Source organism: Cupressus sempervirens, chromosome 5 (genome assembly GCF_028749045.1).
Source record: "Cupressus sempervirens isolate cs-2001-9-10 chromosome 5, ASM2874904v1, whole genome shotgun sequence".
NCBI classification, from domain to species: domain Eukaryota; kingdom Viridiplantae; phylum Streptophyta; class Pinopsida; order Cupressales; family Cupressaceae; genus Cupressus; species Cupressus sempervirens.
This window is the reverse complement of record NC_143122.1, coordinates 492,282,004-492,354,092: the sequence shown is the minus strand read 5'-3', so window position 1 is coordinate 492,354,092 and position 72,089 is coordinate 492,282,004. Positions and strand designations below refer to the sequence as shown.

General features: G+C 35.9%; 1 protein-coding gene across 1 annotated transcript; it reads left to right on the top strand.

Annotated features, from left to right (window-relative positions):
* Nucleotides 1-29,001: 29,001 nt before the first annotated feature.
* On the top strand, nucleotides 29,002-46,786 carry LOC149556877 (uncharacterized). Its single transcript, XM_089830023.1, has 2 exons — nucleotides 29,002-29,377; nucleotides 46,677-46,786. Exons 1-2 carry the CDS (start codon nucleotides 29,002-29,004, stop codon nucleotides 46,784-46,786), a joined length of 486 nt encoding a protein of 161 aa, XP_089686149.1.
* The last annotated feature ends 25,303 nt before the right edge of the window (nucleotides 46,787-72,089 follow it).

Here is a 72,089-nt window from a genome sequence, read left to right as displayed (position 1 = left end):
TGATAATTCTTGGTTAGTGAGAACTATTAGTAATGTGTGATAAAAATGTTTGGAATGACATAGGATTAAATTATGGGTTATTTAATCCTATAGAAAAAATAGTATATGATTGGTCAATTTGATTAGATAAGTGCAGGATGAAATGTGACAATTATGCATATCAACTAGGATGATAGTTGATAGATCAAAGTCATGATCAAATTGATTGATTGATTAAAATTGATAACATGCCAAGGACATGTGACATGGATTAAGGACACCTAACATTTAACTAACATTGTAAATGCTACAGGATTGAGATTGATTGATAGGGTTGATCATAATAACATTGATGGAAATTGTCCATGTTATTAAATTAATTTGATAATGCCACAACTTGACACTGAGAGACTTGACAATATTAAAGATTAGATGATGTGAATGATAGTTTTACCTAGCATTGAGAGACATGATAGTGCTAAGGTCTAATTTGATAAGTTTGATAGGTTTCCAAGGCACTAAGAGATATGGCAATGCCTAGGGTAGGATATGTAGTTCCTCTTGTGGTTAGAGTCTATACCTTGTTTATTTTGATTCAAGAGATACTTGATACTCTTATTTTGTACCTTATGATGACTCGAGGGCTAGATTTTTTACTTTGACTCAGTACCATAGGTGCTATACTACTATGTTGTTCAATTTATCATTTTGCATGTTGATGCTATTTTGAGATGACAATAGATCTATGATGTTATCTAGTTTTATGGTTTATTGGACATATTTTTTGAGTATGTTATGAGATGGATTCTATGTTATGGTTATTTACTTCATTCTTGTTCTTTGCGCTCTTTGTGAACATGAGTGATGTAAATGGATTATTTAGTTAATTAATATTTTAATTGCTTAAGCTATTATATTATATGCAATTGCACTTGATCATGTATTTTAGTATGCAAGAATTATATCCCTGGTAGTGGTACATGGAGATAGTGATTCAACTATTCATATTTCACCAATGTCACCCCTGTATGGTTGACATATCCTTATTTAGTTCTTTTTAATTAAAACCTTTTGGTGATTAGTAAATATGAATTCATCTGCATTATGTGATTAGACCAGTGAGCATGTCTATCCATTTAGAAGTTTGCATTTGTCATGAAGGTGTTAAGTGATTTTCTATGATTTTAGGTTTTTGAGCTTTAAATCTTTTCAGATTTAATTTTTAGCAGCTTTGCTTTAGGTGAATTTTTATTATGGATAATAACTTGCTTTCATTTGGGTTAATTCAAAATTTAGCTACTCCATCTGGCTAATTTCTAGAATCAACTATTTACTCAAAAAGTGAATAAGTATCGGAAAAGGGAATTCATTATTCACTACTCAGTTTTTAGAATTTGAAATTTGAGTGCCATTTTGGAAATCCTCTTCTAAAGGATTCTTGTTTTGTTCATTCTGGGAGCTGTGACTGTGGAATCTTTGAGAGGGTGGTCTTGTTGGATTCAACTTAGGGAGTTTATGCTTCTCCATCATTTTTAATAGATTTGGCAGGTGGTTTATTTTATTGTACGAGTTTTAGTTTCTACTCCTATTGGTGTCAAGTAGGGCTTTCTTGTTTTATTAGTTTCACTTTGTTTTAGCTTCCAATTCTTGTAGCAATTTGTTAGGAGGCTAAGAACTAGTGTTCCCCTTCTTTTATGTTTGTTGGTTCTACCTAGTTCATCGAGTATGAACATTTTCCCTTTTTTAATGGGGGTTTGGGAATTTGGGCTATTATGTTGGCCATTTTTGCATACAGTGTCTGATTTCAATTATTTTTAGATTTTTGGGGTTTTTGCACCTAAAGGCCAAATGGGTTTTAATTTCAAAAATTTTCCAAAATTTGGGGTTTTTGACTTGTTTTGTATGCCACCCTATTTTCTTGGCTTTTCTTGGCATAATGTGGGTCATGGACTTGGATGATCTGTTTGGATATCTATCAGACCACTTTTTCACCTTATGTTGCATTGGGATGTGTGTAGCATCCGTCATCTTGATTTTTCTTTTTGGCTGATTAACTTTTTGTTTGTGCTCTCATCTAGTCCTTGTGTTGATCTTTGTGATGGTGGTGTGCCACAGACAAGTACATTTGTCGGGTGACCTATGGGGCCCAATTTTTTGTGGTACTTCTAGGAGTTGTGGTCATTGGGGTTGGGTTGGGAGTTTGCATGCCTATGGGCACTCATCATTGGATGAGCATGGTTAGGGTAGGGTAGCATATGGAGGGGGCTTCTATCTCACAACCTAGTGATCATGATGCCACATGTATGATAGAGGGAGCTTTAATTAAGTGATTACTAAAGAAAATATTGGATGGTAATAAAACTAAAGATAATAAAATGCTTGTATCGAGCCATTCTATTGAGGAATGTTGAATCCGCATGATTTGAGCTTCAGCTTTTTGATGCCAAGTGACTCTCCATGATGTCATCCCCTACATAGCAACCCATTAAGATGTTTGACCAGGACCTATAGTTTATGCATTGTCTATGTCTTAGGTTTAGTCATCATACTGCTTAGCATTTGTGTGAGCCATGGATGTTGTTTTGTGTGTTTGTGGTTCGATCTTTATCTCCATCAGCACGACGGGTGTGGACCTATGAGTGCCACATGGTTGGGAGGAGTAGCTACTTTCACCACTGCTAGGGACCAGTGTACATAGACAATCTTGTATCCTAGTGTGACCATTGTTGGATGTGTTCACTTGGTAATTTAGTTTACTAAGTATGCTTCCTTGTGGCTTATGCTTTCATTGGGATGTTGTTTATCATGTTTAGATGATGTTAGTTTCAATACATTCCTTATTATAGTGATTAGCATGTGGTAGGTGATGTTATCTACTTTGTATGATTATCTTCTACTTTACTTCTAGCATGTATGATTTTCTTATGCTTTTGATTTTAGCATGTTTTAGTAGTGATGTCCCTATTATGATAGTATCAATGATCTAATCGGTGACTTTGGATGTTATGTATGGGGGATGGCTAGGGCCCACGATGGCCTTATGACACCATTGATAGTTGGGAGGAACTTCTTACTAAGTTTGGTTGTTTTGTACATTGTGATGTTATTTTAGTTATTGCAATGTTGCTTTAGTTCATTGTGATGTTCCTTTTATATTTTAACTCTTATCTGTTAGATGGTTATATTTTGATCTTTCTATTTTCCTTAGTCTATTTGATTGTTCTTGCCTCAAAATGTGGATCTAGTACTCCCTGGTGTGGAGGTTTTGAACTCAGTTTTGCTCTATTTTTCCCCTTTTGTGTTTTCCTTAAGTGTTCTTGTGTTTCTATGGGCAACCTTTTATCAGCATTGTGCTACACAAAAATGTATCACATGCCCATTGAAACTTTATCGTGCATCCCCTAATTCTATTGCATGCCTCTTGGATAAATGTCGTTCGATAGTTTCCAATATCCCACCTCCTTGTAAGAAATGTTGTATGATACCCTTCAAGTATCTCACGGCTTCAGGAGAAGTATCACTCAATCCCTAAAAATGTCACCCTCCTTCTTTAGAAATGTCATGCCATACTTTCCTATGTTGTATTAAAGTATCGCCTAGGTTTCGTAAAAACCTGTGCAAGTGGGTAGTGGGCACTTTTTAATTTGATTCAAACTTTTTGGGAGTTGATTTGGACACCCTCTTCAATGTTCTTCAATCCTATGGTGTCACATTTTGATTCTAGTTGTGTGTGTTTCCATCGTTAGTCCCTTGGGGTTTAAAATATATTGTTTAAGTATAAGTTTCTTAAGATACATTTTAATATATGTGACAATTCATTTGAGATGGGTTTCATACCTCTATGGGCTAAGATAAAGATTCTAGGAAATTTTAGGGCTTCAAAATTTAGATTTAGCTAATCTTCAGGAGTTAGATTTTGTCTTTTAGCTCCATTGGTCTCTGATGTTTTCTTGTTTGTGTTTTTAGTTAGTAGTGGCATTTGGAGATTCATTGGTGTTGGATGATTGTCAATCTTCTGGATCAATCTTGTGATTTGTGTAGGTTGTTATCATGTACACTTACACTTAAAAAAAAAATCTTGCTTGCATTTCATCCTTGTTTCCAAGGATCTCCAGGCGGGGCATTATAGGATAGATGATGATATATTGGGGATTTTTGCCACATTTTTGGTTGATTAGGACTGATTTGGAGTGATTTTGGGTTGATTTGATAGGATTTTGATGATGTTGAAATGCTTTTGGATTGAGCAGATGAGATTACAAAATGATCTTCAAATGATGTGAAAGGGGATACAAATTCTGGACATTATCAAATGCTACTCGGGTAACTCTAAAGTTTGGCCAAAAGATCAAAATTAAATATGAGAAAATGGGATGAGTTAATAAAAAAAGGTGATAAAACCATAGATGTGAACCATTTTTAAGTGTCTTCATTTTCCCCCTCTTTGATACAATGTGATTTAGAGCATTATGTTAAAGGACACTGATGAAAGAGCAATAAAAGCATGGCATAGTAAGGGTGGTACATATTTGTGCCCCCTCTAGAAATTGACCAACATGGGCATATGATAGGTTGATTTTTTTATAATGGGAAGACAAAGTCATAGCAACTGACGAATCAAAAATCAGAGCTCAAATGTGAAAGTTACTAGGTCAAGAGTGCAAAAAGGCATCATGACCAACATAGAAAGTGCCTCTTCCATATCCACCTAAGTAGAAATAGACCATAGAAAAGCTTGGAGAGGGTTTGAAAGTCATTTTCACCCTCACATTTGGTAGAAAAGAGCTCTAGAGAAAGCAGAATGGACCAGTTACCTAGGGAGAAATGTGGTGAATGAGTGCATAAATATTGATGATGGGAAGATGTAGGACCTCTAATGAGTACATTGAAGTCATATTCATGTATTTAATTCTTTTAGGGGTCATTTAGAGGTCAAATAGAGCCCATCTAGGGTCTTGGAAGTAGTTTAGGGCATCAAAATGCCCTAGTTGCACTCAAAATGATGCCAAGTGTGCACTGAGTGAATTTGGTCATGCCAAGTGTATGTTGAATGCACTTGGGCATGCCAAGTGTGCATTGAGTGCAGTTAGGGGCCCCAACTGTGCTCCAAGATGATCTGGGGCTCTAAAAAAGGTCTAGATGAGCCCAAAATGACCCAAAACTTGGAACATAAGCTCAAAACCCTAGGAAAATGTTATAACATGGGTTGAATTGGTAAAATATGGTCATAAGTGGTAAAATTTGGTCAAAATTAGGTCATATTTAGGGCAATAGGGTAAAATTCTAACAAAGAGCGATGCAAAGGGTCAGAATGAGTGCAAACAACTCAAAATGACCCAAATTTGGACAATGTAATCAAAACTCTAGGAAGAGTTCAAAACATAGGTCAACTTAGTTAAACATGGTCAAACATAGTCACACTTAGTCAAACATAGGCTAGAGGGTGGTGAAAAGTGATAGATAGGTATGTAGAAGGTCACAAACAACGTAGATGAACTTGGAATGACCTAGAACTTGGTTGGTATGTCCAAAACCCTAGAAAAGAGTTAAAAACATAGGCCATCCTAGTCAAAATTGTGTGGCATTAGGTAATATTAGTTGAAATGATGTCAAAATTGGTCAAACTTAGTCAAATGTAAGTCAAACTAAGGTTAGACTTGGTAGGAAGCCACATAAGGTTGACATCAAACATGTGATAATGTAGGAGGATATGCCTCTATTATAGATAAGGGGACATAGACCTCAATGCCTATTCTTGCAACATTAGATGAGTACCAATGAGTGAGAGATCTTAGTAGGACTTAGACTGTACCCCATTACCTTCATGCTAGAGGTAAGAGGTAACAAGGGGTTGCTAACGACACTAATGGAGAGATTACACTCAAAGACTAGCTCATTTCATCTTCTCATGGGAGAGGCAATGGTGACAATAGAGGATCCTCTAGATAATGACCCATGGGAAGCTAGTGATTTATGACCTAATGACTTTTTTAGCACTATTACATTGGATGTTTGGAAATGGATATGTAGAGCTAGGTATACTAGACTATGAGATTGGATGGGAGCTGCTAGTGGCATGCCATGAGTGACTGATAGCTATGATTTGTTGGGTTGTTGGCAAAGTACTGATACCAAATAGATGAGGGCATGGATTCCATATTTGATGGGTCCATGTTAGAGAGGATGGTGATGGATGAGACAAGGTTTTCATGGGGACCTTGCATGTTGGGGATGTTGTACTACTATCTGCATAAGGTAGCATACAAAGATAGATTGACATTTAGTACTTGAGGGACATTAATATAGATATGGGCTTATGAGCATATTGTTGTCTTCAATCCACTTGTAAAGAGAGATCTAGTTGAGGATATTCCATATGCATATAACTACAGTGGGATACTAGTGCGAGGGCCACTAGAGTACACCCAGTTCTTTAGGCACCAACTTTATACTATGACACAATTTTTTTGGAGACTCTACAAATATTTCCTAGGGTGGGATGATGATGAGATCCACCTTCTATATTGTAGGTAGAAGTACTATTTGATAGGACACATAGTGATTGGGCACCTGGTGATCAAGATGAACTTGCTAGAGTGAGTATGTCGATAGTTTGGTGAGAGGAAGGATGTGCAATAGGTCTTGCATTATTTTCTCAACTAAAGGGAGAGATCAAGAAGTGGAGTGCACTAGTCAAGACATAGGTGGCCTATGCCTAGTTTAAGGAGCTATAGCCTAGGGGTGGGGAGTAGTGGTAGATTTGGTGGACATAGGTCTGATAGTAGCATATGATAGGTGGTTTGTACAACATTGTCTAAGGCCATTAAAAGATCTAGTAGTGCCAGTACTATGAGTAAGATCTCAAGAAAATTAGGGTGAGGAGGATGATGAGGAGGTGATGAGGAGGGGGATGGGGATGATATTGAGGGGGATGATGAGGAGATAAGAGATGTGGAGGAGGATGGGGAGGATGTAGAGGAGGATGCTAATCTGGGGAGTGATGATGAGGAGGAGGATGGGGATGAGGATGATGAAGGAGGTGATGAGTGAGATGATGATGAGGGAGATGATGATGAGAAGGGTGGGTATAGTGGGGCTAGGGATGATGATGGTAGAGTGGATGATGAGAATGATAGATGGGAGGAAAGGGCTAGGGAGAATGATGACAATGACATAGGTGTGGATATGAAAATGATGGATGTAGAGGAGGATCTAGTGGATTTCACTAGGGGGACTCTAGTACTAGTACATGAAGGTCCTAGCTAGTTAGAGCTTATGAAGGTGATCAAAGGGATCTAGAGTCAATTAGACTAGGTTTTAGTAGAGAGGGATGTAGTGATAGAAGGGAGAGATGCAGTAATAGAAGAAGGGATTAGGCTATTGCAGAGAGGGATCTAGTAGTGCAAAGGGAAGAGAGGGTAGTGCAGAAGTCATAAGTGTTTATTAGTAGCATCATAGATCCAAATTTCTGAGAGATGGCCATAATGATGGTTGTAGCACATGTAGAGGCATAATATTGGAGGGATCACTATGAGATAACAGTGCCACTAGGGCAGAGAATAGAGAGCTATTGGTCAGGGAGGACACAAAGCAGTGGAGGGGTGATGGGCTTGATAAAGCCACCATAGATAGGAGAGGGGTCATCTTCAAGGCCAAATAGAGGCCACAAAGCTTGGGACAACACAAGTTCACATAGACATGCTCTTGTGTAGAGGGGCTTCTTTTAATTTTTTTATGCTCTTTCATGGTTCACACCTATGGGAAGTTAGTATTGATGTAAACCATGATCATGTACTCTGACACCTTTTTGAGACATTTATGAGATGCCACTATCTTATGATTAATATATTAGATGGATTATGCACATGTTTTTATGCTTTATATGGATGCATTTATGCTTTTCTATTTTTATGCTTTATATGGATGCATTTATGCTTTTCTATGTGGACTTTATATGATTAGAACATGCATTGGTTTATCACATGTTATACCTAGGAAATCATGTCTTTATTTATGCCACATGTTTTTCTCACGAATGAATGCCAATGAAATGTAAAATGATATGAATTCCATGTTTATGCATATATGTATTTCTTTTAATTTTTATAGACTTTTGACATATGTAGGAATGTAGGATGATGATGCTTTTGTTCTATTAGAGTATGAGACCATGGTGGCAAATGAAGAGGACACTAGAAGATAGAGAAGATGAGATGAAGAATAATTAGTATGGGATGAGGACTTTTGCTTTTGTAAAGTGCATTATATATCAATGGAACTTTATTTTGATATGGCAGATGGAATATAATGCATCATGGCATAAAGGGCCAGAGCACAAATGAAAACCTTTTACATAAACAAGCACGATGTAGATAGAAAATGACTTTGTTCTTGCTAAGACATATATACATGCCCTAGAATCTTGAAGGTAAATTTTAACAAATAAAAACAAAAGATGACTATGAACCATCATGACCACTCTTATATACCACTTTGTATCATCGAGTGACATAGGAACATGATTAAAGAAAAATAAAGTGAAAATAAATCACTCACTAAATAACATGAACCAATAAATATTCTTGTTCATTATTACTTAATTTTAGTGTTTTAGGTCTTTAGAGAGTGTTTGATAGGTTGATCATGTGATGGGTTTGTGTGTTGATTCAATTGATAGGTTTGTAGTGACATGTTGAATTGATTGTTGGTTCACATTTCTCAAATAATATGATTGTCATTCAAGTACAATGCTTTGAGTTTTAGTCTAAGAGAGTGTGAGTGGTTAAGAAGAAGGGGTTATTATCCACAGTGAGTATTTACAATGTTTATTGCAACTTTTTTGTGGGTTTTTTGAGGATATTTGATGTTTGTGTGTGACTCATTTCTTTAGGATATTTAATGATTTTTAGGGTTTACTTCAGGATATTTTATGATTTTAGCAATTTCTGTAGGACATTTGATGATTTTTATGGATTTTTTCAGGACATTTTATGATTTTTTTTTTAGGATGGTATCTGAATTTTTAGGATCATAGAGGATTTATAGTTGTTAAATCCAATCTAATATATGATAAGTCCAATGGATAACATTTTCTTAAGGACATACCCCAAGTTTAACTTCAAACTCATGCACTATGTAGGTGATATGAAATTAGAAAAGACACAAAATATGTACAAAGGCCAAGGACAGAGTATGTACAGACTAGTGACACTTGGGTAAGATAACAATGGATATCAACTAGCTCATGGGCCATGATCAAGAACAAGGAATGTCTTGCACTATGAAGGATATGATCAGGAATGAAAAAAGGGGTAAAAATTAGATGGAACCTCAATAGATGGAGGAGTAATAAATAATTACACATGGTGCCTGTTTGCCACATTTTCACCATGGTACTTTCTCAAAGCACCTATTTGCTAGGCTTTCACTTTTGGACAAATTTTTTCTCTTAACTCAAAATTTTTGTGCCAAGAGGCCTGTTTGCTAGGTTTTCATCAAGGAATCCATTTTTTCATGACTTTTTCACTTCTTTGTTTCTTTCTTCATGACTTTTTGATATTTATTTGATATTTTTTCATGACTTTTTGCTATTTTTTGATATATTTTTAGAATTGTTAGACATAATCAAGTCTAGTACTTGTGGAGATGTATGTTGTTGATGAAAACAAGTAGTGGTTCACCCCTTGGATTCATAAGTTAATATACTCCAAACCCAAATGCTACAGTAACTACATAGGGTCCTTCCTAATTTGGTTCAAATTTGTTTAGCTTTTCTCTATGTTGTACAGTCTTATAGTTCATCTTCAGGACTAGATCACAGACCTCAAAATGATGACCTCTAACTTTCTTATTATAGCTTTGTTTGAGTTAGTTTTTATAAGCTTGCAGATGTGTTAAGGTGGCTTGCCTTCATTCATCAAGCATTTGAAGTTCATGGAGTCTGGATACTTTGTACTTTTCATCATCAACATCTTGTAAGGATACTCTCAATGATGGAATTTAAACCTCAATGGGAAGTATAGCCTTAGTGCCATAGACACCAGAGTATGGTGTTACACTATTGGGAGCAAACACACTATTTATGTAGGCCCAAAGAGCTAAATTTAGCTGTAAGTGCCAGTCTCAACTAGAATCATTGACAATATTTTGGAGAATCTTGACAATGGTCTTATTAGATGCTTTTTCTTGGCCATTTCCCTATGGATGGTAAATAATAGAATATCCATGGTAGATGTTGCATTTTTCATAGAGTTTATCAACATCTTTGTTTTGAAATGAACTACCATGATCTGTAATAATAGCCAAAGGGACCTCATACCATCATGCCTTGAAATCTTCTTTCTAGTGGTGAAAGTTAGAGGGATAGCTTCAACCCACTTGGTAAAATATTTTGTTGCTATGATGAAAAACTTATGACTATTAGAAGGAGAAGAGATAGCTTCAACAAGATCAAATGCCCATTATGAGAAGGGCCATGTAGATATGACTAGTTGTAGTTCTTGTGCTAGTGCGTGGATCATATTACTATGTATCTAGCACTTATGAGATGGTTTGGAAAAATCATGGGCATCTTGTTCCATGATGGGCCAATAATATCTAGCTCTAAAAAATTTCTTGGATAGACTTAAACCATTGAAGTGACCTCCACATATACCTTCATGAACCTCATGTAAGGCAATTTCATCTTCTTGTGAGTCAAGGCATCCAAGAAGGGTTTGGTCAAAGGATCTCTTGTAAAGGGTGTCACCAATGATGACATATCTAGTGGCTTGGTGGATAAAGGCTCGACATTCATTCTTAAATAAGTCAAGAGGTAGGATTTGGTCATGCAAGTAATTGTAAATCTCTTGATACCGAGGGAAATGGGACCAACAAGTTCACACATGAAATCAGATTGAGATAGTTCAAATGCTGGAATAAAAAATTTCTCAATAAGGAACTCACAACACTTCACATTTTGAGGCATATCAATCATAGAAGTGATAGTGGCCATAGTGTTAGTTTGCTTGTTATGTATTCTTGGTAGTTGATGAAAAGAGATAGTGACAAATTTTGATTTGAGGAAATCTTCCATCTACTTGTAAGGCATTAATTTTTCATCTTTGGTTTCATAGTCATCATTGACTTTTCAAATGACTAACTAGGAATCATCAAAAACTTGCAAATGTTGTATGTTCCATTAGATGAATAGCTTTAGTCTTGTGATCATTGCCTCGTATTCTCCTATGTTGTTTGTGTAATTAAATGCTATCCAGTATGACTTTGGGATTATGTCTCCTTGTGGAGTGAAAAAAATAATGCCAACTCCTAAAGCATTTCTTGTATTTGAGTGTTATCACATAAGTTTGCACCCATGCCCAAAGTTTTTACCTAAGGACAACCTTGTGAAACATGGAAACAACCTCCAAGCTATAGGACTTGAACTATGAGGTTGAGTCTCTAGAGAAGGCCAACATCATTTACTATTAGGGTACACTTAACTACAATTGGAGAGGAAAAGGGAGAAGGAATGCATGAAAGAAAATCTACCTACTCTAACCCAAGGAGTGATGCACTAAGATAGAGTGTTCAAACCAATCTCCACCCATACATGCACACTTGGACTAAGATTTCATCAAATATATACAGATTTAGACCTTTTTTAATCTAACAATCACATGTAGATCAAAAAACCCAAATGAATGACAAAAGGAATAAGATAATTCACTTATATATCATTCATAGGCCAAAAGGAGATACAGTCATGCAAGATTGAAAATATCTACAATATACTAATAAGAGGAAAATAGGTCTTGCACAATACATCAATGGTTGAAGGAGATAAGGTAGAATTCCAGATAGCTCAAAGGTAATGGTGAATTATAGTGGCATGCCAGAGCAATGCGAGAGAAACAGAGAGGGCCTAACATTAATTTTTTTTACAAAAATAGCCTTTATAGCTCAGGCATAACTAAGATATTTGTTGTCCTAAACCAAACTCAACCAATGCCATTTAAGATTGTAGAGAATAATCATACATATCTACAAAAAAATTAATCTTGGAATAGATTCAAATGCAAGAAAATCTAATATTTCACACAAAATAGAGCCCTAAGAAGATAGAGATGGTACCATTAATCATTTTGATTGAGTAGATGGATAAAACTAGAGGTGGTCGAGTGTTTTCCTTCATTGTTTCTAACCTTGCATTCATTCAAGAGTGGTTGAAATCAATCATGAAGATTGGTTCATGCCAAAACCATCTCTCCCTTCATTTCTAGCTTTACAAATCAGCAAGGTCAATAGGTCAACTGAGTCTTGCAACCAAGATGAGCCACATGGGCCAATAGTCTTTTATCTTTCTACCACCTTGCAAGGTCTTTTCATATTTTTGACCATTTAAACCAACTAATTGTGCCACCTCCTTAAATTAACCACCAATAGAAACAATAGAAACAGGGTCTTTTGCCAACATATTTGACATTGACCCGCCACATTAAAACCTACAAAAGAAACAGACCCACCTATGACATGTCAACTCGTCGCTTTGTCACTATAACTAAATATCAAGAAACTCCCCAACATGACAAAGCAACCTCCCTTGATCTATTTTCATCAGATGACAAAACATAAGATGGCTCACCTCCTTACAAAATCAACATCTTAGCTAATGAAATGACATGATATTTCTATTGTATCCTGACATATCTGCATTATGATTCTAACTAGTCTTTTTTTTTTTTTTCCACCAAGGGAAATGAGATCCATAGTCTGTGTGGAAAGTCATTATTATGTGGCATGAAATAACTACCTTGCAACTCTGTAAGGTGACAAAGTGACAACCATGGACGATCCTTGATTTGACGATGAGGAAGTTGCATGATGAACTAGCACATAAAAGAAAAGGGCCCATCTTTCATAGTCATACCTTAACTAATGAGAAACCAACAAAATTCCAAAGTGTTCTGACAACTGCCTGGCTATTCTAACAGGAAGGGTCCACCAAAATACATGCTTCAGTCAACACTATGTCACATGAATTAAAGTGCTCACAAATTTGCATAGTGACAAAGAGAAAACCATAGATCATCTTTGATCCTGGGAGATTTGACAATGAATAGAAAGTTGTGGGGGTCCAAAAGATAACTTAGGAAAAGATATGAAATACAATAAGGTTTTCTTGTTTATTTTTTTATTTCCATTGTCATTTAAATATTTGAAAGTGGGAAGTGACAATTAGGTGGGTTTAGACATTTAAATTCATTTTTTTGGCCAGAGGAAAATATGGTTAACAGTGAGCCATCAAAGTAAAGCTTCCATTCATTAGCTATTTCCATGCTAAATATGGGTTCATCTAGAAAGTCTATCAACATGGATGATCATCTACCATAGGTGCTTTTGCTAGCTGATCTACTATCACTTTCCCTTTGATTTCCTTTTTGCCTACATATTTGATGTTAAATTCACTAAGGATCATAACCTATTTGGCTAAGTACCCTTTCTTAGGATATACTTTAATGGGTTAATCTTGGAGACAAGCATTATTTTCTGATGGAGCATGTAATGTCTCAACTTTTGGCCTACAAAGATGTCATCAAGGCAAGCTTGTTCAATGAGTGAATAGTCTAGTTCATATCCCACAAGTGTTCTACTAATATAGTAAATGGTTCTCTTTCTTCCTTGTTCATCAATTTGTGCTGGGAGAGCTCCTAATGTTGTCTCTACAACTAAGATATACAAAATGAATGGTTTTCCTGGAGGAGGAGCCCTTAACACTAGAGGATTCAGAAGATAGTCTTTAGGATATTTAAAGGACTCATCACACTAGTTGTTCCATTGAAATGATATTCCTTTACATAATAAATATTGGAATGAGTGACATTTATCTAGTATTTGTGCAATGAATCTGTAGATAGATTATAATATACCTTGTAGACTTCTTAATGTTCTTAGATTTGTTGGAGGAGGCATTTCAAGTATTGCTTTCATTTTTTTAGAATCAAATTTGATGCCTCATTGAAAAACAATATATCCTAGGATCTTGCTAGAAACGACTCCAAAAATACACTTTTAAGGATTCAAATAGAGCTTGTAGATTTTCATTCTATTGAATATTTCATCTAAGACGCCCAGATAATCCCTTCTTCTAGGGGATTTTCAATGTAAGTCATATACACAGTCTTCCATTAGGATGTGCATGAAATCATGGAAGATGGTAATCATTGCTCTTTGATATGTTGCCCTAACATTTTTAAGGCCAAAAAGGCATGACATTCTAGTAGTATGATCCCCAAGGGCATGCAAAAGTTGTTTTGTGTTGACCTTCTAGAGCAATTATGATCTAGTTGTAGTTGGAGAAGTCATACATTAGTGATAAAATCTCATATCTAGCTATCATGTCTACAATGATATCTATATTTGGTAATGGGAAGTCATCCTTAGGACATGCTTTATTGAGATCATGAAAGCCTGTGCATATTTAGATTCCCCTAGAGTTTTCATACTAGTACCAGATTGGATATACACTTTGTATAATCAATGATTTTTATGAAGGTAGCATCCAAAAACTTTTTCAATTTGGCTTTGACAAGGAGAGCTACTTGAGGATGCATATTTCTCAAGTTTTTCTTTATTAGTTTTACTCTTGGTTTTAATGGAAAGTGATGGAGGACTAGCTTAGGAAATAATCTAGGCATGTGTGCATAATGTTGACTATTGGCTAATGAAGATATGTAATTGTTGTCATTTATGGCAACACATGATGTACATGCTTATAGGGGACCTCAAAAATAAAGATACTTAAGTTTTGGTAATCAGAAAATTATCTAAGTATGAATTTGGTATACAACAGTGTATTATCTTTTATATAACTTATTGCTGATATCATATTATGACTAGAAAATTAAGATGAAGATCATATACATGTTGATGATGATGTGTATAACCCTAGAAGTCAGTACATAATGTATGAAAAAGAGATATTTGTGTTTTAAGTGAAACAAGATAACATAATTGAAGGAAAGTATTATTGTTTTTTACAAAATAATTACTTGTCTAACTAGAGCTGGCATCCTAGATGTTTACTCTAAGTTGAAAAAGTGTATTGTGGTCTTAGCCAACCTAGCAGTAATTTGTGTAAAGGCATGGTATTTATGGAAAGGATATTTTGCAATGAAAGATGTAGTTGTTATGTAGAGCAATTGGATGTGAACTCTTGTGAAAGAGACATATACAAAGTTTTTGAAGCCATTTTGTGATCCAAGATTGTAAGTGAGAAATAATTTATATTCTAAAAGTCTAATTACTTGTTTGGGAAGTAAGCTCTTCTTGTAATTGGAAGTGCATTTTGGGTAGTGAGCTCATCTTGCATCCACTATACTACAACTCCTAATAGGTTTGGAATATCCTAATAGGGATTCAAAGTCTCCTAATAGGAACTCTCTGTACTAAATTTTCTCATTGACTCATAATACAATCCAACCTCTAACAACAAACTTATATATCAATATATTATCTAGTGGGTATCATCCCCACTGGGGTTTTCCCTTGGCCAGTGTTTCCCTAGTTAACAAAAGATGGTGTTAATATCTAGTTTGTGAATAAAGTTTATAGATTACCAATGCCCCCCCCCCCCCCCACCCCCTATAATCTATATTTCTAACAATTAGTATAAGACTCCAAAGTATACATAAGACAATTGAAGGAAAAGACTGAACATCTCAAATCCAAGCCTAAATCTACTAAATCTAAAAATATTGATGTTGATTATTTGAAGTTGAAGATAGAATACAAGATTAAAGCATGAATTGAGAATGTAAAGTTGACTTTGAGAAATGATCCTAGAAAAGTTGAGTCTAATTTGAAGACTAAAAATGTAGATCTGAGAGCAAGTCTAGCAAACAAGACATCTAAATTTGAAACAATGAAAGAAGATCATGAAGAACTTTATAAATACAAGACTATTGTGAAAGGTGAATTAATTTAGTGCAAGCAGCAAATTGAGAAGCTTTATTCTAGTAGAGAAAAGCTTGATGATTCAATACCAACATAGAGACCTACTTATGATAAGACTAGTCTTGGTTATCTATTTAACATGTTTGCAAATAAACATGAATTAGATTAGATAAAAATAAAAGGTTAAATCCGTTGATAAGATTGAATCTAGTCAATCTTCTAATAAACCTAAAGAAGTTGAACAAGACAAGGAAATTGAAACTTTGGATGAGCTAAAGCAAGTGGAATCTCCTAAGGAAACTAGGTATGAATTTAGAGGAAAGTAGTTTTCATGTAATGTAATAGGTCATATGAAAAGAGATTGTACAAATAAGTCATTTAATCTTGTTTTAGATTACGGTAAAAATAGGTTTTGAAGGGACCCCAAAACCCTTTAACAAAAATAGAAAAGATAAAACATGAAGCACAACCAAGTTTTACAAGGACCTAAAGCCTACTAAAAAAATAGAATCAAAATTAGGTTTTATAGGGACCTGAAACTATAGCAAATATCCAAAAACTGAACCCAAGTTTTACAAGGACATGGAGCCTAGTTTAAACAACTGAGAAAAACTAGATAACACTACCAAAAATAGAAACCATCTACGAGGACCAGTAAATGAAACCAGTACAAGAACAAAAACCAGAGACCAAAGACTAGTGAATGTTGCTATTGTATGCCTAAAATGTGAGCACACTTCTATGAACCATTATATTCAAGATTACTCAAGAATGAGGTCTCAAATGGCGACTCATAGCTCTCTAGTCATGGAGTGCAAGGGTTTTGCAATGGAGGCCCTCAGTTTGACCTAGTTCATGCCCATGCAAGTACACCATGAAATGAGAGATTCAAAGATCCAAAATGCATGCAAATGGAGATGAAAACTAATCTATATGATAACAATGCAAGAACAATGCAAAATCTAATCTACGAAAGCAAGATCTAATCTTATAAAAGCAAATATGACTCTAAACTAACATGAAAATGCAATGATAAAGCCCATGATGAAAGCCATGGGTGCAAGAGAGAATGAGACAAGAAGATAGAAGTTCTCCACAAAAAGCTTTAGCATTCAAAAATTCCTTCTTCAAAAATTGCTTTCCAAACCTGCAACATAACAATAACATCATCCGTGTCTAAAATGAGGAGAGGGCTCTCCCTTATAAAGAAAATTATGGAGGTGAGAGGCTTCTCACAACCAATATGGGATAATAGAGTTTGATCCATGTGAGACGAAATTCTACCAATGAGAAAAGAGGAGTGGTTGAGAAGAAAATGAAAAGATAAGTCCCACTTAGAAATATGTGCATTTAAGTGTAGAAATTAAATAAAAGAATTTATTTTATTTCCCTTTCATCAACAAGAGATATTTAAGTGGGATTTTTATTTAATTAAAAGGGAGCAAGTTCTTTTAATTAAATAGGAGATATTTAATTAAATTAAAATAGGGATTTTTCTCTTAATTAATTAAATGCGGATGAATTATTTAATTAAAAGAGAGGTTTCCTTTTAATTAAATGGGGACTTATTTTATTTAATTAAAAGAGGAGATTTTCTTTTAATTAAATAAGACTTAGGATAAAATGATCAACCTTAGAAATAAAATAATTGAATTTGATCAAGGAAATTGATTTGAATTGATTTAATAAAATATTGCAAACCATTGATTCAAGAAATTTGATAAATTGATAAATTGAATAATGGGGGCCATAGTCTAAGCGACCATTTTAGGGTGTATACATTTGCCCCTCTTTGACTAATGTGTGATCTATTTGGGAACACATGTAGTCAAAGAAATAAATTGAATCAAAGATTGAAGTTAATAATTATTGCCCCCTCATGATCGAAATCGAAATGGGATAGAGGAGAGACAACAAATTGATAAATTTGATCAAATCGAACAAAAGATAAGGTTCTTGATGTAAGATGAAAGATATAAGAATAATTGAACCAAGGTAGATCATCAAGCATGAAATATTATGCCCCAAAGGTGATTTTAGAAGAAAAGAAGCGGGGGATAAAGAAAATGGAAGATAGGAGTTTGAAAGACATGGAAAGAAAATAGAAAGAAGAAAAGAAAATGCCCCAAAATCAATCAACTGTTTAAGATAGAAATTTTGATTGAGATCATGAAAGAAGATAAGGAAATGAAGATCAAAACATGACCACAGTTGATTAAAAGCCCACAATAAAGATGAAGGGAGAACCCTCTCAAACTCATAATGCAGCCTAAAAATGCAAACTAACATGAAGTCTAATAATGCAAGCTACATGAAAATGCAATGGTGTACTTGCAAAAGAGCAACTATAACATAATATTTTGTGTTCATCATTCATTAGAGAATGTAAAGAACTTATTTTCATCATTGGGCCATTATTAACAGACATCCAAAAAAAAAAAAAAAAAAAAAAATCACACAATCATCACTAGTCACAAGTGCAACTATGAAGATACCTTTCTCATTTAATTAAATAATTATATTTAATTAATCAAGATAGGCGTATTTATTAAAAGTGATTTAATTTAAGGATTGGTTCTGAAGTTGATGATACGAAGACCAATTGCTAAGATTTTAAGGACTATCTCTAGAACAAAGCTTAATCCCAAGGAATCCAGGCAGAGCACCTAGATACCTAAGATTGAAAGCATTTAGAAGATTATCTCCAAAATGAAGCTTAACCTTCAAGGATCCAGATAGAATACCTAGATACTTGAGATTGAAAGAATTTAGAAGATTATCTCCAAAATGGAGCTTAACCTTCAAGGATCCAGATAGAACACCTAGATACCTGAGATTGAAAGCATTTAGAAGATTATCTCCAGAATGGAGCTTAACCTTCAAGGATCTAGATAGAACACCTAGATACTTGAGATTGAAAGCATTTAGAAGATTATCTCTAGAATGGAGCTTAACCTTCAAGGATCCAAATAGAACACTTAGATACCTGAGATTGAAAGCATTTAGAATATTATCTCCAGAACGGAGCTTAACCTTCAAGGATCCAGATAGAACACCTAGATACTTGAGATTGAAAGCATTTAGAAGATTATCTCCAGAATGGAGCTCAACCTTCAAGGATCCAGATAGAAAACCTAGATACCTAAGATTGCTAAAAGATAAAAAAGTCTAATCATGAGTTGTAGGATCATCCCCAGGACGAGGCTTGATCCTCAGGAGTCAGGGTTTAGACTGTCCCAATACATGTCCATCGAACTCCAAGAGGAGCTATTATAAGGTTGATCAATTGATGAAAAAAAAAGATAGATATCAAAGATGCCAGATAGAAGGGAACAAGATGCCCAAAGTGACGAGAACATAAGATGGGAATGAGATGCCCCGAGCAATAAGTATTCAATGATGTAATCATCCTGCCCCCTCGAAAGTGAAATCGAAAGATGACACACAAAAAATATGATGTGAAGTAGTATATCAATTTTGAGATTCAAAAGAATGTAGAAGAAATCAGAATGATCTAAAGAAAAGATGAAGAGATCAGAATGATCAGAAGAAATTGAAGAGATCAGAATGACCTAAAGAAATGCGGAAGTTGATCCGAAGTGATTTTGAGGTCCAAAAGTCCAAGTTTGATTTGAAAAGATTCCAAGAATCACAAAAGTATCAAAAGAATTTGGATTGACCAAAATTCTAAAATACATTTTTGAGCCACTTAAGTGTGTCAGATTTTAAATTCGATCCTGAAAAAAATGGCTTCTAAGCAGCCAAAGTAGCCAAAAGAGTGATTAATCAATCATTTGTCCAGTCATGAAGAACATGATACTTTGAAGAGATCAACAATCCCTCATCAGAGAAGGTGAAAGTAGATTCGCAATTGAATCACATGCCTATACAAGTAAAGTATGCAATGTGAGACTATGTTAAATGTAACCCTAGGTCTGGTTACCAAGCCTCAATATTTAATCATCACCAGATATAGAACAAAGCTCGTAGGTCATACAATTCCCACTGACATTGCAATCATGGAAATATGAATATAACATACCTTATTGGTTTGTCGGGATTAAATGTAAGCATTCGAGGCACAAGAAGCCAGAATGACCAGAACATTTGTCCCTTTTAATGTAGCAAGTTAACACAAGCATCAAAGCATAAATGCTAGGATAACCAGAATGTTGCTTGCATGATAGGCACACCAAACACACAGGAGATCCCTCTTATGATAAGCATTCAATATTCGTTCTGTCCGCAACAACCCTTGCATTTGTAACCTAAGATAGAAGTGTGCTAGATATACTCGCAGTGACCCGTATGTTCACTTAGTAGGATGAGTATTAGTATTTACTGTAGCATGAAGAGTTCACTCCAACAAACAAGGAGAAGCACCAACATTATTGATTTATTCTTATAAAAGGAGTCAAGGTACACACGACCATCCAATACAAGATGGAGGCTCTTATAGTGGACACCTCTTTTATAGGAGTAGATCAACTTATTGGAACTAAACTACAAACAACAAGCAAAGAAAAAGATCATGCCTCCAGTCATTACTTCTCTAGTCGAAGATGACATCATCGAGTTGCTCGAGGAGATATGATAAAGAAAAACAAAGAAAACAAAGAAAATGCTTAGCATATCCAAACAAGTACATCAATTTTGAGTTCAATGTTTTGGGATTGATGTCAAGTGCTAATGTCCATAATACATTCAAAAGAAATCTCTTTAGTAGGGTGACAACAGTAGGCAGACACAGTTAGAATGACTGGTGACTGATGTCAAAGAGAAATCTTCATGATGAAGAACCTAAAGAGGACTGGGCAATAGTAGACAGACACAACCAGAATGACCGGTGACTAATGCAATAGAGATCTTCCATAAATTAAGCTAGAGACGTGACCTAAGCAACAGTACGTAGACACAGCTAAAACAACTGGTGACTATTGCGAAAGAGATTCTATGAGGAGAATCTCGAAAAGCATGACACTAGTGACAATAGGCAGATGTAGTTTGAAACAACTGGTGATTGTCATGAAAGAGATTCTATGAGGAGAATCTTGAAAAGCATGACACTAGCGACAGTAGGCAGACGCAGTTTGAAACAACTGGTGACTGTCACGAAAGAGATTCTATGAGGAGAACCTCAAAAAGAGTGACACTAAGGGGGGATGCCCCTGAGCTGGGACAAGACTCAATCCATGGATACATGAGTAGGAAAAGTAGGAAAGCAAAAGCGTGAAAGTGACTATACAGAATAGCCAGAAGATGTGTTGCAAGATGGAGCATTGGGAACAAGAGGCGCCTATTTACCAGGTTTTCACCTTTTTGGCAAGATTTTCTTTTTTTGCTACCATGATGCCTATTTCTAGGTTTTCACCAGTGGCACTTTTCTATTTTTCAATTTTTTTTGTATTTTTCTCTTTTTTTGATTTTTTTTTGTATTTTTTGAGATCTTTCAATTTTTTTGGTGTTACCAAGGCACCTATTGCTAGGTTTTCACCAGGATAACTATTTTTTTTTCAGGACTTTTTTCCTATTTTTAGATTTTTTTAGGACATATAGATATGTACAGAGAGCTTGCTAAGATTAAATAAACTGTAAAATCACTTCAAGTGGAGAGTGTTGATAGGTTCCTTAAGCACTTCTCCTTTAGTTGTGGAAAGCTGATAGGCGCCAAATCCATATACTGCAGTAATGATGTAAGGACCCACCCAGTTTGGTTCAAACTTTCCCTTTTGTAGTTGTTGTTGTTGATTCTTGGGGTTCTCTCTCAAGACGAGATCACCCAGCTAGAAGTCACGTGGCCTAACCCTCTGATTGTAGCTTCTTGCCATTCTTTGTTGATATGCTTGTAGATGATCACATGCCACTTGGCGTCGTTCATCTAGTAATACAAGCTTTTTAAGTTGAGTTATCCTATAGTCATCATCAGTGATAAGGCCCTTCGTAGAGATTCTCAAGGTAGCAATCTCAACCTCTATTGGAAGCACAACATCTGCCCCATACACCAACGCAAAGGGGGTTGTGCCCGTTGGAGTTCTAATGCTTGTCCTATATGCCCACAGAGCTGGATTGATCTAGAGATGCCAGTCTCTTCCTAATTTGTAGACTGTGTGATGAAGAATTTTGAGGATCGACTTATTGGATGCCTTAGCTTGGCCATTACCTTGGGGGTAATAAATAGAAGACCAATGTTGTGTAATCTTGAACTTCTTGCATAGTTCCTTGAGGTCTTTATTCTTGAATTGTCCTCCATTATCAGTAATGATTGAGGACAGTACACCATATCTGCAGATGATGTAGTTTGTGATGAAAAGTGCTATAGTTTTGCCATCAGCAACTGTGAGAGGTACTGCCTCTACCCATTTCGTGAAATAATTCGTAGCTGAAATGATGAACTTATGTCCATTAGAGGAGGTTGGGTGAATCTTCCCCACCAAGTTGAAGGCCCATTGTTGAAATGGCCATGTTGTAGTAGAGGGAATCAACTCTTTGGCTAGAGCGTGAATGAGATTCTCGTGTAGCTGACACTGCTTGCAGGACCTAGCATACTTGATGGCTTCTTGCTCCATTTTAGGCCAGTAGTAACCAGCACGAAGGAGTTTGCGAGCTAGTGTGAGGCCATTGGAATGAGATCCAAAAATGCCTTCGTGAATGTCAATTAGTGCACATTTGGACTCTTTAGGTTCTAAACACCTAAGGAGTGTTCCGTCAAGACCTCTCCTATACAAATCATCAGCAATAATGACATAATGTGAAGCATTACAGATTAGGTAACGTTTCTCATTCTGGGTTAGACCTTCTGGAATGGTTTGATTATGGAGGTAGGAATAAATGTGATGGTCTCATTCATAGGCTAGGTAGTGTAACACTTCCACCAAGAACTCATATCAGAGATCATTTTTAGGCATTTGTAGCAGGGAGGCTAGAGTAGCCTTGGCATCAACTGCCTTATTATCTGCTCGGGGAACTTGCTGGAAGGTGATGTGTGCAAAATACTTCTTCAAGTCATCAACCATGCGCTTGTAAGGAATTAGTTTCCCATCCTTTGTTTGATACACATCATTTACTCGGTTGATAACAAGCTGAGAGTCACCAAAGATGTCTAACTGATCCACTCTCCATTCACCTACAATTTTTATGCCATTGATCAAAGCCTCATATTCAGCAATGTTATTTGTACAAGGGAACATAATCTTGTAGGCTTTGGGCAATGAGTATCTCTGTGGTGTAATAAAGAGTAGTTCAGTGCCTGATCCTTGTTGTGTGAAGGACCCATCGAAGAATATAACCCATGTATGGTGTGTGAGTGTCAAAATTGACTCATCAAGGAAATCAATGTTCATTGCTAGAAGACTCTATATGGGTGCCTCAGCCAGCTGGTCTGCAATTGCCTACCCCTTTATAGCCTTGCATTCAACATATTGGATGCCAAACTCACTGAGTATCATGACCCATTTAGCCAGTCTTCCTGTGAGAGCTGCCTTACTGAGAAAGTACTTTAGGGGATCTATTTTAGCCATGAGCCGTGTAGTGTGGGCAAGCATGTAGTGTCTCAACTTCTGGGAAGCAAAGACAACTGCCAAGCAAGCTTTCTCAATAATTCTATAGTTCTTCTCATAAGAGACTAGTGTCCAGCTCAAGTAATAAATAGCTCTTTCTTTGTTATCATTATCTTCTTGAGCCAACAGGATTCCTAGAGATGTGTCAGTGGCCGAAATGTATAAAAGCAAAGGTTTCCCATAAATAGGAGGCATCAGGATTGGAGGATTGACAAGATATTGTTTGATTTTTTTTAAGCTTTGCTCACAATCGTGGCTCCAATTGAATTTCACATCCTTATGTAAGATCTTTGTGAAGGGTTGTGATCTATCTGCCAATTGTAAAATAAACCTATGAATAGATTGAAGCCTTCCCTATAGTCCTCTCATCTGACTAATGTTCCGAGGTGGTAGCATGTCCATTATTGCTTGTACTTTCTTCGAATCTACTTCAATTCCTTTTGTAGAGACGATGTATCCTAACAACTTTCTTGATGTGACGCCAAATGCGCATTTCTTAGGATTGAGTCGAAGGCTGAATTTTTCCATATGATCTAGGATGGGTCCCAAATATTTTAGATGAGTAGTGCGTTTAGCACTTTTGACCAAGGTATCGTCAACATAGTCCTCCATGGTTCTATGCATCATGTCATGAAAAATTGTGGTAACAGCCCGCTGGTATGTGGCACCAGCATTCTTTAAGCCAAATGGCATCACATTCCAACAAAAGGTTCCCCATGCACATGTGAAAGCCATTTTCTCTTGGTCTTCTGGGGCAATTTTCATTTGATTGTATCCAGAAAAACCATCCATAAGTGAATACATCTCATAGCCAGTCATCATGTCCATGATCATATCAATATTAGGGAGTGAAAAGTCATCTTTAGGACATTCCAAGTTAAGATCATGAAAGTCTGTACAAACCCTGATAGATTTATCGTGCTTGGAAATAGGAACAATATTGGATATCCATTCAGCATAATCAATTGCACGAATAAAACCAACTTTTAGAAGTTTTTCCTATTCTGCTTTGACAAGCAATGCAACATGAGGATGCATTTTTTGAAGCTTCTGTTTAATTGGTTTAATGCTTGGTGCTATGGACAAATGATGCATGATAAGATCAGGATCCAATCCTGGCATGTCAAAATATGTCCAAGAAAAATTTATTTTCTTTTCTTTGAAAAAGGAAATGAATTGTTCCTTCTCTTCAGGTGACAGTGACTATGCCAGATGTATCAAATGAGGATGTTCTACTGTGCCCAGATTAATTGGCTGTGTCGGCTCTATTAACACTGATGATCTCTCCTGAAAGTGACTGGGAAGGACATCAAATATCCCATCCGCGGGCACCTCAAAGAAGTTTTCACCCTTGGATACGTCTTTTATTTTTACTTTTTTGGGATCCGATACTGCCACAATGTGGTTTTCACCATCGGACCTCTTGCATTTTTTCTTTTTAATTATGTGACTAAGATATTGGATATTGGCCTTAGTCATGTTGATGCTTTGCTCATTGGTGGAAGACATTATAGGTTCGATAGAGTTGAGGTAGCAGGCAAGAGCATAGTCATTCTAGAATGTGGGGACTTCATTAGATGCATTGGGGTTCCAATCTATAAGCTCAGGATGTGTGAGTGAGAATAGTGGCTAGTTCAATTGCGTTCATAGTATAGTCATTAAGTGCATGGACCAGCAATTCGAGACCAATGGCGACTTCATCCATAGGTGTGTTCAAATGCCTCAAAGTACAAATGGTAGTAATTGATGACTCTAGGACATTAGTTGGATCAGACTCATGTGACCTAACCCTAGACGTTTCACCCACTTTGATTTGATTTTCATAGACATGAACTTGGTCAATGTCTTTATCAGTAGTAGCTTCTGAAAGAGAGTCAAATTCATATTCATGAGAATCGGTGCTACATGGTGAGAGATTATAGAACTCCCCAATAGTGATAGGGACATAATCACCTTCATCCTTTAGATTCTTACACAAATACTCAATACGGCATGAATGATTAGATTCTCCCTTTTCTGAATGATATTTGAGTTGTTTAGTATCATCCTCAGAAGAGTTACTAGTATCATCCACAGTGCTAACACGTGGCACAAAGTCATCTGGCTTAGTAAAGAATTTAGTGAGATCATAAGGAATAGGATGAGGGTAGGAATCCTCATCATCAGATTCTTCCTCTTGAGTACCTAACTCAGATTGTGACTCATTTTCAGATGAACTCTTAGGTACGGGTATGAATTTGTTTGATCCTAAATGGAAAGGGAATTTGTTAAACCCTAGACCAGTTGTATCACTATTGTGTCGAGCACTTGCTTTGATAGGATCGATCAGGCCATTGTTATTGCACCCAATAGGGCTAGTTCCCTTGTAACCAAAATGCTTCATAAGCCTAAGGCCAGGCCCATATTTCTGAGGAGTAATTTCTCGAACTTGTTTTGTTAGGTCCACGGGAGCCTCTTCTTTGTAAAGCCATGCAGTAATGGATCTGTTTTCACTTTCATCCTCTAAGGGAACTGTAGCCTTGACAAAAGTGCCATTATACTTGGTCTGAGGTGTCAGCACGAAGGGCTTCTTTGCTTCTGAAGGTCTCCCATAATGTTGAGGAGATTCTAGGAGAGATGTCAATGACAACACTGGTTCAATGTGGTACTCTCCCATGCCAGTTTCTTTCAGTTTGAATGATTGCTCAATTTGTTTCAGCTTATTGTCGTGATAATCAGTGGACTCGCGGTTGGCAGGGACAAAAGTTTCAGCAACTTTGAGCATATTGCAGGTATAGCTAGTGGTGGCAGGAATAGTAACTTCAGAGCCATGAAATGGGAACTTGATGCATTGGTGGTATGTGGATGGTACAGTGCGCATCTCATGTATTCATGGCTGTCCTAACAGAATGTTGTAGGCCAAGTGAATGTCAAGCACCTGATAGGTGACATCCCTTTCAATAGGACCGATGTGTATTGGTAAAACCACAAGACCTAGAGACTTTTGTTCCACCTCATTGTACGCTTTGATAGTGATCTTTCGTTGAGGATCAATAGAGTCTTTAGAATAATTCAATTGTCTAAGAAGAGAAACAAAGACAATATTTAGGCCAGCACCATTATCAATGAGTACCCAAAGAACACGTGTCTAGTGGATCATAACCTTGATGTGTAGAGGCTGATTGTGTGGGTGATTCAGTGAGTTGTCATCTTCTTCAGAGAAGGTCATAAGATAAGGTGAGGTCAGGTGAATTACCATGGATTGAAATCACTCAAGACCAAGATTTTGAGGAACATTCACCTCAGTGAGGGCTTTGTCCAGAATCTGCCTGTGAGCAGGCAAGATTTTAAGCAGCTTAAATATGGAAATCTGAGCATTAATCTTACTAGATTTCCACAATCCATTGGAGTATAATTTGTGCTTCTGGATTTGATTGTGTCCAATTTTTTTAGCATCAACGTTTCGGATCACACTCTGTGATCCATCATCAGGATGAGAGAATGCCAGAATGAAAAAGTGAGTAGATCAAGCCAGTTCAGGGGTTAATAAAGGGAAAAAAGAGGAGGGGTGCAGAAAGCGAGGTGGCTTGAGGAGAAATAGAATAAAAAATGAAAAATAAAAATGAAAAATGGGGGATGGGGGGGGGGGATTGGACCTAAGAAAGAGAAAATAAGAAAAAGGAAAGATAGACACTACCCCTAGGAATTACAGAACCCAAAAGAATAATTAATCAAGGAGAAAAAATTAAAAATGAAAATTAATAATTAATAATAAAAAAGAACAAAGCAGGGAGAAAATGGGTGGGGGTCAAGACGCCCCAACCATTGGGAAAAAGGGGAGAATAAAAAGAAAGAAAGAAAGAATATAAAGGAGAAGCTAAAAAATAAAAAATAAAAAAATTAAAAATTAAAAATTAAATAAAAATGAAAATAAAAATAAAAATAAAAATAAAAATAAAAATAAAAAGAATAAGAACACCCAAGAAAGAATACGAAGTTATATATATATATATATATATATATATATTTGTGCGTGCGTAAAATTTTTGAAAATGGAACTCTATAAACAAAACAGAGGCATATATGTGTATATAATTGTGTGTCTGTATACATAAAGATATATAATAGTCCTAAGCTATAAAAATAAATAAAAAATTAAAAATTAAAAAAATTAAAAATTAAAAAACAGAGCGCTCCAGAATAAAAACTAAAAAAACACACACACACACACAAAATGGAGTAGAGCTAAGCAAAAAGAAGTTTGTTCATCAAGAAAATAGCTAACAAAGAAGAAAAAAGAAGAAAGAGCGAGAAAGGAAGAAGAAACCAAGGAACCAAGAAAGGAAAGGATACAAGAGAGGCCTAGGAGCGAGCAAGACCAAGGACGGGGAGGGGGAAGCTCAAGGACGGTGACGACTCTCCAAAGAACATAATAATGGTTGCCAAGACTGGCTCAAGGACCACCCATCGTCTCGATTGAGATTAAGGGGATGGTGGTTTATTTCGATGGCTTCCATTAACTTCCTCTTGAAATAGTTATCTTCCTTGACAAGGATTTGGGTGCTCTCTAGACAGATATGGTGTTTGGTGGCATATGAGTGCTCTGCTAGAGCAGATTTTTGGACTCTTTCATGTTTGATGTCTGCACTATGCTCCCTAATTCTAGTCTGGAATGAGCGACCCGTTTCTCCTATGTAGGCCACACCACAAGAGCAAACAATCTTGTAGACTCTTGAGTTAAGAAGAGCGTCCTTGGAGTCTTTAAGAGGGGGAACAAAGTTGTGAATCTTGGACAGGGGCTTGAAGGCAACTCTAAGGCCCTTTTTGGACAGGATTTTGGCAATCTTTTGGGATATGCCATCAACAAAAGGAATGGCGACATTTAGGGGAGGAGGAGACAAAAGAGGTTTAGGGTTGGAAGCCAAGAGAAAGAAAGACTTGGCTTGGTTAAGTGCCTTAGAAATTTGCTTATGCGAGTATCCATTAAGCTTGAAGACTTGGCGGAGATGGGTCAACTCATGGTTTAAGTTGTCATCATCGCAAATTCTAAAGGCTCTAAGGGCGAGGGTCTTGAGGATGCCAACTTTTTGGCTGGGGTGATGGTGAGAAGAAGAGTGGAGGTATAACTCAGTGTGGGTGGTCTTGCGATACACACTTCAGCCGAGGGTTCCATCTGCCTTCTTGATGAGAAGAACATCGAGGAAAGGTAAATGGTTGTTCGACTCAAGTTCCATCATGAAGGAGATGTTAGTGGATAAGTTGTTGATGTGCTTGTGGAACTCCACAAGCTTGTCCTGACCATGTGGCCAGCACACATTTGTGTGACCATGTGGACACCATTGGGTCACCAACCTATTGGTTGGCATCTCATCTTGCCAAGCTTATCTCCCCGTTGGTGGGAAATTCTGACTCTTTTATCAAAGATTCTAGCCACTTCGTCCAATTCACCAAAGATGTCAGGTTGGAGAAAAATGACGTCTTGGTGAGTTTCAATGTGGTTTCTCTCTTCACCAATGTGCCTATTCCTGACTCCATTGACATCATTAAGGGAAAAATGGGTGAAGAAATTGCCTCCTTAGTAGATTTATGTCTGAGGTCCACTTTCTTTTCCTTCCAAGGTGTCTTTTATGAGCAGGTAGACGGGGTGGCTATGGGTTCTCCCCTCTCTCCGGTCATTTCCAACCTTTATATGGAGCGCTTTGAGGAATTGGCCCTCCACTCTTTTCCTCTTAAACCCAGATGGTGGAAGCGATATGTGGATGACACAAATGTGTGCTGGCCACATGGTCAGGACAAGCTTGTGGAGTTCCACAAGCACATCAACAACTTATCCACTAACATCTCCTTCACGATGGAACTTGAGTCGAACAACCATTTACCTTTCCTCGATGTTCTTCTCATCAAGAAGGCAGATGGAACCCTCGGCCGAAGTGTGTATCGCAAGACCACCCACACTGAGTTATACCTCCACTCTTCTTCTCACCATCACCCCGGCCAAAAAGTTGGCATCCTCAAGACCCTCCCCCTTAGAGCCTTTATAATTTGCGATGATGACAACTTAAACCATGAGTTGACCCATCTCCACCAAGTCTTCAAGCTTAATGGATACTCGCATAAGCAAATTTCTAAGGCACTTAACCAAGCCAAGTCTTTCTTTCTCTTGGCTGCCAACCCTAAACCTCTTTTGTCTCCTCCTCCCCTAAATGTCGCCATTCCTTTTGTTGATGGCATATCCCAAAAGATTGCCAAAATCCTGTCCAAAAAGGGCCTTAGAGTTGCCTTCAAGCCCCTGTCCAGGATTCACAACTTTGTTCCCCCTCTTAAAGACTCCAAGGACGCTCTTCTTGACTCAGGAGTCTACAAGATTGTTTGCTCTTGTGGTGTGGCCTACATAGGAGAAACGGGTCGCTCATTCCAGACTAGAATTAGGGAGCATAGTGCAGACATCAAACATGAAAGAGTCCAAAAATCTGCTCTAGCAGAGCACTCATCTGCCACCAAACACCATATCTGTCTAGAGAGCACCCAAATCCTTGTCAAGGAAGATAACTATTTCAAGAGGAAGTTAATGGAAGCCATCGAAATAAACCACCATCCCCTTAATCTCAATCGAGACGATGGGTGGTCCTTGAGCCAGTCTTGGCAACCATTATTATGTTCTTTGGAGAGTCGTCACCGTCCTTGAGCTTCCCCCTCCCCGTCCTTTTTTCCTCTCTCTCCTCTTCGTCCTTGGTCTTGCTCACTCCTAGGCCTCTCTTGTATCCTTTCCTTTCTTGGTTCCTTGGTTTCTTCTTCCTTTCTCGCTCTTTCTTCTTTTTTCTTCTTTGTTAGCTATTTTCTTGATGAACAAACTTCTTTTTGCTTAGCTCTACTCCATTTTGTGTGTGTGTGTGTGTTTTTTTAGTTTTTATTCTGGAGCGCTCTGTTTTTTAATTTTTAATTTTTTTAATTTTTTAATTTTTATTTATTTTTATAGCTTAGGACTATTATATATCTTTATGTATACAGACACACAATTATATACACATATATGCCTCCGTTTTGTTTATAGAGTTCCATTTTCAAAAATTTTACGCACGCACAAATATATATATATATATATAACTTCGTATTCTTTCTTGGGTGTTCTTATTCTTTTTATTTTTATTTTTAGTGTTATTTTTTATTTTTATTTTTATTTTTATTTTCATTTTTATTTAATTTTTAATTTTTAATTTTTTAATTTTTTATTTTTTAGCTTCTCCTTTATATTCTTTCTTTCTTTCTTTTTATTCTCCCCTTTTTCCCAATGGTTGGGGCGTCTTGACCCCCACCCATTTTCTCCCTGCTTTGTTCTTTTTTATTATTAATTATTAATTTTCATTTTTAATTTTTTCTCCTTGATTAATTATTCTTTTGGGTTCTGTAATTCCTAGGGGTAGTGTCTATCTTTCCTTTTTCTTATTTTCTCTTTCTTTTTTTCTCTTTCTTAGGTCCAATCCCCCCCCCATCCCCCATTTTTCATTTTTATTTTTCATTTTTTATTCTATTTCTCCTCAAGCCACCTTGCTTTCTGCACCCCTCCTCTTTTTTCCCTTTATTAACCCCTGAACTGGCTTGATCTGCTCACTTTTTCATTCTGGCATTCTCTCATCCTGATGATGGATCACAGAGTGTGATCCGAAACATTGATGCTAAAAAAATTGGACACAATCAAATCCAGAAGCACAAATTATAATCTGAGCATTAGTTTGTTTCAGCTAATCGAGAACACTATAACTGGTTGTGGTCAAGTTCATTGTGGGTTTTGCACCTTTACCAGATGGACCAGAAAGGGCTTTGTCTTTGTGTTGTTCAGGATTTGAAGTAGAAGGCACAGGGCCTTTAAGCACTAACTTGGCATGAGAGTGAGTAACAACGTTAGCACAATGTTGCGAGAGCACATTATCCATTGCATTGGAAGTAGGGCCCCTCAAGAAAAATGGTGTCTTAGGTTTGTTGTTATCTTTCTTGCCCTTAATGGTAATAACATTGCAATATTTAGAATCCATAGCTTCAACCATATGAATGACATTATCATCATTAGAATAGGTATAGTTGACTTTGTTGTAGGTTCAAGCTTCAAAGTCTCTCCCCTTTCATAAGATGGGAAAGGCTCTTTGACGCCTTGTGGTCCAAGTTTTTGTTATGTCCATCTACCAAAAGATCACCAACATCAATCATGTCTTGGACTTTATGGCGCAAGTTTATACAGTTGACAATTTTGTGTCCCTTGTTTTGGTGATACTCATAGAATGAGGTCCCATTCCACCATGGTGGATGTGGATGTGGATCATAGGGATGAGGGTTGTCCATTGGTGAAATAAGCTTGTGTTGTAGCAATGTTTTGTAAACCACATCCAAAGGTTCCCACAAAGGCATATACTCTCACTTGGGGCGTGTTGTCCACAAGTTTCTTGGTTTGTTTCTGAATGCTTTGTTGTTAGGAGGAGGTTTCTTAGCATTTTTGGCCACTTTAAGGCCATCTGTAAGATTAAATGCAGCCTTAGCAGGTTTGGGCATGACATTGTCAACAACTCCATCATGTACAATTTCTTGGTTCTTGTTGACGTGTTTGGTTTTATCCCTATTGGAAGTGGAACCTTGTTTTGTGTCTCTCTGAAGAGTGAGTTCACCCTTCTTGACCATAAATTCCTCAATACGGATAGCCTGTGTAATCATGTCTTCAAAGGTATGTGGAACTTGAAGTTGGACTCTATATCCGAAATCAGGTAAGAGGTTATCAGTGAAAATGTCAAGCTTCTCTATTTCTAGAATTTTATGAGAATACTTAGTGTATAGTTGTCTCCACCATTGGAGGAATGTGAGAAAAGGCTCACCAACCTTCTGTTTAAGGTTGCATAGATCTTGAATGTTGACAGGGTGTTGAATGTTATGAGAATATTGCTGAACAAAGAGATTGGCAATTTCGTCAAACATCTTGATACCAGGAGGTAAATGTGAGAACCACTCCAAAGCCTGACCACCTAGGCTTCTAGGGAATAAACGATTGAGGTATGTGTGATCGTGCATAAACTCCATGAACCAAGCACCAAACTGTCGCAAGTGATCTTGGAGATCAGTAGTACCAAACGACTTGTCATATTTGGGTGGCTCTACGCCTCGTGGGAAAGGCGACATGTTTATGTTCCTATCAAATGGAAATGGACAAAGAGCGTCCAATGTATATGTCTTTATAGGTTTCTCTTTCTCATGCATCATCTGAGCCAATTGGTCTTGCATAATTTTCAGTTGTTTTTGGAGCTTAGAAGTCTTAGTTTCTTCCTCAGGCATGATAATGGTTTCCACATTGAAATGAGAGGGAAGTTTAGCTCCCTCTTGGGCAAGTTTGAGAAAGTATTTTTCTTTCTCTTCGTTGAGTAGGATTTCCATGACCTTTTGGAAGTTTTTGTCTCTTCAACATTTTGCTATGTCTTCAGGGAGTATTTCCACCTCTTCCTATTCCTCATCGGTGTTATGATCTTTCTCTTTCTCTTTCTTGTGCGTTGGTGTTTCTTGATGTCTACTATGACTACCATGTTTAGGTTCACAATTAGTCATTATAGGAATGTGTTCTGTTTTAGTGTGTTGTGTTTCAAAAGGCTCTCTAAAAAAGGAATCCGACATCATGTTTGGTAATGTAGGACCTCTATTTTTCTCAGTATCCTCTTGGTACAAAGGATTCCTAGTTTGTTGTAGGTAATGGAAAATTTTTGCTGAGCTCGAGGTGACCTAGCAGGTGAGGGGGATCGTGAAGATGCCTCACTAGCCGAACTAGGTACAGATTGTGTAGCAAAAGGTAAGTGACCTCTGTCACAATTATGACCCCTGGCATGACCACGTCTAAAGTTATAAGAATAAAACATGTTGCCGCTTCTGGTTGCAACAGTCATAGACAAGGACAAAAAGCTAGAACTTGGAAAAGGACCACACTAAGACTGAGTCTTAAAAAGGATGAGATAATAACAAGAATGTTGTCCACCTAGGCACAAATGGTCTGATTTAAAGGCTAGAACAACCAGAGATTATGACCAATGTGACACAAGGTATGACAAACATTAAGAAACAAAGACCAAAGGTAACTTAAGAGATGAGACTAGTCAAAGTTCAAGACACAAGTCTTGAGCTAAGCGAAGTGCCACTATTTCAGGACTGTTTATAGATAGAGGGCAGATTTCAATTGTTTTGAGCAAGCAAGCAGATAAACAAGCACGTAGTACAACAAGCAGGTGATATCAAGCATGTTTGAAAATAATGAGCAAGGGCAAAAGCAACCTTGCGCATGAAAAATAAAGTGACTTAGTTTGTGCTAATCCCTAAGAGAGCTAATTGTGTATGTTTTCAAAGAGTTTTGCAATCATTGCACACATTCCTAGAAAATGAAAAATTTTGGCCTCTCTAACGTTTTTAGTAATGGTTTGACTCTGCAACTTTTATGACTCACAAGGGTGACCTCCAATCCTGACGCATTGAGGTTTTGACATAGTTCAAGAACTTAATCTTCAAGAGTTGCTGGGGAGATCTGACAACCCACAATGAACCACACCCATGGAGATTTCTTCCACAAGGACATTTATATAGCGGTTGTCACTACCATGGCAAAAATGGCTATTACCGCTTGAGGTTTCGTTAACGCAGTTTTCCCTGTAGAGGGATTGTCTGCTATGGTCAACCCTCTCTAAAGGTGACCGACTCACAATAGTGTACCACAAGGGGACTTAGCTTCCAGATCCAAGGTTTTGACACCTTTTCACTTTTAGCCCAATCAAAGCAGACAAATTAATCTGACACGCTAAACTAAGAGTATCTCTTAAAGATCTATGATATCAACTCCCAGTGATCTATCAACCTCTCCGGAGAAAGGATGCCTCAATCAAAAAGTTGAAGATTCATCTATTTGTGAGATGCTCAAAGTATCCTCCCCACCTACACGGAATCCGTCGTAGAGAGGAGTTTCACTAGGAACCCACTCTCTCAAGATCCACGAATAGTTTTCATGAGGCCTAATTACTATGTGTGTACAGATGTTAATTCTTGAAAGCAAATCTATCCAAAAGCAACCAAAGAGTACAAGGTGGTACACTTAACACTTTAACTAATGTGAGGTGAGTCCAAAGATGTGGAACATTTAACCCCTCACACAAGCCAAAATGAGTCCACAACTCAGAAACTAGTGAGTTCTAAAAAGCACAAAAGGGTTGCCTAGTGGAACATTTAACACTTCTGTCCTGTATACCCCTCCCTATTTAATGTGGTGCTGAGCTTGCAACCATAGGGTGGAACAAGGGGCTAATGGATTAGTGAATCCAATAACCCAAGATAGCTAATTAGATCTATCACAAGTAACTAAGCCTACTAAATGGAAACTAATAGAGATCACAACCTAGTATCAAATTATGCATGTGTTGTAAAATAAGAACATGAAAGGAAATACACACACAAGCTTGACACAAGAGATGTTCATTTTAGCTCCAAATAAAGTGTTATTAGTCAAAGAAAATTACCTGGTAATCCTTGCAACGTGTCTTTTCTTTGTTGTACCTTTCATTTACACTTGATCGCTCGCTCGCAATGAACAAAGCAACAAACTCATGAATGCAATATATGTCAACTCATGAAAAATCAAGGTTAGATCTGAAAATATAATTTTTAAGAGTGATGATAATCAGCAAGTAACCCAAATGAAAGCCCACATTATGCATTGATTCATTGTAAAAATGAAATGCATACTATTCATTCAATGCCTTTTTTTTTTTCAATTGATTTTTGACTTAGTCATAAAGATAGGATCTACATGATATGAATTCGAATCCAAAACTCAAAATATAGAAAAGTAACCCCTATCAAAAATTAGAGAGCTTTTCAAAAATGCAAATTTTTTGAAAAGATCTTTTAATTTGTGCCCTAGGGAGTTATTTTGTCAAAATAGACCAGTTTTTACAAATCAAATTATTGACCCATAATATGACCTCTAAAATTTAAACACAAAGAACCAAATCTATTTAAAATTCCAAGAGCTTTTTGAAAATGTAAATTTTTCCAAAAAATGTGCTGATTTATGCCTGAAAATGATTTTTTATGAAAAATGAAGAAAATATGATAAAAGCTCGAAAATGTTCCATAAAAGTCTAAAAAGTGGACCAAAGCATCTTGGATATATCAACGCCCTGCACACAAATTTTCAGATCAAAATACTCATCCGTTTGAAAGATATGAGCAAATCTTTCAAATCTAGGGTTTCTTTAAGTCTACAAACAAATCTACACAAAAACCAGCAAGCAAAGGTGGGTTGCCCCACGGTGGGCGCCAAAAATGTATGCCTAAAATGTGAGCACACTTCTATGAATCATTATATTCAAGATTACTCAAGAATGAGGTCTCAAATGGTGACTCATAGCTCTCTAGTCATGGAGTGCAAGGGTTTTGCAATGGAGGCCCTCAGTTTGACCTAGTTCATGCCCATGCAAGTACACCATGAAATGAGAGATTCAAAGATCCAAAATGCATGCAAATGGAGATGAAAACTAATCTATATGATAACAATGCAAGAACAATTCAAAATCTAATCTATGAAAGCAAGATCTAATCTTATGAAAGCAAATATGACTCTAAACTAACATGCAAATGCAATGATAAAAGCCCATGATGAAAGCCATGGGTGCAAGAGAGAATGAGACAAGAAGATAGAAGTTCTCCACAAAAAGCTTTAGCATTCAAAAACTCCTTCTTCAAAAATTGCTCTCCAAATCTGCAGCATAACAATAACATCATCCGTGTCTAAAATGAGGAGAGGGCTCCCTTATAAAGAAAATTATGGAGGTGAGAGGCTTCTCACAACCAATATGGGATAATAGAGTTTGATCCATGTGAGACGAAATTCCACCAATGAGAAAAGAGGAGTGGTTGAGAAGAAAGTGAAAAGATAAGTCCCACTTAGAAATATGTGCATTTAAGTGTAGAAATTAAATAAAAGAATTTATTTTATTTCCCTTTCATCAACAAGAGATATTTAAGTGAGATTTTTATTTAATTAAAAGGGAGCAAGTTCTTTTAATTAAATAGGAGATATTTAATTAAATTAAAAGAGGGGTTTTTCTCTTAATTAATTAAATGTGGATGAATTATTTAATTAAAAGAGAGGTTTCCTTTTAATTAAATGGAGACTTATTTTATTTAATTTAAAGAGGAGATTTTCTTTTAATTAAATAAGACTTAGGATAAAATGATCAACCTTAGAAATAAAATAATCGAATTTGATCAAGGAAATTGATTTGAATTGATTTAATAAAATATTGCAAACCATTGATTCAAGAAATTTGATAAATTGATAATTGAATAATGGGGGCCCATAGTCTAGGCGACCATTTTAGGGTGTATACAACTATAGTAGCTCTTTGATTATTTTGACCACCTCTTTACCAATCTCCACAACACCTTGAATAGAATTAGTAGCCAATCCACCAGCAGCCTCCACAACCTTCTTCTTGGAACTCTACCTAGTTCTCTTACTAGGACCCCCTAGCGACATAATTTTTTCATCGGTATGCTTTCCTAGACTTGCAACAGCAGCATAGATACTAGAGGTAACTTGTTCCATTTTATTACCACTTTCCTTGATAAGCAACCAAAGGTTTTGTTCATAGTCCTTGAGTTTATCTGTTATGTTTACCACCTAGATTTCTATTTGATTAAACTTAACTTGGTCCATATCCTAATTTTGCTACACATTTGCCAAGTTTTGTTGCACATTTTCCATTTTCCTTTTAAGACTCATTAACTTGTTGTACATCCATGAGTCAGCTTGCAGCATGGTATCAACTTTTAGTTTTGTACTGTGCAAAAAGGAGAGCATAGTATCCCTTTGAGGTGATTCATTTTTATCCTTCTCCACATCTTCTCTGGTAGGGGAAACAATCTTTTTAGTCTGTTTGCTCCTCCCTCTTATTTATAGGGTCCTCCTTAGCCTACTCCATCTCCTCTTTATCATCCCTTACATCCTTGGAATGGTTACTCTAGTTTCCCTCATCACCAACATTACCCGTTTCTATATTTTTCTCACTATTCTCTTCCTCGTCCTCCTTCCTACTTTTTCCTTTGCTATCTGGGTAGCCTTCCAAACTAGAACTAAAATCTCCCTCATTCATGTTTTCCTCTCCCTCTAGATTTTTCTCCTCCTTATTTTTTGAGTTCTCAGATTTAGTGGCCTCTTCCATATTATGCTGAGGAGATTGTTGGATTGGATTTCATGTTTCAGACTCCTCCTCTTACCCTTAACAATCTCATCACCCTTACTCTTCCTAGAGTAGGTTTTAGTGAAAAAACCCTTCTTTTTATCTAACAAGGGAGAAGACACAATGACCATATTTTTATAGTGACCCTCTATAAGAACAATCAACCCTTCATGCAAAACAGGACACGACTCTTTTTTCTATGAGCTTGCAAACTTTGGAGAAGAGATAATCTCGAATAAAAAAGAAAATAAAGTCTATCCTTATGCCTATAATGATTAAGGAAGACAAAGTGAAACTTAAGCACTCACTTATTTCTACCATCTAGGATAAAATACTCACGAGTACACAAGAGCACATCCTACCATATGGTCTTTATCTGGTCCAGTTCATAGAAGTCCCCATTTTTCTCTAGGTTTTTCTCCTCAGCTTTTGTTTTGGGAAATTTCTTGAAAGTTTCATTTGAAATGCTCATTTGTTTGCTGAGCTTAATGCCTTCCATAGGTAAACCTGTTATCTCTACTATGAATTTCTCTATCAATTGCACAGTGACACCATGCAGAGAAACCCTGTCCTTTGTTCAATTCTTTAAGAAGGCCATTGTAACCTAAGGTTTAAACCCATGAAGATGCTCCAAGAAATTAGTCACCTTCCCCTTTTCCAAAGTCTTTCATACATCCTCTTTTTCTTTCCATGCCTTGCAATTTTGGGATTCCTATTTTTGTGGCTCTCTCATTTTTAGAGAACTCAAAATGCTATACCAAACCAAATTTAGCAAAAGGTGAAAAGTAGAAGAGTTAAACATATACAAATTATTCATCAAAACAAATAAAACCCACTTTATCACTGATATGTGCATTGCCAGGATTACAATCCCATAAATGAACTTCCTCTAGGAAGGAACACTAACATTCGTAGGCCCACTTCCAAAAATCATTAAATTGCTAATCTTAGCAAATATTTCCCACCATTGCATGAGTAGCATCATAATTAATGAGGGCTTTAAGATCCACATTTTTCCTTAGGTCACCATACCACATTTTAATGTATCCCATTTGGACCACATAGTTGGCAACCCAGTCAGCCACCCCATTACCTTCACAGTAAGTGTGGGATATGATCACATTTTCAAATTTATTTATTAAAGTTTTAATCTCCATAACACTTTCCTTAATTGATCAGGAGATAAATTTTTTATTATTAAGTGTATTTATAATATTTAATGAGTCACCTTCTGACCAAAGGTGAGGACAACCAGTTTTAGCTACTAACCTCATAATATAAAGAGCAGTAGTAGCCTCTACTATGTGGCTATTTGAATTGTATATAGGAGTTGCAATGACATCAATTATATTACCTATATGATCTCTTAAGACCCCTCCACATCTTTCTCTTCTTGGATTACCCTTAGTAGCACCATCAAGGATTCCTTTGATCCATCCAATAGAGGAGCCTTCCATCTGGTAGTTAATCTTGATTTATCTTTTTTCAAATTAGGACCTTGTGGTTGCATGGGAGTATCAATTTGAAAAGTTAGTTCACTTTTCCTCTGAGACTTGAAATTTTCCTTTGTTGCTCTAACAATATTTTTTCCAAGTACCCATCCTAGCAATTCTTTGTTTCTAAAGATTCTATGATTTCTTTCTTTCCAGATACCCCACCAGAGATGGGGAAGAGTAATTTTCCATAGAAAATCAACATCAGGATCCTTGGAAGGACACCTTCAACTTTTAAAACAAAGTTCAACATTATTTTGGTGAACCAATGTTATATTCTAGTAATGAGAACAATATTCCATGCTTGTTGACTGTAAGAACAATTCAAGAACAAATGATTTCTATCTTCAAATCCATCTTTACATAAAGTATATCTATTTACAAGATTAATACATTTTTTTTGCAGATTATCCTAAGTAAGGATTTTGTTTTGAAGCAATACCCAATAGAAAATGTTTATTTTAGGTATGAGACCCTTTATCTAGGCTTGAGACCATAAATGTTGAATACCTTTCTCCTTAGAAAAAAAAATACTTTGAGCTGACCACTAGGATTAGCATTCCATATCATCTCATCCTCATGGTTAGGATATAGAGAAACAACATTCAAACTTAACTATATATTATTAAAAAATTGGTCAACATCAATCAAGTTCACCTAAGTGTTGTAATGCCAATAATGTCCCACTAATGTACCATACATTTGTTTACATCTATCAACCTAAGTAGTATCTTGAAAGTCCTCAATTAGAGGATGATCTAGTAACCAAATGACTTCCCAAAATCTCACTATTCTCCCATTTCCAATTTTCCAAGAACAACCCTTACCTAGAAAGTTCTTTGTTCCTTGAACAACTCCCCATATAGAAGATGGAGAAAGAACATCCAGAGATGCTAGGAAATCAGCTAAAGAATTAGCATTAAAAATGTATTTATGTTTCCATATAGTACTCCATTCCTTATCATCATGATAAGTTCTCCAACCTTGTTTTTCCAGAAGAGCTCTATTCATACTTCTTATAGACCTAATTCCCAATCCACCATCTCTAATGGGCTTACATATTTGATCTCATGCAATTAGAGCCATTCTCTTCTTTTTCTCAATACTAGTCCATAAAAAATTCCTCTGAATTTATCAATAGTACATGCAAATTTTACTAGAATTTTGATAAGACTCAAAGTATAAGTAGGGATACTTTGAAGATAGGCTTTGAGAAGAGTAATTTTACCTGCTTGACTCAAAAGATTTCTTTTCCATCCCACCAACTTCTTATTAAATTTCTTTATGAGCTCTTCTTAGAAGGAATCAGGAACTTTCAAACCTAGAGGAAGACCCAAATAAATAGAGGGAAAAGATCCTATAGAGCACCCTAAGATTTTAGCAATTTTTTTTTTTGTCTAAGGATAGGGGTACTAATAAAAAAACACAAAACTTTTATTCCAATTTACCAATTGACCCAAGACAAAAGAGTACAAATTAAGGGCTTGCTTAAGGTTTTTGGCTTCATTAACTTCAGATTTACCCATGAAAATGGTGTTGCCTACAAATTGACCATGAGAACAAGTAAGGGGATGAGAAGAAGGCTAAAGACCTTAAATTACCCCTTTTTGAACCAAATCCCCTAAATATCTCCCCAAACAATCAGCCATAATAACAAAGAGTATGGAGGATAAGGGATCTCTCTATCTAAGACCTCTAGAAGGATTAAAAAAATGAGAAGAACTACCATTGACTAGGATGGCTATAGATGAAGTTGAGATCAACTGATAAATAACTCCAAAAACCTTATAATCAAAACCAAAGGCTTGCAAATTTTTAGGAAGGAAGGCCCAATCAACTTTGTCATAGGCTTTAGCAATGTCAACTTTCATAACAAACCCTTGATTATTAGAATAGGCCAAAGAGTGAATATTAGGCAATGTCAACTTTCATAATATAATTTAATCATGTTAAGGATTTTTATTATCATAATTATCATGGTATGGGTCTAAAGAAATTGATTGTAGGAAACCTAAATATGATAATGATAGAAGAAATAGTAGAATGTCTAGAAATACTAACCCTACTGATAGAAGAAGATATAATAAAAAAACATTGAGAGAAGGAAGACCTTATGAAGATGGAAGATAGATCATGTGTTATAAGTGTAACAACTTTGGACACATAGCTCAAAATTGTCATGCACCTAATGATCAGCAGAATCCTAGAATCGGAACACCAATATGTTAAATATGTAACAACATTGGACATACAAAAAAGTATTATAGAATGGACATAAACTTCAGAGATAGAAGGAATAATGGAAGAAACTTCAGAAATAGAAGGGATGATGGAAGAAATATTGGAAATGATAGAAGGAACCATGAAAGGAACTCTAGAACTAACAAAGAAAATGAGGAACAAAGGAATATAATAAGTGAAATTCATGAATAAATCAATGAGGCATTTGTAAAAGGATTGTACATCTCAAAGGATAAGTTAGATAATGAGACAAGAAGATCAAAGTTAGTTACCAAGTTTGATTCAACTAAGTTGAATTAAGCTTCTTCACAACACCAAAATTTGAAAACTTCATTCAAAGGTCAAATTAGAGGTTACAAAGTTGGGAAAAGGTGTATTGAGATAAGTTTAGATGATACTTAAGCTTGCTTGTAATTTGGAGCCTATCTAAACAAGTTACAAACAAATTAAGAGTTAATAGTATTACAAAGAAAGTTAATTCTATAGTAGAACATGAAAACTATGTTTTTATATAGAATTTTGTAAAGCAAAGTTTTATGGAGCATTGTCATGATAAAAGGAGGCTATAGTAAACCTCATATAGCATCTAAAGATCTGATAGATAATCTTGAGTAGATATTTTATTGGAGAATGTAATTAATAGAATTTTCATGTTTTTAAAGTACACAATTAATGCAAGTTCAAGTTGATGGAATAAATGGAGTACAAGCATGATTTCCCATTAATTACATATACATCCAAAGAAAAAAATACTCAAAAGCAACTTGTCAAGATGATTTAGAAGTAGATCCTATTTCTAAAAAGAGGTATTTTATCACTTTTCTGTGGAATTTACTCAATAAAAGCTCATATTTGATAGAATAATGGATATGTTAGTACTGCATAATATTGACAATCAGGATAGACCTAAGTAGAAAGTTATTTCTATGAAACCCATAGAAGGAAACCCTAACTCAACATTATCCATTACTCCAAATAATATAGTATATTTGGAAGATATAGGAAGTTATCTTAATAGTAAATTTGAATCTACTGGGACTAAATACATGAACATGGATATGGACTTAGTTTTAAATCATGATATGAATATGAAACCCAGATTTGAACACTTGAAGGAACTAGACTTGTTGAAATATCATTTCTATTAGATGAGTGGACACAAATCATATTAAGCAGAATACATGATGGGAAACTATGGATGCAAGATAGCATAGTTGATATTTATGTCAACCTTATTCATGAGGTAATTGGTCTTAGAAAACAAGGAAGTGTACCTATAGGTGAGAAAATGGTTAAGAAGAAAGTTAAAATTTATACCAAAGTAGTGTACAAAGGAAAGGCCATGGTGATCAACACCATTAAGCAAGATGATGTAAGATACTTGAGTAGAACTATTGCCTACTCTGTATGTGCAAGTTCAAAGATTAATTACTTGTCAGCTAGATTCATCTATGTAGCCTATAAGACATGTATTGAGAAGGGACAAGTAAACCTCAATAAAATTTTGAGAATGCAACTACTTGAGAACCTAGAAAAGGTCAAGAGGACTAAGAATGGTGTGTTTAGATTTTAGTCACTAATAAATCACATATTCTTTCATTCTTAAAAGATTTCCATATTTATCAGTCACAAAGATAATGAGTAGTGATAGATGTACAATAGAGAAGATCACAAAAGTATGCAAAAGACATCCTCTAAATAAGATATTAGATAGTGGAACCCTGATAATGAAAACATTTCAAAATGAAATGTGATAGAGATTCAAAATTGCACCTACAATTGTAGTTAGATTTGAGGAAGACATTTGTGTTATGGTTGATATAGATTTTACTTATATACAAGCAATAGAACCTCAAGAAACATTTCTTGATCCCTTAGATTATGAATTGAATTATGAAATAGAAGTTGGATACATTGATTTATTGTTGAAATCAGAAAAGGGAAAAGCTAAATATAAATTTGGAACCTAGTCAGCTCATCAAACATCCTTGGAGAAGGCTTCTCAAAAGAAAATAGAAACTATTAAGAAGAAAGCTTTATTAGAGGTTAGTATGATTGAGAATGAGTTTGAGGTAGTTAGGAAAACCATGAAGCAAGGTATACTAAATATATAACCCTTGTTAGTATCTATTGTAGAGACATCTTTAGAATAGAGCATTTCATATGTAGCAGTATCACATGTGCAACCTAGTGAACTAAAGAGAAAATCTAAGAGATTAGTGGAAGCAATGACCAAAAATACTAAAAGGGTCAAGAAACAAGCCACTAGATTAGGAAACAGACAAAATACATTGTTGACAATTATCAAGTCTAGTGACGAAGAAGAAGAAGAAATTAAACAAGTAGGGAAGGTGACAATGTCAAAGTAGTCAATAGGAAAAGCTTAACAACCCTAGAAACTAAAGATAGAAAAGATAAAATGAACTATTTATATTGAGGGTAACTTTTTTCAAATGAATAAATTATATGATTTGTACAACAATTTTGAGAAGGATCAAATTGATATCTCTATTGTGAGGTACATTATAGCTAACAATTTGAAATTGAAGGATATTGAGGGAATAGAAAACTAGAAAGTCTATGATAGACTTATTGAGAAGAAGGTGCCAAAAAGAGAAAAATATTTAGAACTTTAAATGTCTATGCTAAGAACTATTTGCAAGACTAATGATGAAGAAGAAATTAAGAGATTATTGAATAATCTTGCACCTTATTTGAGAAAGAAAGTGAGACCATTTTCATTTATGGTGGGTGAGAAAGAAAAATTAAGAATTGAGACTGTAGTAGCAATAAGTTATATGTTGATAAAATCTAAGGCAACATCTTCAGCTACACTTAGAACCTCAGAAGTGTCAGTAAGTGGTGACACTATGCAGATAGATTAGACCAATGTTACCATTAACATTGATGATGCTAATCCATTTGAAGGTTCCAAATAGAATGAACCTAATATTAAAGATATTGAAGACAAACTAAGGCAAATTGAAGAGGAGAATAGATTACTAGAAGAAGAGAAGAGGAAATTAGAAGAGGCCAAGTAAAAATTGCTTGAGGATGAGATAAAAAGAAAGCAAGAGGAGGAAAAGAAAAGAGTAACAGAAGAAGAAATGAGAAGGAAAAATAGAAGATGAGATGAAGAGATTTGAAGAGGAAGAGAAGAGAGTAAATGAAAGGAAGGAAAGAGAAAATAAAGAAGAAGAAGAGAGAAGATTCAAAGAGGTAGCCAAGAAGAAAAGGGAAAATGATACTAAACCTTCTAGTTCATCTACTCCACTTTCACTTGTTAGCCTAGAACCTAATGATGATGATCAAACTAACTTGATCTCATCCCTGTCAAAACTTTTTTAGAAGAAAAGAATAGTGAAGAGCCTGAAGAATGTTGGAGTTGAGGAAATCCAACTCCGAAGATGCCCAAGATCACCTGCATGCGAGAACCTGTCAAAGAGAAGCCAAGAAGGGGAAGAGCATGGAGCAAGGGAAAAACCCTAAATGAACATGAGAGAAAATTATGCAAACACAATGAAAATGTGTTTACAATATGCACAAATGAGATATTATGAAAATACAATGAGAGAGAGCCCGAATATAAAGAGCTCATGGAAGCTTGTAGAACAAGCTGGAAGGTGGTAGAAGATAAGTGTGACAACTAGAAGGGAACAAACTCCCGTGTTGTCAACAACTAACCACTACATGCATTAAATATAAAAGTATTAAATAAATGCATGACCTAAGTAAGCTTAAGAAAATAGAATAAATAATTAATAATTAATTATTTACTCTAACACCCCCCCTTAAGTGCAACTTAGGGAAATGCCTTAAGCTCACAAAACTAAGATGAATGCATAATGGGTCCCGACATTGAGGCCATTTTAGGTACCCAAGTACAATGCAAGAAAAGATGCAACCTTTGTAAATGGGGAAAGAGAGAAAACCACGTGGGAAAAACCCTCCCCCAAAAAGAGGTAAGAACCTAGTGAAGAACTGAAGAAGTCTCCAACTAGGGAAATTGTCCCCTAAAACAGGAACAAGGAGTGATCATGAAGAAGCATCATTGAAGCATGAAGAAGCTGAAAAATCTACCAAAGTGCTGATCTAAAGAACCTCCATGGAAGAAAAAGGCACGAACCGAGCATGTCTATATGGTAGATGATCCATCTCACCGAAATGCATAGGTAGCCAGCCACTGCAATCGCCTTGTATATAGGATCAACCACTAAATACATAGTTCACACTATCAAACCATCAAACCATAGATGCATTAGAACAATAGCATAACCCCCCCTTAATGCAGACGGGGTGTGATGACAGGCAACTGAGAAGGTGGGCCAAAGTCTCTTGCAAATGAATCAAGAACGAAGAGAGAGGGAAAGAGGTACAGACACCTATAAAGACATGGTCTAACTGACTCTGCATGGGGCTAATGTCATGGAAGGGACACTCACTTGACAAAGGGAGAATGCCTAAAAAAGCAAACAAATAATCCCCCCCATGGTGCTTTATGAAAAAAGTGCATGTACAACTGACTCAAAACAACGTTCATGACTCCCGGAATGCAAAAGTGGCACTTTATCTCAGTGCAAAACAAAAAGGTGCTTCAAAATGATAGCTACAATGATCAGAATGGAAAAAGAGCTATAACAAAAGAAAGTACAGAAAGAAACAAAGCAAACCATGCCAGGAAAATGATCCTCGAGCCTAAAACACTCAAAATATCCACCATAGAGCAAAAATGCCAAAACTATGATAGAAAGAGTAGAGGCCAAAAACTAAGGACAAGGACTACATTTTTGAAAGGTACACATAACCATCTTTCTAGAAATATAAAGTTTTCAAAAAATGGGCATGGGATGCAAAAGATATGCATGCCGAAGTCAAAAATAGGACTTCAGACTTTGACAGAAAAAATGGGCAATAAAAAAGTATCAAAACCTAAAAATACCTACACCAATGTTTCTATCTTGGAACCAACTTTTTGGCACTTCTTTCGGATTGAAAAAATACCTCCGTATACAAAAGTTATGGCCAAAAAACCACAAGTAGGTCCAAAAGCAAATCAAGAGAGGTGCAAGGCAGGGTCTGATGACACAGTGCTGATGTCAGCAAGTCATACGATTAAAATTGATGGCCAAACCATCATCACAGGAAAAAGGTGCCACTTGGCATCACCATGTGGAATATTCAAAATATGACATGGCAGGGTCCACGTGGCAATGGGCCACGTGGCACCTGCCACGTGTGACATGCAGATTTGCTCAAAACGCTGATTGGGCACAGTGTCAGCGAAACAGATGACGTAGCACTGGCACTGCCACTTGTCGCTGACGAAGACTATGACTGGACATGCAGAGCGCACTGATTCAAGGCTGAATATCGATGAATTGAAATCCGCCAATTGTCGCTGAGTTGGCACGGCGGTCGGCGGAGGCGGCGGTTCCAGTTAGTGCAGACTGGCGGAGGTCAGAACTGGCAAAAATTTGATGCTCCGCTGGGAGGAGGTGGCCAGTCGGCAGGGGTTGTAGAACTGAGGGAGGCGTCGCTGATGGTCGCTGCTGGGGGCCGCGCAGCGGTGGCCGCTGGGCACCGATTTATAATTAAAAAAAAAAAATTTCAACCCTGTGTCTGTACGATCCATACGGCAGCGATCCTCGAGGCTTCAAAAAAATCTCCAAAAATGCCCTGTGTCCAAAAATGGAAAGTTTTATATGAATCCTGATTGCAAACGGCCTTCTGGATCCAATGGTGATGTCCATTTGGGACCAAAGTGCTTGAAAAATTTGCTGATCCCCCGATTTGAAGAAAAATTGCACAAACAAACTAGGGTTTGTGACTGCAAATCACGGCTTCAAAATTCTTCAACAAGCTGCAGCAGGAAGGCTCTGATACCATGTTGGAGTTGAGGAAAGCCAACTCCGAAGATTCCCAAGATCACCTGCATGCGAGAACCTATCAAAGAGAAGCCAAGAAGGGGAAGAGCATGGAGCAAGGGAAAAACCCTAAACGGACATGAGAGACAATTATGCAAACACAATGAAAATGTATTTACAATATGCACAAATGAGATATTATGAAAATACAATGAGAGAGAGCCTGAATATAAAGAGCTCATGGAAGCTTGTAGAACAAGCTGGAAGGTGGTAGAAGATAAGTGTGACAACTAGAAGGGAACAAACTCCCGTGTTGTCAACAACTAACCACTACATGCATTAAATATAAAAGTATTAAATAAATGCATGACCTAAGTAAGCTTAAGAAAATAGAATAAATAATTAATAATTAATTATTTACTCTAACAAATAAAACGTTGGTGGAGGTTACTGACATAATACATATTACTTTGGCAATGCATCACACAAAGAAAGATCCATAATAGAGGGCACAAAAAATGCTAAAGTCATTTGATGAAGAATTAAGTAATTTGTTGAGTGTTGTAGAAGCAAAGGCACAAATTTCACATGATGCTAACTTGTTTAGCACCATTTGTCAAAATATTAAGAATAATTTGATAAGTCTTGATACTTGTACCAAGGAACTTTAGAAGTGTCAACAAGATGTAAGATACTATACATTAAGTGACTCTATCATATAAACTGACTAAATACATTGACAGTTAGATTGGAGGAAAGATGAGTGAGCTAGAGGCTCTATCTAGCTAGATACATCATACATCTTGTAAGATAGATGATTTTGAAGGACAAGTGTGAAATTTCCCTTTTCTGATTTGATATGGTATTTCACACCTCTAATCAGATTTTCAAAAATCAAACAACTGCTATCACAAAGATTCACCAAATTTCTCAAGAAACCCCAAATCGGGTATGTTGAAAATAGTGCTAAAAGCTTCACAACTTCACAAATTATTAATGAATCTGAAAATGGAAATTTTTACAGAACTTTCAGCAGCATAACAGCCTACAAATTGACATTTCCATATCCATATAGCCTTTACACAATAGCTTGAAAATGTAGGACCAAAACTATGCTCATCGGGCTCCCGAAATAGCACAAAATATGCCCGAAAACACCACAAGAACACTAATAATCTATCTCAGAAGTTTAATCACGTCCCAATATATATATTCAGATCTATTTTAACAGCTTAAAGTATAAAATACAGCAGCAACCAAAACTGATATGAAATACTCAACCGGAAACACCAAACTCTTACAAAAATACACCCGGAAACTCACAAATCTGCACTGTTCAGCACAAAGGCAAACTCTGTATGAGCATGCACATGGAATGGATTCAAACTCCCGTCCTTAGCCTTCCTAGAAACCTTCAAACTCCCATTCTTGGGTCTCCCTGGAAACCTGCAAACTCCCGTTCTTGGGTCTCCTTCTCCACAGGTTTGGCAGCCTCTGAAGAATAACAAAGAATGAGTGAAAATCAAGTCTGGAATCTCCCCCAAAATGCCTCCAAACCTCTTTAAAAAGGGAATAACTGTAACTCAAGTCCAAGAGAGGTTAATGAAACATATTTTAATAATAATTATCATTTATTAGTCCAACGGTTTCCAAAGATTAACTCCCTTTTTCCGAAACTTCACTTTCTTGGGCCTGCTTGTCTTAGCAAAGATTATTATTTTTTTATTATTTGAAAAGGGGACATGACAAGTCCTCCCCTCCCAAACATTGCTTGTCCTCAAGCAATGGCTGAACAATAAACCAATCAATCCTCCTGGATCCCAAATGTAGTCATGAACTATACTACTACCAATTAACACAGACTCCTGCAAGATCCTCTGCAATATGACCAAGAGGAATCCATAATCAAACTGGCAATTATAGCTCAACCAAACTCCAAAATCACCATTACCACAGTAAAAAACCCATGAGACACAAACTCTTAGAATATCAAAACCCAAGTAAAGTGGACTACCAACATAGTAAATACCATCAATGCATTCCACTGGCCTATATGGAATGTACAATCCAACTCTGCAACAATGGTGAATGCTCTCAAATGTAACTATACCAAGTATGGAGAATCCACACACTGTACAACTCCTGCAGTCAACACAACTCTGTAGATCATTGGCCACTGTATCATAACCATAACTCCCATGCACCCCTGATGGTGAAAAGCCATCACAAGATAAACAACAAGAAATGGAACCCAAACCAAATTTTCCTGCCATCAACTCCTCAGCATAAGGATCAATTGTTAACTGATGTACATACCCTGCAATATAATGTTGATTAAAAAAACCAACCTCAGTCAATAGCTCACCATGAACAAGTGATACAACCCACTGTGACTGATCACTAGCTAAGTCAGGAGATGTCATAGCCAAAGGAGTAGAATCAATAACAACACTTGCTGAAGCATCACTCCAAAACTCCTGCTCTAAGTCATGTATTATCAAGCTATCAACTACAGAACCTATCGCCATGTCGTGCCCATCACAACTCTCATCTCGAGGCATCAAACTATTCCATAACTGATGATAAGCACTAGGAACCAAAGTACATCTCTGTATCATAATCTCATCAACATGGTCATCAAAGGTAAATTGATGAGCGTACCTCACAGTGTAATGCCGATAGAATGCGCCAATCTTAGTCAGTGGCTCAGACTGCAATCTAGATGAAACTAACTGCAATTGATCATCAACCATGTTGGAACTGACTACTACCTCCAAAGATATCACCAAGGGAGTAGTATTACTAGCAGGAACCATGCCAACTGTCGACTCACCAACATCACACATGACCTTTGATACATCTCTAGTCTCTGTGCCTTTAGTACTAGAGGCCACCACCCTGTCAGGCATACAATAATCTGCTACAATACCCAACTCAACTAAACTTGACTCTAGTGGGAATGAACCTGATATGCCAATGTTAGTATCAAGGATGGATGCATCCCCATCTCCACTATCTCTGACAATCTCAGCCATGGACATCCTCAAATCACCAAACACCATAGCTTGTGACTGTATAGAATCAGATAAAGACTGTAGTCGCTCTAACTCCATGGTCACCTTAGCCAAATGAAATTGTGACTCCTTGAAAGCCAACTGTGTACTCTCAAGAATCTCAGAAATCACCTCAAGCTGCTCAGTAAGCTCACTCACCTCATCTTCCTTGGCCAACAATGCATCATATGCTATACTACCCCACTCCATAAGATAATCTCTGTCAGCTACCAACTGCATATAATTCTATCTCAAAATCTGAATAGCCTCCCATAAAGAGTGGATCTCTGTCAAGGAAAGATAACTTCCTTCCTGCTCATCACTAGTAGGAGAACCCCATCCATAAACTGCTAATAACTGACGAGCAGCATCAAAATGTTGGCAAGTGATAGCAATGTCTCGGTCACTAACTCTCAACTGATTAGACACATGATGGCATTGGCTTGACTGTCTCCTACAAAACTCCTTTGATGCACTGTCTAAAGGAGTATCCTCAAAGCTACTAGTCTCTAGAGTATTACCATCCATGTCCCGTGAATCAACTCTAAAGCTCATATCAACATAGAGAGTATCAAAAACTGTAGCACTGCTGTCCAACTCCTCTGTACCCAAAGAAACTAAGTCTTCAAAATTGCCCACTACATCCTCCTGGATGTCATCAATGCCAATATGATCCTGGGACTCATCTGTACACACTGCCAAATATGAAATATCATCAACACATTCCAGCAAGTATGGTCGACTGGATATATGAACAAAGCCCAACACCGGTGTATAAAAACTAATACCAACATCAGACAAGATACTGGCACAAGAAAAGACAACACCGTGTAATCTGCTAATCAAATCCATGATAGCACCCAAACAAACACTGCTACCAAAAAGTGTTAAAGATCTCCAGTCAACTGAATCCCAAATGCCAATATAACAATCTCGAGTCCATATCCGTAAACTAGAATCAACTGGTAACTCAAGCAAACTCCTCACCTGAGTAATATGACCAATACCAACTAACTCCACATACCTGTCATGATGAGATAATGAAGTCACAATACTATCTGTGTTCACCTTCAGCTGGTTGGACAAATCATGTGAAGTACTACCAGCCTCAACCTCATGTGATGAAGCATCTAACTGTGCCTGGTACTCTTTCTCAGCAAAGTCATGAATGCTCAATGTCTGCTCATCTCTACTAGGTATCTCACCATCCTGCACAACAACATCCTCATAATCATCATCTGAACCCACTACACTGTAGTCACTGCCTGTTGTAACTATACCATCCTGAATACCTGTGGCATCACCCTTTGACAACCTGTGAACAATTGTCTCAATTTGAGTATCAAGTTGACCGTTACTATCAATCTGTGTAATATCCTTTCCCACCACCTCCTGTGGCAGAGTAGAATCTGAGACCTCTACCTGGCTATCAGCTAGTTTCTCAAACTCCTCATGCAAGTTCTTGGAAATTGTGTCATCTGTCCTATGATAAAATCTGCCAAATAGAAATCCAGTCAACTTATCCACCTTAGCTGGGTCAGATAACATGTCATTTATACAGTGGTGCTCAACCAACTGTTTAGACATGTCATGGCTTATTTTCATAAGTTTATCTTGAATGTCTAAATAACCATCCTTTCTACTATTTTGACTCTGGCTATCAATTGTCCAAGATCGTTCCCTCTGAGACTCTGTACTATACCTATCCATTCTGGATAAAATAGAGTGTAACCCCAATAGGATATAACTTCTTCAAACACCAAGAACTAACATGAAAATGATTAGAAGTAGCATGCAACCATAGATTTGGACATGCAACTGATTATAAGCAACATGCAACCACCAAATTATGACATGCAAGATCTGGGTAGTTGTCAAAACTGACATGCAAGATCTGGGTAGTTGTCAAAACTGACATGCAAACTTCTACAACCACCAAATTCACCAAGAACTAACATGAAAATGATTAGAAGTAGCATGCAACCATAAATTTTTACATGCAGCTGATTAGAAGCAACATGCAATCATAAATTATGACATGCAAGATTTGGGTAGTTCTCAAAACTGAAATGCAAGATCTGGGTAGTTGTCAAAACTGACCTGCAAACTTCTACAAACCCTCAGGCTGGCAAGATCATGGCTCTGATACCACTGAAATGTCCCTTTTCTGATTTGATATGGTATTTCACACCTCTAATCAGATTTTCAAAAATCAAACAACTGCTATCACAAAGATCCACCAAATTTCTCAAGAAACCCCAAATCGGGTATGTTGAAAATAGTGCTAAAAGCTTCACAACTTCACAAATTATTAATGAATCTGAAAATGGAAATTTTTACAGAACTTTCAGCAGCATAACAGCCTACAAATTGACATTTCCAGATCCGTATAGCCTTTACACAATAGCTTGAAAATGTAGGACCAAAACTATGCTCATCGGGCTCCCGAAATAGCACAAAATATGCCCGAAAACACCACAAGAACACTAATAATCTATCTTAGAAGTTTAATCATGTCCCAATATATATATTCAGATCTATTTTAACAGCTTAAAGTATAAAATACAGCAGCAACCAAAACTGATATGAAATACTCAACCGAAAACACCAAACTCTTACAAAAATACACCCGGAAACTCACAAATCTGCACTGTTCAGCACAAAGGCAAACTCTGTATGAGCATGCACATGGAATGGCTTCAAACTCCCATCCTTAGCCTTCCTGGAAACCTTCAAACTCCTGTTCTTGGGTCTCCCTGGAAACCTGCAAACTCCCGTTCTTGGGTCTCCTTCTCCACAGGTTTGGCAGCCTCTGAAGAATAACAAAGAATGAGTGAAAATCAAGTCTGGAATCTCCCCCAAAATGCCTCCAAACCTCTTTAAAAAGGGAATAACTGTAACTCACGTCCAAGAGAGGTTAATGAAACATATTTTAATAATAATTATCATTTATTAGTCCAACGGTTTCCAAAGATTAACTCCCTTTTTCCGAAACTTCACTTTCTTGGGCCTGCCTGTCTTAGCAAAGATTATTATTTTTTTATTATTTGAAAAGGGGACATGACAAAGTGGCTAGTATTAACAATGATATTAGGAAACTAGAACTTTGAAAGGAATAGATTTTGAAGAGAATATCAAATTTCAAAGAGTCTATTGCTTTGAAACTATATTTTGTTGAAAAATAGTTGGAGGAATGTGTCAAGGCCAAGGATACCTATTCTATCTTTTTGTATTCAGACCTTAATGTAGTTGAGATTGAATCATATGCATTATGTGCAATTCTCACCTTTGCTAAATCCACCAAGGAGACATGGAATAAAGGTATGATAGTATTAAAGAAAATTTTGATGATTGCATGAAGATTCTATTAGCTTAAGGTAGAAGGACAACATTTTTGACAGTAGATGGACAATTTTTGAACAATTTTTCACACTTTGACTTTTGTCATAATGTCAAAGGGGGAGAGGTACAATGAAAAATTGCAAATTAGGTAGAGAGGAGAAAATAAAATTGTAAAGTATATTGTAAGGGGGATCTTATGTAAGATGGACAAATTGTAATAAATGAAATGTGAATGTGTTGTTTATTTTAAGTTTTCGATACTTGGCCAATTTTCCCTATTATGTTGCCATCAATGCCAAAGGGGAGGATTATTGACAATTGGCTAATGGAGATGTGTAATTTTTGTCATTTATGGTTACACATGATGTACATTCTCACAAAAAACCTCAAAAATAAAGATACTTAGCTTTTGGTAATCAGAAAATTATCTAAATATGAATTTGGTATACAACAGTGTATTTGTTTGTTTATAACTTTTTGTTGATTCATATTATGACTAGAAAAGTGAGATGAAGATTGTATACATGTTGATGATGATATGTATAACCTCAAAAGTTAGTAAAGACTATACAAAAAAGAGATATTCATGTTTTAAGTGAAATATTACAACAAAATTGAAGGAAAGGATTATTTTGTTTACAAAATAATTGTGTGTACAATTAGGGTTGACATCCTAGATGTTTAATCTAAGTTGGAAAAGTGTACTATGGTCTTAGCCAACCTAAAAAAAATTTGTGTAAAGGCATAGTATTTATGCAAAGGGCATTTTGTGATGATAGATGTAGTTGTTATGTAGAGAAATTTGGTGCAAACTTTTGTGAAAGAGATATATGCAAAGTTTGTGAAGCTATTTTGTGATCTGAGATCAAATTAAGAAAGAATCTATATTCCAAAATCCTAATTACTTTTTTGGGTAGTGATCTCTTCTTGTAATTGGAAGTGCATGTTTGGGTAGTGGGCTCATCTTGCATCTACTGCACTACAACTCCTAACAGGGTTGGAATTTCCTAATAGGGATTCAAAGTCTCCTAATAGGGACTCTCTATACTAAATTTTCCCATTGACTCCTAACAAGGTCCATCCACTAATGAGGAACTTATATATTAGCATAAAATCTAGTGGGTATCATCTCCACCAGGGTTTTCCCTTGGTTAGGGTTTCCCTTGTTAACAAAATATGGTGTTATGAGTTATCTTTGTGCATGGTTATTGTCACTATTCAATATTACTTTATTACTTTGTTATGTATGGTTTAAAGTAAGAAATAATATCTAGTTGGCAACTAAAGTATTTAGATTACTGATTCACCCTTGCACTCTTAGTAATCCCTATTTCTAACACACAAGACTAGGAAAAGTTGATCTGCCTTTCCAAAAAGATTCTAACAAACTCATCTCTTTCCCTTGGTGATAATAAGGCTATAAAATGTATGATCTTAGGGTTGTTAGGTGTTCTCAAATTTATCTCTTTTTTCATTTATACAAGTAATGTTGATCTTTCGTTTAATGAGGGTATGTCCAATCTTCCATACTTAGCTACCTCAGAGAGGTTTTCACCCTTGGATACGTCCTTTAATTTTAATTTTCCATAGTCTAATGGTGCCTTTTGGTTTTCACCAAGAGACCTACTTTTGTCTTTTTTACTATTTTTCCAATTTTGCAACTGGAAGATGGAGTTGACTCCCCAAAGTATGCCATGATATTGAGGTCAATGGAAAATCTTGATTTATGATCTCCTTATGGTAAGTCCTCATGGAGTTCAAAAAAATTTGCAATGACATCATAATTTTCAAATTGGTCAAATGTTCAGATCAATAAGCTTGAGGTAAACTAGGGAAATGCCATCATCGATGTTGAATAAGCTTTGGTCGAAGTGAAGGATAAAGGTGTCATTATCATATGGGTCATAAATGCCATTTTTAGAGATGGGGGGGTTTGGGTCCTAACATATTTTGTCAAGCTTTTGGATGAATTGAGGGGTCAGTAGAATTTCTAGAGATGTGCTTATCTTGTATGGGTAGTTCATCAAGATCAAAGATGTGGTCAAGGCTAGAGGAGGTATCAAGGTCATCAAGGTTGGATGTAGTTGCTATTGATTTAGGTGGGGTCTTATCAGATTCCTTTTCATCAGTTTAAGTGTTCACATTGTTAGACAAAGATGACTCAATACTAGGGAGACCCAAAACAAATGGTTTGAATCCAAGTCCCTGATTATGAGGTTGTCTTGTTATAGTAATAGGATGAATAGTACCTTGTTTTTGAGGTCTCAGATCACTACATCCATCATATCCCTTTTTTCTGTTATGGTGAATCTAGGTCCATATTTATCTAAGGATATAGGAGTAGTTTCTTGTTCTACTTTAGCCTTTTTAATCCATGTATATGTGTTTTCATAAACATGTTCTTCATGCAGGCCACCTCCACTAGTGAAAGTCACACAAGGTTTCTTTTGAAATGTAGATTTAGGCCTGATCTACATAAGCTATTGTAGTGCCTCTTGTGTTTGTAGTCTTTACCTTGTTATTTTTTAATTTGAGACATAATTTTACTTGTGTTATGTTTTACATTTGAGATGACCTAAGGGTTAGATGTTATACCTTGATTTCAATATCATAGATGCTATACTACTATGTTGTTCAGTTTATCATATTTGCATGATGATGCCATTTTGAGATGATAGTATATTGTATGATGATACATGGTTATTCAGTATTTGGACATATCTCTAATTATGTTTATGTGGTGGATTTAATGCTATTGCTATTTGCTTCATTCTTGTTTCTTTATCCTTTGTGCAAATGTGAGTGATGTAAATAGATTAGTTCAATATAATTGAATAAATGGTTAAATTAGGTGATTTAATGCATGTATTGCTTCAAATATTTTATTATATGCAATTGTACTTGATTTTATGTTTTAGTGTGTAGGATTTATATCCCTAGTAGTGGCACATGGAGTTAGTGATTTAGTTGTTCATATTTGGTAATGTCATCCCTATATGATTGACATATCCTTATTTAATTGTTCAAATTAAATTTTTCAGTGATCATTAAATCCAAACTCATTTGCATTATGTGACTAGACTTGTGAGCATGTTTGTGCATTTAGAGGTTCACATTTGTTGCAAAAGATGTTAAGGAATTTCTATGATTTTGGGTTTTCAAGCTTTATTTAATTGATTTTGAATTTCTAGCAACTTTTCCATGGATCAATTCCTCTAACTAGGAATAGCATGTTTTCATTTGGCTCATTTCAAGGTTTAACTAGGTTGGTTGGTTATTTTTCTTAATCGATTATTCACTCAAAAATTGAATACTTGTATTGAAAGAGGAATTTAACTCCTCACTTCTCACTTTTGTAATTTGAAAAATTGAGAGTTTTTTCTAAAATCCTATTCTGAGGGATTGGTTTTCTATTCATTGTGAGAGCTATGGGCATGGGATCTTTGTGAGGATAGAATCATTGGATCTAGCTCAAGGAGACCTTACTTTTTTGCCATTTTTGGCTGTCCAATATGGCTCTCCTATTTTCATTTTTCAACTCCATTCTAGTTTTGTTTCTAATAGTTTCTTGTTTGGAGGTTGAGAACTAGTGTTCCCCTCCATTTCTCTTTGTTGGTTCTACCCAATTAGTTAGGTATGAACATTTTTCCCAATTTTTGGGATGAGGGTTTGGGGTTTTGCACTATCATGTTGGCCATTTTTGCATACAGTGTCTAAACCTATTTATTATTGGATTTTCATGGATTTAGTGCCAAAAGACCAAATTGGTTTTATTTTCTAAGTTTTCCAGTTTGGGAGTTTTTACCTCATTTTGCATGCCACCCTATTTTCTCAGGTTTCTTTGGCATGATATTGGTCATGGACCTGGATCATCCATTGGGATGCTAGGCAGATCATTGTTGCACTTTTTTGTTGCATTGGGATGTGTACCATATCCATCCTCTTAAGATTATTTTTAGTTGAGTGATATTTTACTTGTGTTCTCATCCAGTCCTTATATTATGATCTTTGTGATGGTGGTGTGCCACACATGAGTATGTACACATGCATTTATCAGGTGGTTTTCGAGGTGAAATATTTCATGGTTTTTTTGAAGTTTGATCATTTAGATTTGGGTTGGGAATGTGCATGCCTATGGAAAATCATTGTTGGATGAGCATGGGTAGGTTAGGGTAGCATATGGAGGGGGCTTCTATCTTTGTAGCCTAATGTCCATTTCTAGTGTGTTTTCATGTAGAAGTTTTAATCAAGTGATAACTAAATAAAATACTGGGTGGTAAGATAATAAAAAGGATTCTAGATTTTTCTCCTTCCATTGGGAAGTGAGAGCTACCAATACTAGCTTGGGCTATTTGATGCTAGGAAAATCTTCATGGTGTCAGCCCTACATAGTAGCCCATTGAGTGTTTGAACAAGACCTACAGTACTTGCATTGTCTCATGTTCTTGGTTTTATTTATCATTAGCATCTGGCATGAGTGTTAGCCATGAAAATTTTTCTTTATGTGTGTTTTTGGTTGGATCATTATCTCCATCAGCATAGCGAGAGTGGACCTATGGGTTCCATGTGGTTGAGAGGTGTAGCTACCTTCATTATTGCTAGGGACTAGTGTATAGAGATGGTCTATTATTCTAGTGCAACTTTTGCTTGTTCACTTAGTACTTCAAGTTCTTAAGTATGTTATCTTGTGATTTATGCTTTCATTGAGATGCTTAGATGTCATGTTTAGATGATGTTAGTTTATTTAACATATTTTAGTATTATTATGTTTAGCATATGATTAGATGATGAGTTTGACTAGTTAGAATGTCCAATTCTTTACTTTTAGCATGTTAGATTTCCTTATTTTTATGGTGTAGTATATTTTAGTAGTAACATCCTCATAGGATAGCTCCAATAATTTGTTTGGTGGTTTTGGATGTTACACACAGTAAATGCCTAGGACCTTTGAGGTCTCATTATGCTATTATGGTTGCGAGGAATTTCACATGATTTTTTTATTCTTGTACATTATGATGTTGCTTTCAATACCTTCTTTACTACTATGTTTTAAATGGTTAGATGTAGTTTCCATCTTGCAATTATAGTGATCACTCCATGCCTTGATTTATGGATCTGGTACTCCCTAGTGTGAAGGAACTTTATTTCTTAGCTTTTTACCTTAATATTTTATGTCTTTCTATTTTGGATCGTCATGTGAAATTTCACTTTCTTGTGTGAGAGTGCAAAAGTTTGCATGGTGTATTAGGTTTTCTCACGTAGCTCTTGACACTTGTGAAAATCCCCACACCAGTTATGGGTGTTTTGACTGCTGGGCCAAGTACTTCCTTATTCCATTTGTTGCATTTCCTTGTACAAAAGGTTGTTTCTCATGTGGCATGTTGTACTTCCTCACACAAAAATTATATTTGTTGTTGTCCTCATGTGAAAAATAGGGGGCATATCCACTAGTTTTTGGGGAACAATTTGGTATTTTAAGTAGCCTTTGGGTTTGATTAATTTTCCATGCTTTGATAGATTTAAGATTTTTGGTTCTATTATCATCTTTGGTCTTTGTTTCTCTATTTGTGTGTGTCAATTTGGTAGTGGTATTTGGAGATTCATTGGTTTTTGAGATTCTGGTTAAAGTCTTTCGTTATGATCTTTGTCATCCTTGTATATTGAGTGCCATGTACATCCATACTTGTTTAAGTTTTTTTTTTATCTTGGCTTGTATTGAATCCTTGTTCCAAGGACCTCCAAATGAGGCATTATAGCTTTGGTTTACCATATGACTTGGGTGAAAGAGGGAGTATCCCAATGTGAGAGGCCTATGATATGGAATACTCATCTTAACTTTGAGCTTTCTTTTGACTGCGGATGTGATTTTAAAAGGATCAACATATTTGAAGGACTTGATTGGATTTGCTACATGGTTTGTCAGGACTTGGTATATACTAGTTCCTCTAGGACTGGCACATAATTGGAATGGGTTTGGATCACTAGGTATGGTAACCTCTACATTGTTATAGGAAAATTTTAAGCACTAGTGGTATATAGAGGGCATTACTTTCATAGCATGGATCCAAGGGCATCCTAGTATAATGTTCCAATTCATTTTGATATCTAGGACCTAGAATAATGTATTTTCAATAGCCCAACTAACTCTAATGGGTAATATGATAACACCCTTCAAGAAATGTTCACCACCATTGTAGGCCTTTATTGTGATTCTATAAGAGGGATCCACATCTTCTTTAGAGTATCCTAGACCCTTGACAACTTTAAGAGTACATATGTTTAATCATGCTTCACCATCTATAAAATCATAACTAGATTTGGTTGTCTTGAAAGGATTATGACTAATAATTCCATGTGTTTTAGATTTGAGGAATTTGAAAAATTTTGTGACAAGTATGGCATTACAAGATCAAAATCCTTCCCTTATCATCCATAGAGGAATGGGCAAGATCAATCAACTAATAAAATTCTATTGAAGATCATAAAGAGGACATTAGATTATAATAAAAAGGCATGTGATTCCAAGCTTCATTTGGTAGTTTGGGCTAATAGAGTAATAGTTAAAAAGGCATTAGGTGTTTCACATTTTGATCTAGTATATGGAATTCATGCAAGAATTCTCCAAAATAAACTAATAGGCCTATACAATTATATCCAGTTGTATGATGATGATATCATAGATGACATGAAAGAGAGAATGGATGAAATGGTAGGATTGAGTGAAACCAGGAAGGAAGCCTCTGCTAGAAATACAATATTGCAATTGTAAGAGAAACACATATATGATAAAAAAGTAGTGGCAAGGAAATTTGAGCCTAAAGATCTGATCCTGATGTGGAATGCGATAATTGAAGATAAAGGCAAGCATGGCAAGTTTGATCCCCTTTGTATTGGCCCATATTTGATTGAATCTACATGGGGTGAGGACTCATATATTTTGAAAGATCTATCAAGTGATATTCTTGAATTGCTAGTTCATGGACAATTCTTGAAGAGATACTTTTGTTAGAGGTATTTTCCTCCCCATGAACAATAGTTTAGGTCTATACTTTCTATAAGTTCTTGTGCATATGTGTTTGCCTCTCTCTATATTTTTTTTGTGTTTTTCTTTGTGTGCACATTGCTCTTTGAAAAAGTTGTTAGCTTTTGTAAATTTTGTGGTCTATTTATACTAGATATTTTAAGCCACTGTTGGCTAGGTTATTTACCTAGTTGAAATCCTTTAAATTCAGCATGACAATATAGTTTATCCCATATAAGAAACTAGGGTTTGAAATTCTCATGATTAGTCATGCCCTAGAAAATCCTTAATTATTGTGCCCTATTGTCTCATTTTCCTAGGTATTTTGAATTTTTGATTTGTCACACCTTTTGGCTAAGATAGGAGATCTCAAAAGTGCTAGTTATTACTAAAAGATGCTTTGAAAAGTTTTAACTTTTTAAATTCTTATTCTAAGGTTTTTATTTGTTATTCCTAAATCTTTTACATTTTTTTCATTTTTCTCTTGCTCATAACTCAGTTTTAACCCATGGTTGTATTATGGTTTTCCTATGTCCTATAATTTTTCTCATTTATAACCCTTCTTATGAATCACTATTACAACTGTTGATTTCCTTCTTGATCATTGGATGTCATATTCTCATAGATTCAAGATGCAAGGGTTTTAACCAAAGTGAGAAAGTGATAGAGTGACACCTATCCTTTGTGACCTAACAAGATCAAAAAATTAGTTGTTATACAATAGCTATTGATCTCCTTCTATATCAACAGATGTCGCATTCCCACAGATTCAAGATTCTTAATGATTAAAGAAAGCGAGAATGCAAGATGTTGATGCATGTCCTGCTGGGGCCCTTAAATATTACTTCAAAGTATCCTTCTATAATATGCTAGCTGCCACACTTGAATTGGTTCCTAAGTCAGATTGAACTTTCTTCCCTAATCATTGATTCAAGTGATGATTAAGGGCTTTCATATTCTCATAAAGCCAAAATGCAAAATTTTTAACCAAAGCAAGAATGCGAGAACTTGACATGTGGAATTTATGGGACCACCTTGTGTTGTAAGTTGTAAAAGGGTATCATATTAGTATGGGATAATAGATGGAATGTTTTGATTTTCTCTGTGTAATAAATATGAGGAGGATTAATTATTTCTCCTAATTTTTAGATATTCTAATGATCAATAGCTATTGCATTGTCACAAGTCAAAGATGTTTGAAGTTTACCCAATTCAAGAATGGAAGAACCTACCACATGTCCATGTGGGTCATATTTTGAATAGTACAACAAGTAGAGATCTTGACCATGCATTACATTAATATCACAAGATGTTGTATTCTCACATAATGAAAATGTAAGGTCTTTAGCAAAAATGAGAATGCAAGGGAGTGACACAAGTCTCAGTGGGTCAATTTCTTAAAAGGAATGTTAAGACAATAAGGATCTTTGTTGATCATGAGATCTAAAAGGATTAATGATGGTCATATTCTCACATAATACAAGTGCTCAAGTTTTAGCCAAAGTGAGAATATGAGAGTTTGACACGTGTCCCACTAGATAAAAGGTCATGTAGTTATGCAGTTTGAATCATAGTCATTAGATTCTACCTAGATCAACAATCAATTTTCAAATTCTTAACATAACATGCACAATTTTACTGTTAGAGCATTAATGATGATTTAAGGCAACCTCATGTGAAACAATTCTACATAAATTTTGTAACTCATTCCATAAATAGTACAAAAATAAAAGATATTTGAAAAAAATTAAAGCAAAGCATCATTTTTAGATTTCCATATAGTGAATTTTTGTAAGTAGATTGTCTAGTTGAGATTGAATTTTTTTGAGTAAGTGCCTAAACTTTAGTAGTCTTAATATTTCTTGTTCCACAATTTTTTGAATTGATAAAAATGCCTCCATGAATAAACAATGGAATGTACACAATGACTTCCTTGAACAATTTCTCCTCTCTACCAATGAAGCCAACAAAGGAAAAGAGTTGGTCCCTAAAAACCCTAGATTGATAATTAGTGAGGGTTTCTATGACAAGGGAAAATGGTTGAGAGATGCAGAGACAAAAATGGGTGGTTTGGAGCTATTTAGACAATGGTTTTTATAAAGAAAACATGATACCCCACTCAGTAATGCCTAGGAATTCCACATTAGAAAGTTGATTATCCCTAATGTTTTGTTTGATGATGACTTGTTGATAATGTTGGAAAAATATATGATCCTATGCTAAGGTTTGTGAAGAACCATGATGGATAGAACCTATTTAGAGTGACTACAGATATAATTAGAGAATTTTTCATGTTAAACCCTAACCACACCTTGCATGAACAAATTTACTTGGATGATCTACAAGCAAGATATGATGCCGAGAGAATATACTTTTAGGGAGGGCCATTGTAAGAGAATTTTGTTAAAGGTAGGAAATATTTCATTGGTGACATCTCACACTCCAGAGCCCTTATTAAAGCATTATTTCAATCCCAAGGCACATTCCCTTTATATCTCCCTCTACAAAATCTTTGGTATGGATGAGCAAGATCACACATCTAGGGGTCTCTGGTTTTTATGATTGGTCAAACATTGTAGTATGGTATGAGCTCTATTTTTTATTTTGCATCGTACTTGGTGGAGGAGATTCACAATGGACTAATTGACATCAACAAGGGTAAGGTTGACAAGCCCTTTTTTTGGTATTCATTTCTAATGTACATGTTCTTGTACAAGGGAGTTTTTATCTTAACAAAAGACATGAAACTAGAGTTAGAGAAGGATGGGGAGAAGCTACTAGTTCATCTCTAGATTGTGGACATGACATGGGAGGTCATAGATGCCAGTTTTGTATGTTTTGATAGATATTTTGCCTCAAAGATGAGGATTTTGTTGACTAGAGACAACCCTAGGATCCCCAACCATTATTAGAGCTAATTAGACCCAAAGACCATGTTAAGAACTTAAAAGTAAGTCATAACTACGGGGATATTATCCCTTACTCCATTTAAAATATTTTTAGAGTATATGGTTTCCAAGGAAAACCTCATGTCCTACTATACTAGGTGCCTTTAAAGGTAGAAATTGCTAAATTCTTATGGTAAGTAGGAGGACTTGAAGAGAGAAAGCTAATGGGAAGATCAAGGGGAATGATTTTTCCAAATCTTATAGTCATCCACAACTTCATGTTCACTAAAGGAGGATGGAGATACTTAGGTATGTTCCTTGATAAACACCAAATGGCTCAATCTTATCCTTTTTTTATTGATCTAGAAGGTCTATATGATGTATCAAAGATAGAAAAAATGCTAAATCATATGAACATATTGTTTACTTTCTTGAAGATATTATGAGGAATGAATTTTCTTTACTAGAACAAGAATTAAAGAAAGAGAAATGGAATGTTTGGGTCTTAGAATTTATTAATTCTTTGGATAAGAAATATGACCCCCTAGCTAACATCAAATAGTACAAAGATAAGATAAATAAATGTGTAGCTCATTTTGTTGGGATTATGAAAAATCTCAATGAGAAGAAAGAAATATTAATAAAATCATACCCAGACCAAGGCAAGGAGGTAGAGAAAAGTATGGAAAATAAGGTAATAATAAGCCCATGCCAGTACACTTTATAGAGGAAAGTAGGGTATGTAGTGGCTATAAATGTGGATGCATAGCCTATTCCTTTTTACAAGAGGAAATTTTTAGAGAGCTCACCGTCAATACCTATTGCAAAAAGGAAAAAATTGGAGAAATGATATTCATCTAGAGCTAAGGAATGCTTTGCATCATAGACTCCTCTCCATTTTCAAAATGAAGATTCCTTAAGGGAACAATTGAAGTAGATGGGGGTCAAAATGATGTTTTGATAAATACATAAAAAATAGAGGGGAAAATTGAGGACCCTCTAATGCCACTTTTATCGCTTACTATGGATGATCTCAAAGGTAAGGTGATAGATATTGCTGTAGAGAAGGCTACTATTGCCAAAAAGCTTACACCCTTGTCCAAAGCCTTATCTAAGGACAACCTCATGAGACATGGAAACAACCTCCAAGTTGTGGGACTTGAACTATGAGGTTGAGTATTTAGAGAAGGCTGACTTTCTCTATTATAAGGATGCACTTAAACTATTCTTGAAGAGAAAAGGGAGAAGGAAAACATGAAAGAAACTACCTAATCTATTATAAAGAGGTGATTCACCAAAATAGGGTGTCTACATGAGTCTCTATCCATACATGTACAATGTTATTATTATGACAGCCCAAAGATATACAAATTCAAATTTTGCTTTAATATGTAAACTACACAAAGATTAGACAAGCATATGAGTGACACAAGGAAAATTCTTCACTTCTTATCATTCATGGGCCAAAGAGATATATAGAATGTAGATTATAGATATTCATAATACATTGAAGAAAGGTAAATAAGATTATATAGTATGATGATAGTTGAGAGAGATAAGGCAGAAAGTCATATAACTCAAAGGAAAATGGGAATTTACAATAGCATGCCAAGACAATACTAGAGAAAATAGAGAAGATCCAACCCTAATAAAGAGTACACTATTTTCTTTTATAGTTCAAGGAGAGCTTGGGTGACTTCCCTTACAAGGTAAAGAAATCAACTACTACAATCAAATCATCAGAGAATAGTTACTGCAAGGCTGAAAAGATCTAGCTATTGAGTAAATCCACACATGAGAGGATCACTTTTGCACAAAAAAAATCTTTGAGAGGTCAAGAGTGATGGTTATTTAATTTGTGACTAAATGAATGGATTAACTGATGGTGGCGAAGTACCTCCATTACATTTATCAAGCCTAGGGATTGATGAGTGTAATTACAAGAGATCAAAAGATTAGATTCATCATTCAAGGAATTTCTTATGCTACCATCAACTTCCAACTCAGTCATGACCCTTGGTCAACTATGATTTAACCATTAAGTCCTACTACATGGACCAAACATTTCTCACTACTATGCAACCCTATTAGTAGTCCAATCCTTATGCCTTGCATTCAATCATCCATGATTGCGACCTTGCCATCACCTTCCCTTAGTAACTATTATTTCTTATGAAACTGTGATCTACTGATCATTACTACATTGGAACCTGCAATTGCCATTTTTACTAACTGTTGCAACTTTGAAAAATTTGAGGTTAGACCATATCCACACCATTGTCTTCTAAGATTGATTTTACTATTTGACCCTTGCAATCAAGTGAAATAAAGAAAACTACTACTTTGCAACTCAAACCTTTACCATTTATTGACTCGTAGAGATTACACACTAGTCATAGATCTGGATGATATAACAATGCATATGTCTTGAAACATTGAAGATCTACCTTTTTTGCACTATCACAACTTAAACCATAGCATGCCACTATAACCATGTGATTAGGTGAAATCCAAATAAAACACACCTTTGCCATCTTGACCTTAGTTAGCACTTAACCAATTGTGACCATGTGAATCACATGATTGAGACTTAAAATATCTTAATGCATATTATGAAATAAGAATATGGTCAATACTAAATCATTTCATAAGAAACCCTAGGTGACCATTGGGTGAATGAACTTTAAATTTGATTTTCTAGTAGGAGAGTATAAATATCAATATTTTTGGTGACTCATGGGGAATGCAAACCTACTTAGCACATGACAAGTGAACATCAAAACATCCATTGGGCTATGGAGTCTCTAAAACCATAAAACTCATAAACTTATCATCCTTGCTACATTTTGAACTATAACATGCCTTTTTCCTCTACAACTTGCAAAAACTTAGAACTAGACCCATTTCCTACAAAAATAAAACATGTGCATGTGCACTTCTTTGGAAACAAGAAAGAATAAGAAAGAAAAAATACTCTTACTATGTACATAAATATTGATTTTCATCAAAAATAGGGCTTAATATATTTCCCATTGACTAGAATAGGAAAGACTTTACCATTGGGCTTGCTTAACTAAAAGGCATTGGACTATTTGCAACTGATGATTACATAGGGGCCCCTCCATAAGGCATCAAACTTTGAGTGTCTCCCTACCTTTGCTCTATTTGCATCCCATTTCAAGACAAGATCACCTTCTCTAAACTTCTACCCTTAGATTTCTTAACAAAACTCTTCTTCATCTATTACTGATGCATTTCTAAGGTCTATAGTACTTGACCTCTTTTCTCTTCTAGTTCCATTAAATTTTCCATTCTTATAGACATGGCCTCATCTTCAATTAATTCTAGTTGATGAGCCAACTCAAGGGCAAGAAACTCCAAAGAGATAGGAAGTCTAGCTTCCCTACCATATACTAACATGAAGGGAGAATTCCCTATGGCTCTTTTGGGCATTATTTTGTCAGCCCATAGGGAAGTTCTCAATTTCTTGTGCCAACACCTTTGACTATCTTCAGTAGTCCTCTTGATGATCCTGATCAATTATTACCTTAAGGGTAATAATTGGAGGATGTTCTCAAGTAAATACCATGATCAAGTATCCATGTACAAATCTGAGCTCCTATGAATGATTTATCATTATCTAAAATAATAGTTGAAGGGGCACCGAGCCTAATTGCAATTCCATCAAGGAATTCAATGAATGAAGGTTTTGTGGCATCTTATAGTGCTATTGCCTTTTTCCACCTTGTAAAATAATCTGTAGCAACTAGAATTCATTTATGACTAGAGCTAGAAGGAGGATTGATGGGACCAATAAAATCTAATCCCCATTGGACAAAAGGTTGATCAGCATGGATAGGATGAAGTAGAAGAGCTGCAAGTCTCTACTTACCTAAGAAGAAAGCACACTTCTCACACTTCCTTACATGTTTGTGGAAATCATGGAATAAGGATAGCTAGTAGTAACTATCTCTCATAATTTTAATTGTAGTAGTTCTTTCTAAAAATTGGCCATCATTAGGACCATCATGATGTTCTTTAACTATACTCTTTGCTTGATATGTATCAACACATGTTAGTAGGGCTCCATTGAAATATTTTCTAAAAAGAACCCCATAAATTATAACATAAGGAATAGACTATAGCCTGAACCATCTTCTCTTAGCTTTATCCAACCCTTGAGGATACCTATTCCTAGCTAAGAAGAACTTCATATCATCCATCTGACTCCTTGGATTGTTATTTCTTTCCTCTTGTCATTCTTCCAACACCAAGACAACCTCTTCATTAGGTTCATGAGCTAAGATCATCTATTTGCACAATCACCTTCAACTTATTAGGTTGGTAGTCTAAATATCCACAGCATACTCCATTACCTTGGTGATCCAACTAGCTCTATTCTCACCAATATCTTTTCTCAACAAGAAATCCTTAATACTAGCATGTGGGACCAAAAAATGGATTTTGTTATGAGACATGAGGTTTCTGAATTTCTTCAAGGCTCTTATGACCATAAAGGGCCTACTTTTCCACATATCTATACTTATTTTCATTTTTTTTTGAGACCTTCATTGAAAAAAGAAATAGGCTACTCCTCATTTTTTTCCATTTAATTGAATTAAAACAATAAAAATACTTGACTCACCTCCAAAGAAGACATAATGAAATCCTTATCAAAATTTGAATTAGTGAGAGTAGGAGCTAAAGCTATGGCTGCTTTGATCTCTTCAAAACTTGATTTCTCTTCCTTGGCCCATGAGAAGGCCATATTATTTTTTAGCATAGCTATAAGAGGTTTCACCATGGTAGCTAGGTTAGGAATAAATCTTCTCGCAAAATTTATTCTACCAAGAAGACTTTGCAAACCTTTCTTGTGATTAGGAAGATGGAGGGCAAGTATTTCCTTTGTTCTTTCTAGATCAATGGTCAGACCCTCTTTAGATACAATATGTCCTAATAATTTCCCTTGATTAGTGGCTAAGATATGACTTGCTTGTATTTAGGGACACCCCATACTCTCTACATCTCACAAATACTTGTATGAGATGACTAAAATATTCTGCTACATTTTTCGAATATATTGTGATATCATCAAGGTAGACTAACACAAACCTTTCAATTATATTTTTGAAGGCCATCTCCATTACTTTTTGAAATGTGGCACCTATATTTTTTAGTCCAAAAGGCATCTTAATATAGGCATAGGTATCTCATTTTTTAGTGAAAGTAATTTTATATCTATCATTTTCCTTGATCGACACCTAATTATAACCTGAGAATCCATCCAAGAAGGAGAATCTCTCTAAACCACTAACCGTGGATAATATCTATTCCATAGAAGGGAGAGGATGATGATGTTTAAGGGAGGCTTGGTTAAGATCCCTAAAGTCTACACACAGTCTATTTTCTTTTTCCTAACAGGAACAAGGTTTTCCACCCAATAGGAGTACTTGATAGGGATTAATTTGGATAGCTCATTTCTCATTAGGGGCTCAATCTTGGGATTTACTAGTCTCTCTTTTTGCCTAATAGGCTTGACATTATCCAATAGATCTATAGTATGTTGAAATAGACTAGGGTAAAATCCCCTCAAATCATCATATGTCCAAGCAAATATATCATTAAATTCTTGACACAGATAGACAAAACTTTCTTCCTCAGTTTTAGAACATACCTTCCCCAAGTTCAATATGTTTCCATTAGCAACTATAATTGGCACATAGTCTCCTTTATTGCAGCAAGATTCATGCCTCTTTCACTCACTTGGTCATTAGGGTTGAAGACACTCTCTAAGGTAATGAGACCCTTTGGAAAATTGTTTGATTTGAGGTTGATGGTTTGATCACCATAGTGGTCATCTAATCTCAAATAATTTCATCTAAGAATTCTGCTTCATTTTGCAAGAAACCCACAATTTGTGCATTAGATTCAAAGACCTGCCAATTGATATCATTATCAAGAACATCAAGCTTGACCACCATTTTAGTATTCTATCTCTTCTCATCTTCGAGGCTTCTTGGAACATCATAAGATGCACCCACTACCACAAGTCTTTTAGCATGTTTATTTTCTTTTCTAGGAATGCTTTCAATGTTAAATGCACTAAAACCTTCAAGAAAATCCCATACCCTATGTTTGTAAGATTTGAGAAAACCATTCTTAGTGACATTTTGATTTTTCACTTGATTGATCACCAGCTCACTATCCCCATACACACTCAATGATTAGATTCCTCTTTTTTGGGCAAGTAAGAGACCTTGAATCAATGCCTCATATTCAACTACATTATTAGTACAAATAAACTATAGCTTAAATGAGAAATAATACTTTTCTAATGTAGGAGAAACCAACATTACACCAGTCCCTGACCCATTCTTATTTCTTGATCCATCAAAGTACACACTTTATATACCACTTGTATCTTCTTTGGCTTTCATCAAGTTAGGGACAAGACCATCCTTTTCTAATATACAATATGTGCCCAAGCTAGTCTCTAAGGTTTCTAATATAGGATCAAAGTGATAAACATTAGCCCACTCGTCCAAGAGGAAATTAGGTGTATCAGATAAGGAAGTGGTAGGCTCATTTGCTATATCATTCTCATCTATCTCTAGGATGGTACAATTCATATTGATGAGATTAGGAGTGTATGGCTCAATATGATGGAGGGCTAATGGTTCTACTTTGATTGAAGCCTTGGTTCCATATCTAGTGCTAAAAAACATATATGGCCAATTAGAAGATATGTAACTACCTATTGTACACTCGAAAGTGTCCCACTCTAAACCATTCTATCCAAACGATTCCATGAGTTTGGAATGCTTGGATGCCGGCTTAGAGCTCCCTATCCATGGAGTGCAAGAGAGTATATTTCAAGAATAAGAAGGCTCTCAGATGAGCCTTAGAGATACTCTTCTTGCTAGTAAACCATGCAATGGGAGGTTCCAAAGACAAGATGCAAGAATGCAAATGTCTCAAGGAGTTCCTCAAGGATGCAATGCAAATGAAGATTAAGCTAGAATGAAATGTAAAGTGCAGCTATCCTAAGCATGGATGAGAGTGTTAAAATCTAAATATTAATCTATGTGAGAGATTATTGCAAAATAGAAGCTAAACTAACATGCAACATGAATCTAAGCTAAAATGACATGGATGAGAGAATGTAGACAAGGAAGAGAAGTTCTTCACAAAGCTCCAAAGAAAACCTGTTAGAAAACCTGCAGCATAACAATGTTCAAAAGATGGATTGATTGAGGGGGAAAGCTCTCTCCCTTTTAAAGATGTATGGATGGTAGAGATCAAGATGAAGATGGTGGATGATCAACGGTGGAATTCGAAAATAGGAGTGATCCATGTGCACACACAAATCAACCAATAGAATATAAGTTGACTTGTCATATAAGACAAAAGTCACAAAGCCTTTTCTTTTAATTGCAAAATAGAAAAAGGACTTTATGTGTGCACTTTAAGTGGGTTAGAAGAATGGGGTCTTTTATTTAATTAAAAGGGGACATGTTCTTTTAATCAAATAATGAACTTAGGATAGCATAGTCAAACTATAGGTTATAATCAAATAAATTGATTATTAGCAATTTGGCTTAGGTAAGTGATTAAATTAATTTAGCCAAAATGTTGAAAAGGGGGCTAATAGTCTAGATGACCATTTTTAGGTGATTACATTTGCCCCTCTTTGACTAATGCGTGATCGATCTGGGAACACATTATGTCAAAGAAAATAGAAGCCAAGTAGGCAGTGGTAGATATAGATGTCTGATTCCGAAGAGTGAAATGCAGAAATAGATAGCAAGTCCTGAATGTACAGCCTGATAGTGATAGTACTGAACACTAGGAAAAGATGATGTCAGAATTCAAGAAGAATGCTAACACTTAGAAAAGTGGATAGAGTGAGAGCAAGTGAGAAGATCAAAAAAATGCTCCTAAGCAGTGATAGAGTATTTCTGCCCCCTCGGGATCGAAATTGAAATGAGGTAAGGGGATGCAAAAATTGGCTAGAAATGAGAAAATTAGAATATAGAAATGTCCAAGATGACAGATAGATGATTAGAACCCAAGAATGACTATATAAAAAAATTGATAAAATGCCCCAGTTTGACTAGAGTTGACCTTGAAGAATATAGCATAAAAATAAGGTCGAAATGAGTAGAAAGGTGATTTTAGACATGAAATAGTGAATTTAAGTAGATATGAAGTATGGAAATGATGAAGACATGAAGAAATGAAGATGCCCCAGTGATGATTCAGAGATTAGACCTCAAAAGGTTAGCTAACTGCTCAGAAGAACGTAGAATTTTAAAAGACAATTTTGACCATCAAGATGAACTCGAATTTGGATTTCGATCCCGAAAATGAATCTAGGACGTCAAAATTATTTAAGAGGTCAAAACTTTATATAATGTGATGACAAGATAGAAAAGAGATGAAGCGAAAGATTAAGAAGGTGAAAAGACATGAACAAGAAGAAAGTAAAGAA

What these genes read in the sequence shown, in the direction of transcription:
- LOC149556877 (XM_089830023.1), top strand. Translation starts at nt 29,002, where the DNA reads ATGGGTGAAGAAATTGCCTCCTTAGTAGATTTATGTCTGAGGTCCACT. An exon ending in AGATGGAACCCTCGGCCGAA is followed by an intron (nt 29,378 to 46,676) that starts GTGTGTATCGCA and finishes TGTGACATGCAG; the next exon opens with ATTTGCTCAAAACGCTGATT.